The sequence below is a fragment of the Somniosus microcephalus genome, chromosome 16 (genome assembly GCF_052327205.1).
Source record: "Somniosus microcephalus isolate GS21.2 chromosome 16, FLI_Smic_1.0, whole genome shotgun sequence".
NCBI classification, from domain to species: Eukaryota; Metazoa; Chordata; class Chondrichthyes; order Squaliformes; family Somniosidae; genus Somniosus; species Somniosus microcephalus.
This window is the reverse complement of record NC_141002.1, coordinates 81,776,737-81,848,341: the sequence shown is the minus strand read 5'-3', so window position 1 is coordinate 81,848,341 and position 71,605 is coordinate 81,776,737. Positions and strand designations below refer to the sequence as shown.

Sequence of the window (71,605 nt, the reverse complement as noted above, 5' to 3'; positions counted from 1 at the left end):
GAAGAGAGAGAGCGACTGGGGGGGGAAGAGAGAGAGCGACTGGGGGGGGGAAGAGAGAGAGCGACTGGGGGGGGAAGAGAGAGAGCGACTGGGGGGGGAAGAGAGAGAGCGACTGGGGGGGGAAGAGAGAGAGCGACTGGGGGGGAAGAGAGAGAGCGACTGGGGGGGAAGAGAGAGAGCGACTGGGGGGGAAGAGAGAGAGCGACTGGGGGGGAAGAGAGAGAGCGACTGGGGGGGAAGAGAGAGAGCGACTGGGGGGGAAGAGAGAGAGCGACTGGGGGGGAAGAGAGAGAGCGACTGGGGGGGAAGAGAGAGAGCGACTGGGGGGGAAGAGAGAGAGCGACTGGGGGGGAAGAGAGAGAGCGACTGGGGGGGAAGAGAGAGAGCGACTGGGGGGGAAGAGAGAGAGCGACTGGGGGGGAGGGAAGAGAGAGAGAGCGACTGGGGGGGGAAGAGAGAGAGCGACTGGGGGGGGAAGAGAGAGAGCGACTGGGGGGGGAAGAGAGAGAGCGACTGGGGGGGAAGAGAGAGAGCGACTGGGGGGGAAGAGAGAGAGCGACTGGGGGGGAAGAGAGAGAGCGACTGGGGGGGAAGAGAGAGAGCGACTGGGGGGGAAGAGAGAGAGCGACTGGGGGGGAAGAGAGAGAGCGACTGGGGGGGAAGAGAGAGAGCGACTGGGGGGGAAGAGAGAGAGCGACTGGGGGGGGAAGAGAGAGAGCGACTGGGGGGGAAGAGAGAGAGCGACTGGGGGGGGAAGAGAGAGCGCGACTGGGGGGGGAAGAGAGAGAGCGACTGGGGGGGAAGAGAGAGAGCGACTGGGGGGGGAAGAGAGAGAGCGACTGGGGGGGAAGAGAGAGAGCGACTGGGGGGGGAAGAGAGAGAGCGACTGGGGGGAAGAGAGAGAGCGACTGGGGGGGGGAAGAGAGAGAGCGACTGGGGGGGGGAAGAGAGAGAGCGACTGGGGGGAGGAGAGAGAGCGACTGGGGGGAGGAGAGAGAGCGACTGGGGGGAGGAGAGAGAGCGACTGGGGGGAGGAGAGAGAGCGACTGGGGGGAGGAGAGAGAGCGACTGGGGGGAGGAGAGAGAGCGACTGGGGGGAGGAGAGAGAGCGACTGGGGGGAGGAGAGAGAGCGACTGGGGGGAGGAGAGAGAGCGACTGGGGGGAGGAGAGAGAGCGACTGGGGGGAGGAGAGAGAGCGACTGGGGGGAGGAGAGAGAGCGACTGGGGGGAGGAGAGAGAGCGACTGGGGGGAGGAGAGAGAGCGACTGGGGGGAGGAGAGAGAGCGACTGGGGGGAGGAGAGAGAGCGACTGGGGGGAGGAGAGAGAGCGACTGGGGGGAGGAGAGAGAGCGACTGGGGGGAGGAGAGAGAGCGACTGGGGGGAGGAGAGAGAGCGACTGGGGGGAGGAGAGAGAGCGACTGGGGGGAGGAGAGAGAGCGACTGGGGGGAGGAGAGAGAGCGACTGGGGGGAGGAGAGAGAGCGACTGGGGGGAGGAGAGAGAGCGACTGGGGGAGGAGAGAGAGCGACTGGGGGGAGGAGAGAGAGCGACTGGGGGGAGGAGAGAGAGCGACTGGGGGGAGGAGAGAGAGCGACTGGGGGGAGGAGAGAGCGCGACTGGGGGGAGGAGAGAGCGCGACTGGGGGGAGGAGAGAGCGCGACTGGGGGGAGGAGAGAGCGCGACTGGGGGGAGGAGAGAGAGCGACTGGGGGGAGGAGAGAGAGCGACGGGGGGAGGAGAGAGAGCGACTGGGGGGAGGAGAGAGAGCGACTGGGGGGAGGAGAGAGAGCGACTGGGGGGAGGAGAGAGAGCGACTGGGGGGAGGAGAGAGAGCGACTGGGGGGAGGAGAGAGCGCGACTGGGGGGAGGAGAGAGCGCGACTGGGGGGAGGAGAGAGCGCGACTGGGGGGAGGAGAGAGAGCGACTGGGGGGAGGAGAGAGAGCGACTGGGGGGAGGAGAGAGCGTGACTGGGGGGAAGGGGAAGAGGAGGGGGGAAGAGAGGGGGGGAAGAGGAGGGAGGGGAAGAGGAGGGAGGGGAAGAGGAGGGGGGGAAGAGGAGGGGGGGGAAGAGGAGGGGGGGAAGAGGAGGGGGGGAAGAGGAGGGGGGGAAGAGGAGGGGGGGAAGAGGAGGGGGGAAGAGGAGGGGGGGGAAGAGGAGGGGGGGAAGAGGAGGGGGGGAAGAGGAGGGGGGAAGAGGAGGGGGGAAGAGGAGGGGGGAAGAGGAGGGGGGAAGAGGAGGGGGGAAGAGGAGGGGGGGAAGAGGAGGGGGGGAAGAGGAGGGGGGAAGAGGAGGGGGAGAAGAGGAGGGGGGAAGAGGAGGGGGGGAAGAGGAGGGGGGGAAGAGGAGGGGGGGAAGAGGAGGGGGGGAAGAGGAGGGGGGAAGAGGAGGGGGGAAGAGGAGGGGGGGAAGAGGAGGGGGAGGGGTGAGGAAGGGGGGAGGAGGAGGGGGGAGGAGGAGGGGGGAGGAGGGGGAAGAGGAGGGGGGGAGGGGGAAGAGGAGGGGGGGAAGAGGAGGGGGAAGAGGAGGGGGGAAGAGGAGGGGGGGAAGAGGAGGGGGGAAGAGGAGGGGGGGGAAGAGGAGGGGGGGGAGGAGGAGGGGGGGAGGAGGAGGGGGGGGAGGAGGAGGAGGGGGGGAGGAGGAGGAGGGGGGGGAGGAGGAGGGGGGGAGGAGGAGGAGGGGGGGAAGAGGAGGGGGTGGAAGAGGAGGGGGGGAAGATGAGGGGGGGAAGAGGAGGGGGGGGGGAAGAGGAGGGGGGGAAGAGGAGGGGGGGAAGAGGAGGGGGGGGGAAGAGGAGGGGGGGAAGAGGAGGGGGGGAAGAGGAGGGGGGAAGAAGAGGAGGGGGGGAAGAGGAGGGGGGGAAGAGGAGGGGGGAAGAGGAGGGGGGGAAAAGGAGGGGGGAAGAGGAGGGGGGAAGAGGAGGGGGGAAGAGGAGGGGGGGAAGAGGAGGGGAGGGAGGGGCGGAGGAAGGGGGGAGGAGGAAGGGGGGAGGAGGAAGGGGGAGGAGGAGGGGGGAGGAGGGGGAAGAGGAGGGGGGGAAGAGGAGGGGGGGAAGAGGAGGGGGGGAAGAGGAGGGGGGGAAGAGGAGGGGGGAAGAGGAGGGGGGGAAGAGGAGGGGGGGAAGAGGAGGGGGGAAGAGGAGGGGGGGAAGAGGAGGGGGGGAAGAGGAGGGGGGGGAAGAGGAGGGGGGGGGAGGAGGGAGGGGGGGAAGAGGAGGGGGGGAAGAGGAGGGGGGAAGAGGAGGGGGGGGAGGAGGGGGGGGAGAGGAGGGGGGGGAAGAGGAGGGGGGGAAGAGGAGGGGGGGAAGAGGAGGGGGGGAAGAGGAGGGGGGGAAGAGGAGGGGGGGAAGAGGAGGGGGGAAGAGGAGGGGGGGAAGAGGGGGGGGGGAAGAGGAGGGGGGGGAAGAGGAGGGGGGGAAGAGGAGGGGGGAAGAGGAGGGGGGGAGGAGGGGGGGAAGAGGAGGGGGGGAGGAGGAGGAGGGGGGGAGGAGGAGGGGGGGGAGGAGGAGGAGGGGGGGAGGAGGAGGGGGGGAAGAGGAGGGGGAAGAGGAGGAGGGGGGAAGAGGAGGGGGAAGAGGAGGAGGGGGGAGGAGGAGGGGGGAGGAGGAGGAGGGGGGGAAGAGGAGGGGGGGAAAGAGGAGGGGGGGGAAGAAGAGGGGGGAAGAAGAGGGGGGAAGAAGAGGGGGGAAGAGGAGGGGGGGAAGAGGAGGGGGGGAAGAGGAGGGGGGGAAGAGGAGGGGGAGGAGGGAGGGGGGAGGGAGGGGGGAGGGAGGAAGGGGGGAGGAAGGAGGGGGGAGGAGGAAGGGGGGGAGGAAAGGGGGGAGGAGGAGGAAGGAGGAGGAGGAAAGGGGGGAGGAGGAAAGGGGGGAGGAGGAAAGGGGGGAGGAGGAAAGGGGGGAGGAGGAGGGGGGGAGGAGGAGGAGGAGGAGGGGGGGAGGAGGAGGGAGGAGGAGGGGGGGGAGGAGGAGGGGGGGAGGAGGAGGGGGGGAGGCGGAGGATGGGGGAGGGGGGAGGAGGAGGGGGGGGATGAAAGGGGGTGGAGGAAGGGGGGGAGGAAGGGGGGGGAGGAAGGGGGGGGAGGAAGGGGGGGGGAGGAAGGGGGGGGGGAGGAAGGGGGGGAGGAAGGGGGGAGAGGAAGGGGGGAGAGGAAGGGGGGGAGAGGAAGGGGGGAGAGGAAGGGGGGGGGAGGAAGGGGGGGGGGAGGAAGGGGGGGGAGGAAGGGGGGGAGGAAGGTGGGGGAGGAAGGGGGGGGAGGAAGGGGGGGGAGCAAGGGGGGGAGGAAGGGGGGGAGGAAGTGGGGGGGGAGAGGAAGTGGGGGGGAGAGGAAGGGGGGGGGGAGAGGAAGGGGGGGGGAGAGGAAGGGGGGGGGAGAGGAAGGGGGGGGGAGAGGAAGGGGGGGAGAGGAAGGGGAGGGGGAGGAAGGGGAGGGGGGAGGAAGGGGAGGGGGGAGGAAGGGGAGGGGGGGAGGAAGGGGAGGAAGGGGGGGGAGGAAGGGGGGGAGAGGAAGGGGGGGAGGAAGGGGGGGGGAGGAAGGGGGGGGGAGGAAGGGGGGGGAGGAAGGGGGGAGGAAGGTGGGGGGAGGAAGGGGAGGAGGAAGGGGAGGGGGGAGGGGAGGGGGAGGAAGGGGAGGGGGAGAAGGGGGAGGGGGGGGAGGCGAGTGGAGAAGGGGGAAGGAGGGGGAAGGAGGAGGGGGGGAGAAAGGGAGGGGGGGAGAAAGGGAGGGGGGGGAGAAAGGGAGGGGGGGGAGAAAGGGAGGGGGGGGAGAAAGGGAGGGGGGGGGAGAAAGGGAGGGGGGGGAGAAAGGGAGGGGGGGGAGAAAGGGAGGGGGGGGGAGAAAGGGAGGGGGGGGGAGAAAGGGAGGGGGGGGGAGAAAGGGAGGGGGGGGAGAAAGGGAGGGGGGGGAGAAAGGGAGGGGGGGGGAGAAAGGGAGGGGGGGGGAGAAAGGGAGGGGGGGGAGAAAGGGAGGGGGGGGGAGAAAGGGAGGGGGGGGGGAGAAAGGGAGGGGGGGGGAGAAAGGGAGGGGGGGGGAGAAAGGGAGGGGGGGGGAGAAAGGGAGGGGGGGGAGAAAGGGAGGGGGGGGAGAAGGGAGGGGGGGAGAAAGGGAGGGGGGGGAGAAAGGGAGGGGGGGGAGAAAGGGAGGGGGGGGAGAAAGGGAGGGGGGGGGAGAAAGGGAGGGGGGGGGAGAAAGGGAGGGGGGGGAGAAAGGGAGGGGGGGGGAGAAAGGGAGGGGGGGGAGAAAGGGAGGGGGGGAGAAAGGGAGGGGGGGAGAAAGGGAGGGGGGGAGAAAGGGAGGGGGGGAGAAAGGGAGGGGGGGAGAAAGGGAGGGGGGGGAGAAAGGGAGGGGGGGGAGAAAGGGAGGGGGGGGAGAAAGGGAGGGGGGGGGAGAAAGGAGGGGGGGGGGAGAAAGGGAGGGGGGGGGAGAAAGGGAGGGGGGGGGAGAAAGGGAGGGGGGGGGAGAAAGGGAGGGGGGGGAGAAGGGAGGGGGGGGGAGAAAGGGAGGGGGGGGGGAGAAAGGGAGGGGGGGGGAGAAAGGAGGGGGGGGGGAGAAAGGGAGGGGGGGGGAGAAAGGAGGGGGGGGGGGGAGAAAGGGAGGGGGGGGGAGAAAGGGAGGGGGGGGGAGAAAGGGAGGGGGGGAGAAAGGGAGGGGGGGAGAAAGGGAGGGGGGGAGAAAGGGAGGGGGGGAGAAAGGGAGGGGGGGAGAAAGGGAGGGGGGGGGAGAAAGGGAGGGGGGGGAGAAAGGGAGGGGGGGAGAAAGGGAGGGGGGGGGGAGAAAGGGGGGGGGGGAGAAAGGGAGGGGGGGGGAAGGGAGGGGGGGAGAAGGGAGGGGGGGGGAGAAAGGGAGGGGGGGGGGAGAAAGGGAGGGGGGGGAGAAAGGGAGGGGGGGGGAGAAAGGGAGGGGGGGGAGAAAGGGAGGGGGGGGAGAAAGGGAGGGGGGGGAGAAAGGGAGGGGGGGGAGAAAGGGAGGGGGGGAGAAAGGGAGGGGGGGAGAAAGGGAGGGGGGGGAGAAGGGAGGGGGGGGAGAAAGGAGGGGGGGGAGAAAGGGAGGGGGGGGAGAAAGGGAGGGGGGGAGAAAGGGGGGGGGGAGAAGGGAGGGGGGGGGGAGAAAGGGAGGGGGGGGGGAGAAAGGGAGGGGGGGGGAGAAAGGGAGGGGGGGGGAGAAAGGGAGGGGGGGGAGAAAGGGAGGGGGGGGGAGAAAGGGAGGGGGGGGGAGAAGGGAGGGGGGGGGAGAAGGAGGGGGGAGAAAGGGAGGGGGGGAGAATGGGAGGGGGGGGAGAATGGGAGGGGGGGGAGAATGGGAGGGGGGGGGAGAATGGGAGGGGGGGGGAGAATGGGAGGGGGGGGAGAATGGGAGGGGGGGGAGAAAGGGAGGGGGGGGAGAATGGGAGGGGGGGGAGAAAGGGAGGGGGGGGGAGAAAGGGAGGGGGGGGGGAGAAAGGGAGGGGGGGGGAGAAAGGGAGGGGGGGGAGAGAAGGGAGGGGGGGGAGAGAAAGGGAGGGGGGGGGGAGAGAAGGGAGGGGGGGGGGAGAGAAAGGGAGGGGGGGGGAGAGAAGGGAGGGGGGGGAGAGAAAGGGAGGGGGGGAGAGGGAGGGGGGGGGAGAGAAAGGGAGGGGGGGAGAGAAAGGGAGGGGGGGGAGAGAAAGGGAGGGGGGAGAGAAAGGGAGGGGGGGGAGAGAAAGGGAGGGGGGGAAGAGAAAGGGAGGGGGGGGGAGAGAAAGGGAGGGGGGGGGAGAGAAAGGGAGGGGGGGGGAGAGAAAGGGAGGGGGGGGGGAGAGAAAGGAGGGGGGGGGGAGAGAAAGGGAGGGGGGGGGAGAGAAAGGGAGGGGGGGGGAGAGAAAGGGAGGGGGGGGGAGAGAAAGGGAGGGGGGGGGAGAGAAAGGGAGGGGGGGGAGAGAAAGGGAGGGGGGGGAGAGAAGGGAGGGGGGGGAGAGAGGGGGGAGAGAAAGGGAGGGGGGGGAGAGAAAGGGAGGGGGGGGAGAGAAGGGAGGGGGGGAGAGAAAGGGAGGGGGGGGAGAGAAGGGTGGGGGGGAGAGAAGGGAGGGGGGGGGAGAGAAGGGAGGGGGGGGAGAGAAAGGGAGGGGGGGGGAGAGAAAGGGGGGGGGGTGAGAAGGGAGGGGGGGGAGAGAAAGGGAGGGGGGGGGAGAGAAAGGGAGGGGGGGGAGAGAAAGGGAGGGGGGGGGAGAGAAAGGGAGGGGGGGGGAGAGAAAGGGAGGGGGGGGAGAGAAAGGGAGGGGGGGGAGAGAAAGGGAGGGGGGGGAGAGAAAGGGAGGGGGGGGAGAGAAAGGGAGGGGGGGAGAGAAAGGGAGGGGGGGGAGAGAAAGGAGGGGGGGGGAGAGAAAGGGAGGGGGGGGGAGAGAAAGGGAGGGGGGGGAGAGAAAGGGAGGGGGGGGAGAGAAAGGGAGGGGGGGGGAGAGAAAGGGAGGGGGGGGGAGAGAAAGGGAGGGGGGGGAGAGAAAGGGAGGGGGGGGGAGAGAAAGGGAGGGGGGGGGAGAGAAAGGGAGGGGGGGGGAGAGAAAGGGAGGGGGGGGGAGAGAAAGGGAGGGGGGGGGAGAGAAAGGGAGGGGGGGGAGAGAAAGGGAGGGGGGGGAGAAGGAGGGGGGGGAGAGAAAGGGAGGGGGGGAGAGAAAGGGAGGGGGGGGGAGAGAAAGGGAGGGGGGGGGGAGAGAAAGGGAGGGGGGGGGAGAGAAAGGGAGGGGGGGGAGAGAAAGGGAGGGGGGGGAGAGAAAGGGAGGGGGGGGGAGAGAAAGGGAGGGGGGGGGGGAGAGAAAGGGAGGGGGGGGGAGAGAAAGGGAGGGGGGGGAGAGAAAGGGAGGGGGGGGGAGAGAAAGGGAGGGGGGGGGAGAGAAAGGGAGGGGGGGGGAGAGAAAGGGAGGGGGGGGAGAGAAAGGGAGGGGGGGGGAGAGAAAGGGAGGGGGGGGGAGAGAAAGGGAGGGGGGGGGAGAGAAAGGGAGGGGGGGGAGAGAAAGGGAGGGGGGGGAGAGAAAGGGAGGGGGGGAGAGAAAGGGAGGGGGGAGAGAAAGGGAGGGGGGGGAGAAAGGGAGGGGGGGGGGAGAAAGGGAGGGGGGGGGGGAGAAAAGGAGGGGGGGGAGAAAAGGAGGGGGGGGAGAAAGGGGGGGGGGAGAAAGGGAGGGGGGGGGGAGAAGGGAGGGGGGGGAGAAAGGGAGGGGGGGGGGAGAAAGGGAGGGGGGGGGGGAGAAAGGGAGGTGGGGGGGAGAAAGGGACGAGGGAGCCAGCAGACCCTCTCCCCTCTGCCGGCGATGGGGGTGGGGGGGGAAGGGGGGGTGGGGGGGGAAGGGGGGAAAGGGGGGGGTGGGGGGGGAAGGGGGGGTGGGGGGGAAGGGGGGGTGGGGGGGAAGGGGGAAAGGGGGGGTGGGGGGGGGAAGGGGGAAAGGGGGGTGGGGCGGAGTCACCGAGCCCCGCCCCCCGATGTCCCTCGCCCCGCCTCCCGATGTCCCGAGCCCCGCCCCCGATGTCCCGAGCCCCGCCCCCAATGTCCCGAGCCCCGCCCCCAATGTCCCGAGCCCCGATCTCCCGAGCCCCCCATCTCCCGAGGCCCGATCTCACGAGCCCCACCCCCCCGAGCCCCGATCTGCCGAACCCCGATCTCCCGAGCGCCGCCCCCAACCCGAGCCAGCTTCAAGAGCAGAGAGAGAGACGCCGCCGCGCAACCTACCGCGTGAGGCCCGGCCGGACTCAAGTCGCGCGCACTGACTCCTGCCCCCACCCGCCTTTACTAAGATGGTGGCAGTGGCAACGCTCGGCTCTGGCCTGCCCCCTCCAGCCTTCACAAAGATGGCGGCGATCGCGAGCCGCTTGTGGAGCACGATGGGATGTGCCTAGCTCGGGCGTGGCTGGGCAACAGAGGCCCAGGCTTACAGGCCTGGAAAAACGGTGAAAGGTAAAAAAATTCTAGATGTTAGAGAAAAGATTTACAAATTAATTAACTTTTTTTAAAAACAATGTGTTTTAAAAGCAACTTTTTTTTTTGCTGGAAATGTAGATTTGAAAAGAAACACGCAGAAAGTGGGAAAAAGAAATGAAAAGTTTGGAATCAAGATGGCGGCGACTCACCTCGGTTCAGAATGATAAGGCCCGCCCACACACGTACCGATTGGTCAACCGTCAAGTCACTGAACTGTAAGATTGGTCAATCATTACGTCACTCAACTGTAGGATGACCCGCCCGCACACACAATGAACCCGCCCCCACTCGATGCAAATGAGCGGATAATGAGAGGAATTTTGAACGTTTTTTGGATACCGTCGGCACAATTTTTGTCCGAGCAAAATGTAAATACGCCTACAAGAGTCCCCTAATGATGAGCTTTCTTTTGATATAACATATGTGTAGATACGCTCTATAACTTTTGATTGTATAGCCAGACAGAGAGACATATCCTTATATATATATATATATATACACACACATGATCATAAAAGACACTGGTTTATAGAACAACTAGATAAAAGAAAGACTTGCATTTATATAGTGCTTTTCACAGGTTCACAATGTCCTAACATGCTTTATTGCTAATGAAGTGCTTTTGAAGTGTAGTCACTGATGTAATGTAGGAAACGCGGCAATTTGCGCACAGCAAGCTCCCACAAACCACCAGTTGATAATGACCAGATAATCTTTTTTAGTGTTGTTGGTTTAGGGATAAATATTGACCAGGGATAACTCCCTTACTTGAGAGGGCAGACGAGGCCTCAGTTTAACGTCTCATCTAAAAGACAGCACCTCTGACAGTGCAGCACTCCCTCAGAACTACACTGGAGTGTCAGCCTAGATTTTGTGCTCAAGTTTCTGGAGTGGGACTTGAACCCACAACCTTCTGACTCAGAAGAGAGTGCTACCACTGTGCCACAGCTGACACCTGATATTTGCATAAGGTATGATTAGTTGTGCTATCTATTATTATGGTAACAGGTACCAGCCACATCATGTACTGCACACTGGTAACATTTTACAAAACCAGGAATCATTTATACTGGTTTATATTCTAAACAAATTATATTTTATGTTGAAATTAACTTACAGATCATATTGCCTCTGCCAATAGGGGAAGGCTCTGGGTGGAGTCAAAACATGGCTGCAGTGTGTACCATCTACTCGAGCTGGCACCTGCACTACCCTTTCCCCGTCCTGGCTGCAGGCCACCCGTGCCGGTGACTCACCACATGCAGATCTCACCTCTATACTACCCTTAAGTGCGCGCATTGCCAGTATCTGAGCTGGTGGCTGCGAGTTTGAGATCGAGTGATGGTGTTTCTTCTTCATCATCACTTTCCTCTTCCACCACGACCTGCCCAGGTTGGAGTTCTTAGGTATCTGAAAGGAAAAAGGCACAAGCGTATGGTTGTGGTGAGGGGAGGGGGGGGGGGAAGCAAGAGCTGCATGCTTACACCATCTGCAGCTTGTAAATCAGAAGAGATTATAGGCTGAGGGTGAAGTGGGATGTGAGGAGGAGGATTAGGTATAGAAACATAGAAGATAGGAGCAGGAGGAGGCCATTCGGCCCCTCAAACCTGCTCCGCCATTTAATGAGATCATGGGTGATCATCCAAATTCAATACCCTGTCCCTGTTTTCTCCCCATATCCCTTGATCCTTTTAGCCTTGAGAAATATATCTAACTCCTTCTTGAATATATTTAACGAATTGGCCTCAACTGCCTTGTGTGGTAGAGAATTCCACAGGTTCACCACTCTCTGGGTGAAGAAATTCCTCCTCATCTCTGTCCTAAATGGCTTACCCCTTATCTTTAGACTGTGACCCCTGGTCCTGGACTCCTCTGCCATCGGGAACATCCTTCCTGCATCTAGTCTGTCTAGTCCTGTTAGAATTTTATAAGTTTCAATGAGATCCTCTCTCATTCTTCTAAACTCCAGCGAGTATAAGCCCAATCGACCGAATCTCTCCTCATATGTCATTCCTACCATCCCAGGTATCAGTCTGGTGAATCTTCGCTGCACTCCCTCCATGGCAAGAACATCCTTCCTCAGATAAGGCGACCAAAACTGCACAGAATACTCAAGGTGTGGTCTCACCAAGGCCCTGTACAACTGCAGCAAGACATCCTTGTTCATGTACTCGAACCCTCTCGCTACGAAGGCCAACATACCAGTTGCCTTCTTAACCGCCTGCTGCACCTGCATGCTTACCTTCAGCAACTGGTGCACAAGGTCACCCAGGTCTCGTTGCACTTCCCCTTCTCCCAATCTATTGCCGTTCAGATAATAATCTGCCTTCCTGTTTTTGCCACCAAAGTGGATAACCTCGCATTTATCCACATTATACTGCATCTGCCATGCATCTGCCCAATCATCCAACCTGTCCAAATCATACTGGAGTTTCTCGGCATCCTCCTCTCAGCACACACGCCCACCCAGCTTTGTGTCATCTGCAAACTTGGAGATATTACATCCAATTCCCTCGTCTAGATCATTAATATATATTGTGAATAGCTCGGGTCCTAGCACCAATCCCTGTGGTACCCCATTAGTCACGGCCTGCCACTCGGAAAAAGATCATACCGTCATCTTCAATGGTTTCAGCCCCACAGCCTCAGTCACAGACGTGCCAATAATGGCGAGCACTGTCTCCTCGATCGGGGTAAGGATATGCAGGCATGCTGGTCCCCCTCCGGTTAGCTACTGCTGCCTGTGGTTGTGCACCAATTTGTCCTGCAAGAGAGAGGGAAGTGTGTCTGTGAGTGTGGTGCAATGTGTTTGGGTGGTGGTTACATAGCTGGTAGTGTGTGCAAGCTGAGATGTGGGTGTGAGGCTTGCAGCAGTGGTAAGCTTGTGAGGATGAGGTAGAGCATATGAATGTGAAGTGTGAGTCATGATTGATAGAGATTGTTGGTAGGTGAGTAATGGGGGTGTGGTGAATTGACCAGTGTGTGAGGCTAGTGGTGCAGTTGGTGGGATATGGCATTTGAAGATGTATTCACTGACCTTGGTCACTCACATGAGGTAATTGAATTTCTTTCGGCACTGTATCCAGGTCCTCAGTGCAACACTGCTGGCATCGACCTCCATTGTTATCTGCTCCCACTGCCTTTACAGTGTTTGTCTGGGGGGCCTCCTGGCCCCGAGATCACAGGACCTCTCTCCTCCTTTCCACCTCCTGCACTAAGGCCTCCAGAGCTGCGTCAGAGAACCTTGGAGCCCTCTCTCTGGCATGTTGTGCCATTCCTGTGTGTTTCCCAGGTGAAACTCCCTCTGCAATAACTTCCAGCACCTGCTTTCATCAAACTGCACCACCCCTTTAAGAGGTGCAGGCTGGCTTTAAGAAGTGCAAGCGAGCTTTAATTGGTGCTAGCCTCACACAAACCTGGGCCCCCTGCTGAGCGTGTAGCCACTCAGCAGCGCATTTAGTGCTGGGCTGCACACTGCAATGATGTAAATTAGCAGGCAGCATAAAGTTGGCGTGCTGCCTGCATCAGAATGAACGGGCGTGGGTTGATGGCTCATGATCCTCGTGCCCGTTTTCAGGCCTTATCCAATTTCTAGGCAAATATCTCTTGTCTATGTCTCCTACCTCCCAACTAATTACCGACCCATGTCACAAAGTTACCTTTAATTCCATGCACTCTAATTTTTGCTAATAATCTCTTGTGCAGATCTTTATCAAATGCTTTCTGGAAGTCCATATAGACAACATCCATCGACACCCCCCCCCCCCACTCCATTATGCTCATGGCCTCCTCAAAGAATTCAACTAGATTAATCAGACATGACCTACCTATCACAAATCCATGCTGACTCTCTTTGGTCAGCTCATACTTGTCCAAGTATTCAGTCATTCTGTCTCTGATGATAGATTGCAGTAACTTCCCCACAATTTATGTTAAACTGACAGGTCTGTAGTTACCTGCTTTCCCCCTCCCTCCCTTCTTAAATAATAGAGTGACATCTGCAAGTTTCTCCTTAACATTGCCAATAATTATTTTCAGGTTATTATAACACCTGAAACTTCCTCCATCAGCACCTCAATTTCCAAAAGCCTCATAAATGCCCTTCTCTTCCAACATGCTTTTACATCCCTACCCACCCACTTTTTACTCTCTCCCACCCTGTAAAGCACTGTGAGATGTCTGTCTGTACATGAGAAGTACTGCAGAAATATAAACTTTATATCTGCACCATTTCCTTAGTCTGCATATGCCTGGTTTCTTTGGAATGTAGCTCATTAACATGGATTTCCAGAAGACATTTAATAAAGTCCCTCATAAGAGTCTGTTAGCTTAAGTTGAAACTCATAGAATTGAAGAGAAATTATTGACCTGGTTAGGAAATTGGCTGAGTGGCAGGAGACAGAGTAGGGATAATGGGTAGGTACTCTAATTGGCAGGATGTGACTAGTGGTGTCCCGCAAGGATCTGTGTTGGGGCCTCAACTACTCACCATATTTATTAACTTAGGTGATGGGATAGAAAGCCAGATATGCAAGTTTGCCAATGACATAAAGATAAGCGGCATTGTAAGCAGTGTAGACGGAAGCATAAAATTACAAAGAGATGTTAATAGATTAAGCAAATAGGCAAAACTTTGGCAAATGGATTTCAATGTAGGCAAATGTGACATCATCCACTTTGGACCTATAAACAATAGAACAGAGTACTTTATAAATGGTGAAAAGCTAGAAACAGTGGAGGTCCAAAGAGACTTAGGGGTCCATGTACATAGATCATTAAAATGCCATGGACAGGTACAGAAAATAATCAAAAAGGCTAATGGAATGCTGGCCTTTATACCTCAATGACTAGAATAAAAGGGGGTAGAAGTTATGCTACAACTATACAGAACCCTAGCTAGACCACACCTAGAGTTCTGTGAGCAGTTCTGGGCACCACACTTTAGGAAGGATATATTGGCCTTGGAGGGAGTGCAGCGTAGATTTACCAGAATGATACCTGGACACCAAGGATTAAATTATGTGGAGAGATTATACAAACTAGGGTTGTATTCCATGGAATTTAGACGGTTAAGGAGTGATTTGATCAAAGTTTTCAAGATATTATGGGGAACAGATAGGGTAGATAGAGAGAAACTATTTCCGCTGGTTGGGGAGTCTTGGACTAGGAGGCATAATCTAAAAATTAGAGCCAGATATTTCAGGAGTGAAGTTAGGAAACACTTCTACATTCAAAGGGTGGTTGAAGTTTGGAACAGCAATTAATATGAGGTCAATTGTTAATTTTAAATCTGAGATTGATAGATTTTTGTTAACCAAAGGTATTAAGGGATGTGGGGCAAAGGCGGGTATATGGATTCAGCCATGATCTCATTGAATGGCAGAACAGGCTTGAGGGGCTAAATGGTCTACTCTTGTTCCTATGTATCTCCCAAAAAGTCACTAAAAATATATTAAAATGTCCTCATTTTGCATCATAGCATTAACATTAAATGAAAATATTCAAATTAGCAGGTTTGTACCAACTGAGTTAAAATTAGCATGAATGGTGGCATAGTGGTTAGCACGGTTACCTCACAGCACCAGGGACCCGGGTTCGAATCCGGCCTCGCGTGACTGTCTGTGTGGAGTTTGCACATTCTCCCCGTGTTTGCGTGGGTTTTCTCCGGGTGCTCCGGTTTCCTCCCACAGTCCAAAGATGTGCGGGTTAGGTTGATTGGCTATGATAAATTGACCCTTAGTGTTAGGGGGATTAAATACGTGGGGTTACGGGTATAGGGTGGGATATGTGTTGGTGTAGGGGTTACGGGGATCGGGTGGGATATGTGTCGGTGCAGGCTCGATGGGCCGAAATGGCCTCTATCTGCACTGTGGGGTTTCTGTGATTCTGTGAATATGGATTAACGCCCCAAAATATGCCAAAAGGTATTAAAAAAGACACAGCTATTTTCCTGCAAGCCATTGGGTGACCCATGACCAATTAGGAGCAGCTTTTAGTAATGCTAGACAATTGTCTCAAAATTGTTGCAATCTCTCGAATAGCCAAGGTCAGTGAGTACTTGATATAATAGCAAAGAGAGGTCAGATCCATTCCAGAAGTTGCCAAAACCTAACTTCCATTTACCTCTATAAATTGTTCAGTTGCTGTATTGGCATTAGTCCTACCTCAAAAGTAAAACCTCAGATCTCTTTTTCAGCCAATAGTGGATAGCTAGCACAGCCCTCTCAGAGAGGGATAATGTCACAGCCAACAGGTTAAACATTTACAATATTTAATGAAAAAGTTGGACTGTGAAACAGCCTTCCTACCCGAATACATTAATGATTTATAAAAAGTTTACTACAGATGAAAGGAAGTGTTTTTTAACAGCCCAAGAGCATATTCTGGCTCCCTTCCATGTTATGGTACTATTTAGCTAATGAGTTAGAATGCCATTACACATTAAAGAGTCTTACAAAAGGAGAAACAAATTTATGTGTCTTTTTTTTCAGCAATTCCCCATCCAATTGTGCGATCGGGAGAGCGGGGGAAGAGATTGGGAAGGATGGGGAAGGGATTGGGAGGGAGAGGGGAAGAGATCAGGAGGGAAGAGATCGTGGGGGGGGAAGAGATCGGGAGAGTGGGGGGGGGGAAGAGAGATTGGGAGGGAGAGGGGAAGTGATCGGGAAGGAGAGGGGAAGTGATCGGGAAGAAAGGAGGGAAGACATTGAGGGGGGGGGAAAGAGGTCGGGGGGGGGGAAGAGATCAAGAGGGAGGGGAAGAGATCAGGTGAGGGGGGGAAGAGATCGGGGGGAACGAGATCAGGAGAGAGGGGGAAGAGGTCGTGAGGGAGGGGGAAAGAGATCATGAGGGAGGGGAGAAGAGATCAGGGGAAAGAGATTGGGAGAGAGAGGTCAATCAAGAATGAGGGAGGAAATCGGGAGAGGGAACGGATTAACAGAAGTGGGGAGGAAGTGAGTGAGATTGAGTCGAGCGGGGCGGGCAATGGTCTTCAGCGCGGCAGTGGACCCGGGAAGGGCACACCTGGCCCATCGGCTCCACATTCAGGTAAGAATTTTTTTTTAAACTTACCTATTTTGGTGCCGGCCTCCAGCGGTCCCTTTAAGGACCACCGTTTGGCCGCAAGTAGATTTTGTTTTCCTGAACGTGACTTACCCGGCGCATTACTGTCATCTTGAGTTGGATTAGCTAACTGAACACGGAATGGGGATTAAACATGGGACTTTGTGACTTGCTTGTTTTAAACACTGAGCCATTGGGGGAGCAAGTCTTTACTTTTGTATCTAACTGGAGGGAGGGGCAGAATGACCAATAGTGTTGTAGTCCATATCCATTTTGCCTGACAATCTAGTGTATGGGGCTCCTGTTCTTTATAGTGTACTGGTGGAATGTGGATTTATTAGCCCGTAATTTGCGATCAGCTGGCCTCGAAGAAAGCTGCGCACAGAAATCTCGCTATCTCAGTGGCGAGAAGTTTGCCTTTCTCAATGTGCAATTGATTGTCGCGCAGTGTAATGGGAATTCCCAGCAAAGAGCTGCAGTGACGTCAACAAGCTGTCTAAGCAGCCAATCACATTGAAGAATTCTCACAGGCAGAAAACCAGGAAATAAAAAGAAGCTTTTATCCAGACTTCTTTTTAAATGTTACAGAGAGCAAAATAAAGATTGGGACTTTCACATGGGGATAAGGTAAAAGCTGAAATATCATGAACAAATTTTTTTTTTAATTTAAAGTTTAAAAAAAATTGTAATTTTTATCATAATGGAGAAATTTGACACTCCACAAATATAAAAATGTGTTTTTCAGGGCCAGAATGGTTGTTTCGCAGTCAATATGCTGTTATAAACCCAGTTACACCTATTCCAACAAGGCTTAACATTTAATGGGGTATTTAACAGCAATACTATCGGGGAACAGTTCACCGTCATTACCCATCGCAAAATCCGGCCCTTTGTCCTGGTTATGCTGCTCACTCCGAAAGGGCGAGGGGGCATTTGCCGAATTTTATGAGCTGTCATTATCCTGTTAAGATGTTTAGCTGCTTTCAACCCCAACTTGCAATTATGTCTTTTTTTAAATATAGAAAATATCCTGAGACATTTTACTGGAAGAGGGGAATAAAAAGAAATAAGGGAAGGGGCTCTGGGTCATGGAGAGGGGAATTATGGGAGGTGAGGGAGTGTTCTGTATTCCTCGGTGTGAGATGCTATTATTTTGTTGGGCAATTTTAGCACTAGGATTCTGATGCACAATTGCTGTTGGTAAGTAGTTTTTTGAACATTTGGCCTCCTCTTTTTTTTATATAAGACACATACCACCTAAAATATGGCTTATATCTTAGCGGTATACTTCAGTTACAAGGGGAAAGTGTCACACTCAGTGACAAAGATCAAATGAGGCATTTCCTGCTTTTAAGCTATTTATTTTGCATCATTACATCTTATGTTCATTAAGTAACTTATTACTGGTGGCACATTATGCAAAAGGCTCAAAATAGCATTCTAAATGCTTAGATGTTAATTATAGACTACTGCTATCCCGTTACCAGCCAACTGCCTTAACAGCTACAGTCTAGTCACAGCAATATATTTTTATGAATTTAAATTTAAACCGATCTGCCCAGAGAGAAAACCAATTTGTTACGGGTCTTATCACGGAGTGTGACACTTTCCCCTTGTAACTGAAATAAACCACTAAGATATACACTATATTTTAGGTGGTATGTGTCTTATATAAAAAAGGAGGCCAAATGTTCAAAAAACTGTGTACAGTTCTGGTCACCACATTACAGGAAAGATGTGATCGCACTGGAAAGGGTACAGAGGAGATTTACGAGGGTGTTGCCAGGACTGGGGAATTTTAGCTATGAGGAAAGATTGGAGAGGCTGGGGTTGTTCTCTTTGGAACAGAGGGGGCTGAGGGGAGATTTAATTGAGGTGTATAAAATTATGAGGGGCCTAGATAGAGTTGATAGGAAGGACCTATTTCCCTTAGCAGAAAGATTAATAACCAGGGGGCATAGATTTAAAGTAATTGGTAGAAGGATTAGAGGGGAGTTGAGGAGAAATGTTTTCACCCAGAGGGTGATGGTATCTGGAACTCACTGCCTGAAAGGGTGGTAGAGGCAGAAAACCCTCATCACATTTAAACAGCACTTGGATATGCACTTGAAGTGCCGTAACCTACAGGGCTACGGACCAAGAGCTGGAAAGTGGGATTAGGCTGGATGGCTCTTTTTCGGCCGGCACAGACACAATGGGCCGAATGACCTCCTTCTGTGCTGTAAATTTCTATGTATCTATGATTATTTCTACACCAGCCCTTTACAGCATATGGGGAAATGGGAGCGTTTGATGCTGCGATGGTGACTGTCCTCCGTGTTGACTTAGGCAGTACTAAACACAGCCAGCTGCTTCCTTGTGTTAATTAATAATTCTTCATTATACATGGACAGAAATATTCCTTAAAATGAGCCCTCTCAACTAATTATATATCAGCAGAATTATCTATCAATTGACACAGGTGTGCAGGATAAAACCTGCAGCTAACTCTTTAATTCCTGGATTCTTTTCCAATTTAAAAACTGCTCTGCTTACATCTGTGTGAAGGATATAATTTAGCAACAGCGCAAAGATCCTAGATCAAAAGGAAAAATGCGCTACAGATTACTATTGAACTAGTGAGACAGAAGTATTTTATAGGAGCGGAGTTCTGTCAAAGAAATCCAAATCCATACTAGGACTCCAGTCCTTTACTGCATCTTAATGAATGTGTGATGAGTGCAGGGTCTGACTTGTATCTAGAGCAGTACCAGTAGTTCCTGGAGATTATTTCGAGGTGTAGAAGCTCCAGAATTCATTGCATTTAAACTACAGACTTAATGGCCGACAGACACAGATATTCAGAGAATCCCTGAATTTTATTCTCTGCTGAGATTTATCATTGTTCACAAATAAAGGAACGACTTAAAATGTCAGCTGCCCAGTACTCGGTAAAATAATGGGACTGAAAGATGACAAGTCCCCTGGACCAGATGGCCTGCATCCCAGGGTCTTAAAAGAAGTGGCTGCAGAGATAGTGGATGCATTGGTTGCAATATACCAAAATTCCCTTGTTAGATCCGTGTGTTAATGGAGACACGGAATGCAGGAGTTGATTTAACAAGTGTTTACTGAACAAAGTCTGGAGGTGAACTAACTACACAAGACGCTACACAGGCTTATATACCCGAGTGGTCACTACTGGTACTACAGTATACAGGGGCTTCAAAAACATAGTTCCTCTTAAAGGTACATACATTACAATTCCTCCCCTTTTAGATAAATAGTACATAACATTTTAAGTAATCATTAAATAACATTTTTACAAGAACAATAATATACACATTTGCTGAAGTTAATCAATTACAAATTCAGTCTCTCTGGAGGCTTCCTGACTCGGTCCGGATAACGCCTCAGTGGTGTAGTAGGTTCTTTTGGCAAGGTCGATTCGGCTTCAATGCCAATGTCGGGTTCATCTGGTTCCAGTATCACCGGATCGGAGGTAGATACTATGGGTATCTCTGCTTCATCACTAGGCGTATAGAGTTGTGGTGTAGGTTGTCCTTTTTCGGATGACTCTATGATCTGGTCAGCATGGCGCCTTATTATGCTTTCTCCAATGTCCACGGTATACATCAGCTGTCCTAGTCGTGTGCAAATAGTTCCAGGCTGCCATTTCTCGGGACGGTAGTCCCGGGCCAAAACTGGTTGACCTACCTGGAAGGTTCTAGTTGGCCTTTCATTCATGCTTTGAAATTGCCAGTTCTCTACGTCCCTTCTGACGTTTGGCTTGACCAAATCCAGCCGGCATCTTAGGCTTCTATTGAAAAACATCATGGCGGGGGTTTGGTTTGTAACCACGTGTTGCATTCCTGTACGCAAACAAGAAGTTATCTACCTTATGTTGTAGATTTATGTCTTCATTACTCATGGCCTTTATGGCCTTCTTGAAGGTCTGGACAAACCTTTCAGCCAATCCATTGGTGGCGGGATGGTATGGGGTGGACGTGTAGTGCTTAACCCCATTGTTTTTTTTAAGAACTTCCTGAATTCTTCGGATACAAATTGCGGTCCATTATCAGAACAGATCTGTTCAGACAGCCCATTCCTGGTGAATATGGTCCTTAATACTGTGATGGTTTTTTCCGTGGTGGTGGAGGACATCTTTATTACCTCCGGCCACTTGGAGTGTGCATCCACCGCGATTAAGAACATTGAGTCCATAAATGGACCAGCAAAGTCGATATGTACCCTTTGCCATGGAGATGAGGGCCACTCCCATGGATGTAGAGGGGCTTGTGGTGGGGCGTTTTGGACCTTCTGGCATCCTAGACAGCTCTTGGTCATTTCTTCGATGTCTCCATCGATACCTGGCCACCACACAAACGCTCTGGCTAAGTTCTTCATTTTCACTCCACCCAGATGCCCCTCGTGAAGCTCCTTTAGCACTCTATCCTTGAGTTTGGGTCGAATCACCACTCTGGATCCACACATCAAGGTTCCTCGGCACACTGGCAGCTGTTCTCTTCTTTGCGAGAATGCTGGCAACAGTGGTTCGCCATGTGCTGGCCATCCCTTCACCGTTAAATCATAGACTCGTGAGAGAGTCGGGTCATTTCGCGTTTCCTTTTCAATGGTAGAATGTGTCACCGGTAGACATTCCACTATGGTCGAGTGGAACATCTCCACTGGGTCCACTGTAGGCGCCTCTTCCACCGTTGGCAACGGTAGGCGCGATAACCCGTCAGCATTCCCATGCTGTTTTGTTCCTTTGTATTCTATGTCATATTGGTGTGCCCCTAGGAAAAGGGACCACCTCTGTAGCCTTTGCGCTGTCATAATGGGAACGCCCTTTTTAGGGTTGAATATGGAGACGAGGGGTTGATGGTCAGTCAACAAAGGTAAATTTTTGTCCGTGTAGGTAATGGTTGAATTTCTTCACCCCCCCCACACCAGGCTGAGTGCCTCCCTGTCGATCTGGGCATAGTTACGCTCAGCTGAGTTCAATGAGCGTGACGCAAAAGCTATCGGCCGCTCCGAGCCATCAGGGAATCTATGCGATAATACCGCTCCCATGCCGTAAGGGGATGCATCACACGCCAGTCTGATTGGCAGTGATGGGTTGTAATGAGCCAACACTTCCCTGGACGTGATCAAGCCTTTGCATTTATGGAAGGCACGTTTACAGTCTTCGCTCCATTTCCAAACTACTCCCGTTTGTAGCAGTGCGTTAAGAGGGTGCAGAACCGTTGACAAGTTTGGTAAAAATTTGATAGTAATTTACTAATCCCAGGAACGACCTTAATTGTGAGACATTTTCAGGTGCTGGGGCCTTTACGGCCGCTTCAATTTTTTCAGGTGACTTATGCAACCCTTCTTCGTTAGTGACATGGCCACAATATGATATTTGTTGCTGGAAAAATTCGCACTTGGGGCGATTTGCTCGTAGGCCCTGTTCGCTCAGCCTCGTGAGCACCTGCTCCAAGTTGGCAAGGTGCTCGTTGTCATTTTCTCCTGTTACAAGGATGTCGTCTAGGTAGCATTGAGTCCCCGGAATCCCTTGCAGGACTTGCTCCATAGCTCTTTGCCAGATAGCCGGAGCTGATGCCACTCCGAAAACCAGTCGATTGTACTGGTACAGGCCTTTGTGTGTGTTTATCGTGAGATACTTTTTAAGAGGCCTCCTCAACCTCCATCTGTAGATATGCCTGTGCTAAGTCAATTTTGGTGAAACGTTTCCCTCCGGATAGTGAGGCGAAAATATCTTCTATCCTCGGAAGAGGATACTGTACCGTGTGAAGAACCAGGTTTACAGTCACCTTGAAGTCCCCACAGATGCGAACTTTTCTCTGTTCTTCAGATTTATCATTATTCAACGTTTTCTTCATGACCGGGACAATGGGTGTTGCCCACTCGCTCCAATCTACCTTGGATAACACGCCTGCTTTTTCCAAATTCTCCAGCTCTGCCTCGACGGCTGGACGAATTGCGTATGGCACCGGCCTTGCCTTAAAAAACTTGGGAATTGCCGCATCTTCCACTTTTATTGAGGCGGTGGCGCCTTTCAGGGTTCCTAGTTCCTGTTGAAACACTTCTTTGGCGTTAGCCAAGATTTCTTTTAATCGTCCAGGTATGACGTCATCATCGTTTTTTTTCTTACTGGTCACCGTCAGTGCCTGAATGGAGTGCCAGTCTAAACGTATCTTTCCGATCCATTCACGTCCCAACAACGGTGGACCACCGTCTTGCAGAACGTATAAATACAACTTCTGTATTTCCTTGCCGTTGTATACAACAGGCACCCTTATTTTCTCTCTGGGGTATACTTTCTGCCCCGTATATGTCTTCAAGATAATGGATGTGTCTTTCAAAGGTATATGCGGAAATAGCCGCTCGTACTCCCGTCAACTCATGACGGTCAGAGCTGATCCTGTATCTAGCTCCATTTTGACTGGGGACCCCGCTATCGTGAGGGTAACCCAAATGGTCTGGTAATCTTCTTTGGCAATTACATTATGTAATTTGAGACAGCTTAGTCTCTTGTTTCCGGAGTCGCTATCGCTCTTCTGGTCTTCGGAGCTACTGTCCGTCATCATTTGTACCTTTCTGTACTTTTCCTTATTGACCTTTTTACTGTCAGCGGATTTCTTTCCAGATCTGCATACACGTGCAATGTGTCCCATCTTTCCGCATTGCCTGCATGCTTTGTCCTTGAACCAGCAGTCCTTCTGGTCATGGGTGGATCTGCCGCAGCGATAACATCTCTCAAAACCCCGTGTCATTTCATGGGTGCCGAAGACCTGTGGCTTTTGCTGTATCTCTGCAGCTCCTCTTGCTGCTGCTTCGTATGATACAGCCACACTGAAAGCCTTGTCCAGTGTCAAATCTTTCTCAGAAAGTAGTCTTTTGTGTTCCTTCGCTTAGGAGACCGCAGACGAATTTGTCTCGTAGAGAATCTGCCAGTCCTGCCCCGAATTGGCAGTGCTTTGACAGCTTCCGTAATTCAGTGAGGTAATCAGCGTTACTTTCATTCTTGTGCTGATTCCTCCTGAAGAATTTGAATCGTTCCGCTATCAGCAGCGGTGTTGGGTTTAAGTGCTCCTGTAAGGTATCAACAATCTCCTTAAAATTCTTGTCCATCGGTTTGGCTGGAGTGATCAAGTTTCGTAACAGCCCGTATGTCCTTGCGCCCATCAGATTTAGAAGTACCGATGCCTTTTTATCATCCGCTACTTCATTCGCCTTGCAATATACCTCCACTCTTTCCACATGTGGTCCAATCTTCTATATCACTATCGAAAGCAGTAATATTGCCAGTCTTCGGCATCTTGAAAATCTGAAATGGCGCTTCCCGCACTTTTCCTCCGTCCCCAATGGATCAAAATGGCGCCTCCCGCGCTTTTCTTTCTTCCCCGCCGAGTTAAGATCGCGCCTCCTGCGCTTTCCCGCCGCTGCTGCCAACGCTGTTCCCTGCGGTTCCCGTTGCGACCTGCAGCTTTTCACGGTATTTCTATTTTTTTTAATATATCGCTTCAATAGTTTCTCCGTTACTTGGAGAACCGTTCCCGTCGTGGAGCGGACCCTCTGGGACTTTCCCCTCCCTCTGCTCGGTCCGAACGCCGACCTGCTTTGCAGCACCGGCCGTGCCCTGAGTGCTCCACCCTCTCTCTCTCTTTGCTTCTGCTTCCCGACTCGCTTCCCGGCCCCATTGCAGAGCCACCCGATCGAGCTCTAGCCCGCCGCAGCCCAGGAAGGATCAGTGCACTACCTGCCACCAGCCCATTTAGCTGGTGAAACCACAGTTTTTTTTGTTTTTTTTTTTCCTTCTTGCTTCTGGCTTAGACCTTCGTCTGAGGAATCGATCCCCTTGAGGTGCTGCCGAATTGCAGGTAAGTTCGTTTCTAACTCGTCGCCACTGTTAGATCCGTGTGTTAATGGAGACACGGAATGCAGGAGTTGATTTAACAAGTGTTTACTGAACAAAGTCTGGAGGTGAACTAACTACACAAGACGCTACACAGGCTTATATACCCGAGTGGTCACCTACTGGTACTACAGTATACAGGGGCTTCAAAAACATAGTTCCACTTAAAGGTACATACACTACATCCCTGGATTCTGGAGAGGTCCCAGCGGATTGGAAAACCGCTAATGTAACACCCCTATTTAAGAAAGGAGACAGAAAACAGGAAACTATAGACCAGTTAGCCTAACCTCTGTCATTGGGAAAATGCTGGAGTCCTTCATTAAGGAAGCAGTAGCAGGGCCTCTAGAAAAACTTACTGTAGTCAAACAGAGTCAGCATGGTTTTAGGAAAGGAAAATCATGTTTATCAAATTTGCTGGAGTTCTTTGAGGATGTAACAAGCGGGGTGGATAAGGGTGAGCTAGTGGATGTGGTTTATTTGGATTTCCAGAAGGCATTCGATAAGGTGCCACATAAAAGGTTACTGCATAAGATAAGAGCTCACGGAGTTGGGTGTAATATATTAGCATGGATAGAGAATTGGCTAACTAATAGAAAGCAGAGAGTCGGGATAAATGGGTTATTTTCTGGTTGGCAAACGGTAAGTAGTGGGGTGCCACAAGGATCAGTGCTGGGGCCCCAACTATTTACAATCTACATTAATGACTTGGATGAAGGAATCGAGTGTCATGCAGCCAAGTTTGCAGATGATACAAAGATGGGTGGAAAAGCAAGTTGTGCAGAGGACTCAAAGAACCTGCAAAGGGATATAGACAGGCTAGGTGAGTGGGCAAACATTTGGCAGATGGAGTATAATGTGGGAAAGTGCGAGGTTATCCACTTTGGCAGGAAAAATAAAAAAGCAAACTATTACTTAAATGGAGAGAGATTACAAAATGCTACAGTTCAGAGGGACCTGGGGGTCCTTGTGCATGAAACACAAAGTTAGCATGCAGGTACAGTAATTAATCAAAAAGGCAAATGGAATGTTGGCCTTTATTTAAAGGGGGTTGGAGTATAAAAACAGGGAAGTCCTGCTACAACTGTACAAGGTATTGGTGAAACCACACCTTGAGTACTGCGTACAGTTTTGGTCTCCTTATTTAAGGGAGGATATACTTGCATTGGAGGCAGTTCAGAGACGATTCACTAGGTTAATCCCAGAGATGAGGGGGTTGACTTATGAGGAAAGGTTGAGCAGGCTGGGCCTATCCTCATTGGAATTTAGAAGAATGAGAGGTGATCTTATTGTTTAAACATATAAGATGCTGAGGGGGCTCGACAGGGTAGATGCAGAGAGGATGTTTCCCCTCATGGGGAAATCTAGAACTCGGGGGCACAGTCTCAGAATAAAGGATCGTCATTTTAGAACTGAGATGAGGAGGAACTTCTCTCAGAGAGTCGTAAATCTGTGGAATTCTCTGCCCCAGAGCGCTGTGGAGGCTGGGTCATTAAATACATTTAAGGTGGAGATAAACAAATTTTTGCAAGATAAGGGAGTGAAGCGTTATGGGGAGCAGGCTGGGAAGTGGCTTTGAGCCCAAGATCAACCATGATCTTATTGAATGGCGGAGCAGGCTCGAGGGGCCAAGTGGCCTATTCCTGCTCCTATTTCTTATGTTCAGTCAGGTACGTCAATTAAAGTAGTGTGAGAATGAACATACCATTGCTTTTGGAGTTTTATTTTGTATGCAAGCAAATCAGAAAGTACATAAACATCCCAACAGAAGAGGCAGGTTAGCAGGAGTTTGAGTACCATGGTCCCAAAATGTCATGGGGGGGGTCGAAAATTTGGAAAGGGATCAGGTTAAGTTTGGCATCCACCCCTTTTTTCTTGTGCCTGCCCCCCTTCTGTTTTGATGTTAGAAGAGGTGGAACTGGCAGGGTACTAATGTCTACTAGAAATCCCACCAGTTCCACCACCTCCATCTCGCAGGCTAACATGAAGCAATCCAGTGGAAGTGGGCCCCATAATGGCGTTTTCCTAAGCAATCATTCCCAGAGTGCTTGATTCCTGATGGAAAGCAGCAGTCTCAGCAGGTTTTTGGTTCAGATTGCTTGGGGGGGGGGGGGAGGGGTCAATAGCCTGCCCCCTCTTGGAGTAACAAGGCACCACTTTGACACAAGGTCCACGGGGTAGACAGCAAGGAAGCACCATAAGTGACAATAGGACCTTTCCCTTTTATGCTAATAACCCTGTCCCAGAATTTGGGACAAGGCCAACACCAAGCCACACTGACAGCCAGAAGTCCTGAAATTTTGCACCCTTTATTTTCTTTTAAACAAATTTCAGCTCCTAGTTCTTAAATCACTTATTCTCAAATATTGATGTGAATATGCTGTTTAAAATATTATTTTGAAATTAATCTGCCCTCATTAAGAAATTGGCTGCTGTGGGAATCAGCAACATTGAGCGGTTTATAACTTACAATCCAAAAACTAAGAACCTAGCTCCTATAAAGTTGGCTTTTATAATACATGGTCCAGTAGAGCACTGGATAGCATTCAATTCTCAACTAGTACACCTGAATTTGAATCCTAATCTCAACTAAACAAACATTCACACTCAAAGGAGTACTGATTGTAACCATGGCAATGTTCACAATAAAACAAGATCAACACAGCTGAGGGAGGCAACTTAGCCCATCTCTGTGCTGATCACTCGGTGTGAAGAAGTTCTTTCTGATTGCTGTCCTAATTCACCTGTTTTAATCAATGCCCCTTGTTTTAGTATCCTGGTAATAGCTTGAAGTAATTCTCCAGGTTTACTTGATCAATGCCATTTAATATCTTGTATATTCCTTTAAGGTCCCCATCAGTTACCTCCTTTCAAAGCTAATAAGCCCCAGTTTCTCTAGTCTTTCCTCATAACTGAATCCTTTCATCCATAATCACCTTATGGATCTTCTTTGCACTGCCTCATTGACTTGAACGTTTCCCTTCTATCAAGGTACACAAAACTGCACATAATACTCAAGGTTCAGCCTTCCAGCAATACAGTTTTAGCATTAAATCTTCTTTCACATTCTGTTCACCTTTTTTTGCTGCTCTCCAATCGCACTATCCCAATCAGTTTCAAAAGTGTGAATTACATTTGATTAATTTAATGCCATTAAATGCATTCAGTTATGCAATAAATGTCCATTACAATGAGTAAATTAGATTAATAGAAACAATTGTGCATTATTATTCTAATCTTTATCAATCTCCTTTGGCATTTCATATAGAAAAAAACATCAGCTTTGAATCAGAGATGCAAGCAAACATAGTGGCCAATTCTCCAGCCATTTCAACAGAATGCAGCATCTAATGATGAACTAACTGAATCACCGTCTTTGGTTTGCTGCTCCATATCCTTAGCAGTGATGAGTAACAGATGGTTTGCATGCCCGCTCATATATTCAATCACTTATAGGAAAGAAGCTATGGCTTATCTCAGGAGTAATTGCTTTAAATGCAGAAAAATTACTCACGACAACTAATTGAGCTTTTACCCTCTTTAAACTGATGGGGTTGGGTACTGGGTAGTCTCTGTACACATTTGTGCAATGTAGCTGCCCATACACAGTCATCCTTCAGTCAGGTCAACAAATGAGTTACTGCTGAAAGTGGAAGCCAGCATCACACTCCGTCTAAGATTGAAAATCAAAAGGCTCAAGGACTTCTGACATAGATTAAATTTATCACTGACTTTACCAATATTTATATGGATCACTTCATCCACAATGGAGATTTACTGGAGAGTAAAACGCTTTGTATAGCAAGGGTCTTTCTTTCCAGGTTCCAAATAAGTGCGTACGGGTTGGATAATGAACTATTTGATTTTCAGAAAATTTAAGCCAATCGCTGCACAACTGATATGATTGCCTGGTGTACTAAATCAACAACCCAAGGAGAGTGGTCAGTTGGGTTATTCCTAGAGGTACTGATTGTAAATATCAAATCGAAGGACAATGTTTATTGATTGAGTGGTGTTGGTTTAAATCATAAATATCCAGGTTTTGCCTCTTAGGCACTAATGCTGGCAAAATGAAGTACAGCTCCCAGTGGCACCATTGCTTAGAATGATAGAAATTATAGCACAGGAGGAGGTCATTTAGCCCACTGCATCTGTGCCAATGCCAGTTCTTCAACTTTAATACCATCTTCATTTATTTGCTCCCATCTCTTTATAGTCTTTATTTTCAAATGTTTGTCCAATTCCTTTTAAATATTATTGTTTCTGCCTCAATAGCCACTTGTGATATAGAACTCCATATTCTAATTACTCAAATAAATTTCTTCTAACTTTCCCCTTCATTTTGTTTTTAAGTGTTAATATTTCAAGAACAAAAATTACTTTGTGATATAAAAATGTAGATGGCCCAAGATGGTGGAATTTAAAAAGGGCTCTAGGGGAATCAAGGGAAAGAAAGACCGACTTACATTGACATAGCGCCTTTCATGACCACCAGATGTCCCAAAGCGCTTTACGCCAATGAAGTACTTTTGGAGTGTAGTCACGGCTGTAATTTAGGAAACATGGCAGCCAATTTGCCCACAACAAGCTCCTACAAGCAGCAATGTGATAATGACCAGATAATCTGTTTTTGTTACGTTGATTGAAGGATAAATATTGGCCAGGACACCGGGGATAACTTCCCTTCAAAATAGTGCGAGGGGATCTTTTACATCCCACCTTAGCGAGCAGATGGGACCTCGGTTTAATGCCTCATCCAAAAGACAGCACCTCTGACAATGCAGCCCTCCCTCAGCACTGCACTGGTGTGTCAGACTTGAACCCACAACCTTCTGAGGCAAGAGTGCTACCCACTGAGCCACAGCTGACACTGAGATATGGAGATAGGGCGGGAAAGTGGAGTTGAGGTCGAAGATCAGCCATGATCTTATTGAATGGCAGAGCAGGCTCCAGGGGCTGTATGACCTACACCTGCTCCTATTTCTTATGCTCTTAAAATGGAGGTGGCAACATAACATGAGCATCGCAAGCATGAGTAAGTTACATCAGCTGTAGCACAGTGGTTTATTATCCATATAACACTGGCTCCCCAATGTGTAATCTATTTATACAACCAGTTCAGCCATATGTCAGCCAAAAATTAATTAACAAAAAGTGAAAAAAACTGGAAAAGATTTTTTTGGTAATTCATATGAAAACAAACAGAATGGGTGGGTTGTTTATGACAAATTAAACTATTGCTCTTTACCAGTTTGAAATAAATGATCCAACAATGACTCAGTGGAAGTATGAACCGGAGTATAAAGTGGTTACTCACTAACATGTTGTAAAACTGCTCCTAGTATCGGTAGCCAACTGTGGGTCACAAACCTGGCAATATTTCAAAAGGCTGGCGAAAAGGCAAATATTTGCCCGCTGTGCAGTTAGGCGTTCCTACATCTTATCTATCACTATGGTAATAAATGGAAGTCATTGTACCAGGCACTACTGTTCAAATTGTGAAACATTAGAAAGAAACGCTGCCTTGTACAGCAAAAGTGTATGGAGGCGACAGGTCACTTATTTGACTTGGAAAGGGAACACACGGGTGTTGCAGAGGTAAGCTGTAACACTATTCACATTACTTTCAGCATGGTTGCCGAACAGCTGAGCAAACGCAAGGTAAATAAATCTCAGGGGCCAGATAATATGCTTTCATTCATGAAATTGTGAACGTGTTCTTTATACTTGCTTGTACAATGTTGCCACAAATAGCATATGAAAATCTTTCCAAATGTCCAATAAGAAGTTACTTGTCATAATTCAAAGTTCAATAAGGTATTAAGTCGCCGCAGTAACAAGTTCGACAGGTGCAGTGATCACATCTCCCACCACCAATTTTGTAAACAATCCAGAGGCTGATAGAAAAGGATCCATCAGATTTGGCACAAGTCTAATGATGTTCTTGAAGTCCTTGGAGACATGCATACTTTACACATGTATACTTTCCAACATGTTTATTTTCAAATGGAAACCTTTGGAAAATGGGCACACTGAAAGGCAGTCACATCTGAAGTTTGGCTAACATCTGACGTGTTAAATGACTGTGCCAAGTAATATTGATACTCGCCAGCAAATGGACAGCATCATGGCCTCACCCACTCAAACGCTTTGAACAGTACTGATGAATCACCTATTGTGTTTAAACTCACAAATGGCAAAAATCTATAGGGGCAGGGGAGCATCCTGCTATAAATGCCAGGATACGCCCGACTAGGACTTCCGCTGTTGGCCCTGGCAGAATCTGAATGGCTGGTGCCACTAGAGGCACATCTGGGGTTCCCATCTGCCAAAGAGGCTACAAATTGTGCCAGGAAAGTAGGACAGTTGGGGGGGGGGGGGGGGGTGGGGGGGGTGGAAGGAGGAAAAAAAAAAGAGGACATGTTGGTTGCCCCCCAACTGCCAAAAAGAATGTTGACCTGCTCTAGCAGCCCCCTTTGCAAAGGGGTTACATTTAAATTTTAAACGAAAAATTAAAACTATTTCGTTGACAGTCCAGACCAAGGTCCCGGCCTGGACCCCCCACATAGACCAATCGGCAACCTGGTAATGCCTGGTCTCACTGGCGTACCACCACCAGTGATACGCTGAGGTCTCTCACACTGGCCTTGTTAGGAGTGGACAAAAGCTTGGCTCCTTCCAAGTCACAAGGAATCATTGATGCAAGGCCGGGTCCCAGCCTCTTCAGGTCTTGGCCTAATTTCTGGCCCTTTCAGCACAGTCTCACTGGATGGACTGTAGAGTTTTGGCCCCAAACTTTTTAAAAGTAATATTGGAATAAAGAGCAATTCACAGCATTACATCCCACATACAACACCCCTGCTCAATCAGAGCTATAATTGTTTTTTTTTTACAAACACAACAGAATATAGTTGTTTTAACTTTAATTCCAGTGATTATAAACCCATGTAAAAATTACACATTCACAGTACACTAACACCTGTGGAATAAAATTGTCTTGAAGATCTCTTGTAATTAAACAGCCTTATCCAAGTTAGATCTGTAGACTGTATCTATTTGTTTGCATTCCCACTAGAGTTTCAACCCAACCCAACAATGGCTAGACATTCTAGTTGTTGGATTTTATTATCCTCAAAACAATCATTTTAAATTATGGCTCACTTACCATCACATCACAACGCATACTTCGGCAGCTGCCATAGAAAGACCATGAAAGCTTAGAACAACTTTTCCTTGCTGCCCAGTCTTAAAAGGATTACAAAGCGCTACAGTGTAGTTATCTTTCCGAAAGTATCCAGGTTAATCAAAACATGGTAGTCTCCATTTAAAGTGTGTCCAATAAAATGTTAAAACCATGAGCAGACTCCCAACAGTGCAAACTCAACTGTGACGGATTGTGGTTTATGATGCGCATCAAATGGGGGTGGTTTTCCAGTCAGAAAGATAAAAAAAACTAATGGTTCAGACACCAGCTACACTCTCTGGCGACCCTATATACTGAATTTATTCCTGACAACACAATGTAAATACAAATCTTGTTCTTAATACAGTTTTACAAGAAATTCTGCTGTTGTAACAAATTAAATTTACTCACATTTAAGGGTGGAGTTGAAACAGTTATAAATTTTCCAGATTTGTCTTTATAGTTTTCTTTGTTAGATTACCATAGCTAGCATGCTGATGCATCCATCCTCCTTCATGGCTGAACAATTATGGGACAACTTTTGCTCACCCCACTCTGCTAGACAGGAGCAGTGCATCGGAGGGGTGTTGCTCCTGGCCAAGTCCAGGTAGCTCCCGTCACAGGTCATTAATATGGCCTGGGAGCATCCATAGTGCAGTTTCTTCCTTGTAGAACAGGCAGTAGGGGGACAAAATGAAAGAACAGTTGCAGACCTCCCAAGTCTGTAGCCACATATTGGGCCTCCAAGATCAGGGCCTCAAACATCTTGGCGGGTGCAGGATTAAACTTGAAATTTTTTTTTTAATTACCCTTCTGTCTTTGGCCTGCACCCAGAATTCCTGGTGAACCCTCCAGTCAATGAGGTCGAGGGGCAGGTCAGTGATGGGTCTCACTGGATGCCCCATGGCCCAAGAAACTCACTGGGCACTCCAGGCCCAGGAAAATAAGGTGGGAGGCAGAAAAGCCCCCTCCTGTCTCAGTAACATAGCTGCAATGAAATGGATCTGCACCTACAGCAGACGAAGGCCAGGGAAACCCTGGAAATTCCAGGGCAACATAGAGGGTGAAGACCCAACAAAATGGGCCTCCACCTCTTTTGGACAACTGGCACAATCAGCCCCTATATACTTTATGAAAGAGCTATATTTTATTCTAGGGGAGGTGGTCTGTTGAGTGAACATATGTATCCACTTATCAGTGATGCTTGATGGTCAACACTTGATTTAGACCATGCTAACTGTAATGGCCCGGATTTTGTGGTCAGTGGCGAACAAACGGCGCTCAACAATCATTACACTTGCCCACAGGCTTTCTATGGGCTTTTTCACTGCAACTTGCAGTAATTAGAGAGTCAAAACAGCACGATGCCCTCTACAGGGGATCGAAGACCTGTGTGAACAGGGCTAGCAACAGTATATCTGCTCAACCTATCAGATTGAAGAGTCCTTACTGAGACACGCAGTCTAAAACAGGAAGTGAAATTAGAATATTTAATTCAATGTAAAACCATGTACAGAGAGCGAAATAAAGTGAGAGGAAGGAAGATGGGATGGAGAGAGAAAGAAATTTAAAAAATAATTTTTAATATTTTAAAAAATCTCCAACAATATCTAAAATCTAGAGGAATGAGACCACAATTTTTCAAGTAAATTTTCAGTGCCAGAGAGGTTGTTTGGCAGTAATTAAGACTTATCATGCCATTAAAAATTCACTTACACTTGAATGGAAAGGACAAGGCCTAACTTTCCCTGGAGTGTTTTGTGGGTTTCTAGTGGGCAAGTACCGCAACTTCACGCGCTTCCATGTATTTGAATGCCGAGTTTCTCGGCGAGATACCGGTAGAGCGAAGCCCATGGCGGAGCAGTGCCACTCGGGCCAGCAACTTCCCGATTTCCGCGTTTAACTGCGCCTGTGTGGTCGCCGGAAGTTGCTGCCCGATTTACTCCTCAATAACAGTTAAGTGCTGATAGATAGCCTCACCATTATTCTTACTGCAAAATCCGGGCCAATATTAATTCAGCTCTGTACACGGATGAACTGAAGCACAGCTTGGTTCTCTGGGGATGAAATTGTTCTGTGCCAGTAACGCGAAGCACGCTCGGGTGAATTGGCAACCCCTTTCACACCCCACCCGATTTTCTTTTCCATGTAAAACAGGCTGCCCAAATTGCTATGAGCCTCTTTCACGCTACTGACGCAGACCAATTTCACCCCCAGTTTCTCCGTGCGACAGGCCCCATCTTTTGATCAATTATTTTATAACCAGCTCATGGCCTCTCTGACAAATCTTTACTGGACTCAGGACAACTTCATTGCAGTGAGAGAATTCAACATTGCTAAGAAAACTGGGCACACCACCACTTTATATCAAGACCATTGTGACTGAAGGGCTGAAAATTCTATTCTGTTCACATTGGTCAGTAGGTATCTAAGTTTGTCAAAGTGAACAACCCAACTTTAAACTGTAACAACACTTTACAAAACAACTGGATTTATCTGCACATGCACTTGCAGTAAACCAGCAGGATACAATCGGAGTAACTCTACGTACAATAACAGACCTACATCCTAGATTTGAATCAAATTAGAATTTCAAGACTACAATTTAAGCACAAGAATAATTTTCATGCCAAAGCTGCTCCATTAAGCATCTCTAATGAACCAATGCACTGACTGAAGAAAACCTTCCTCTTCACTTGTTCTTGATTTGGCAGTAGAGGGTCATGGAGAAGGCCAATCCAAAAAGCTAAGAGAAAACACAGTGGAATTAATAACAGAAAATGATATACATGTACCTAATTCAAATGGCAAAGAATTCGCAAAGCTGTTATACCTCAATCACTGCCAGCCCAAAGGCAATCCCAATTATTATAAGGAAGCTTGCCTGCAAAACGTCAGTCATTGCAGTGACACATGACTAGAGGGAGAAAAAAATTAAAATGTTGTTAAACACTGTCCACCAATGAATTAAATCAGGTAATGGTAACATTATGGATTAGCACATTAGATATAGCGATAGAATCTCTAAAAGGGTTCCCCGATCTCCCGCAGTTTCTAAGGCGCTTCCGCAGATCTTCCACTGAAGTTACGACGGACAATCGGGAGAACCCCTGTGGATAATTCCAGCTGATAATCTTGAATCAAACATCAGTTATGACAGAAGCATGTCAGAGCACCGCTGGGTCATGTTGCTGGGAAAAATATAACAAAAGGAGACAGCTTCTCCTTTAAGAGATCATGGCGCTGTGGTATAAAAGAGGTTCCTCATGTGATGACTTCTCATTCTCAGTCAGCTCCACCTACGGTTTGGTTTTTTTTCCCCCCAGCTTCGGTCAAAATGTTCTACATGCACTCACCAGTTACGTTTGATGCCTTAAAAAGAAATATGTGTTTTTCCTACTAGCAGTGCAGTTTCTAAGTTTTTTTTTAAGTTAATTTTTCCATATCCTTGAAATCTAAGGCTACGAGCACTGCCTCAAGTCCCCCTAGGCATTTTCTTCAGCAATTGGGCATGTTTAAAATGCCACACAGCCAATTCATAATGTAAAATAATAACAGAAAATGCTGGAAAAACTCAGCAGGCCAGGCAACATCCGTGGAGAGAAATTAGAGCGACGTTTTGGGTCTAACCCTTTTTCAAACTGGAAAGGAAATAAAATAGATCGAAGGCAGGGCTGCGATAGGACAAAAGAAGTAAAAGAGACATTAAGAGGTATTCAAAACCAGACGAGATGGTAATAGGACAGTGAGATAAAAGATGGCAAGATTAGGTGTGACGTGTACTGGCAGGATGGGAGACAGCTGCCGTGTGGGAGAGAAAAAAAAAGGGGGGGGGAAGGGAAGATCCAAAACAAAGGGGTGGAAAAAAAATAAGTAAAAATGTAATAGGGGCCGAGGTTATGACCTGAAGTTGTTGAACTCAATATTGAGTCCGGAAGGCTGCAAAGTGCCTAATCGGAAGATGAGTTGCTGTTCCTCGAGTTTATGTTGAGCTGCCGTGGAACAATGCAAGAGGTCAAGGATGGTGAGGTCCAAGTGGGAATGGAGCGGTGAATTAAAATGACAGGCAACTGGAAGCTCGGGGTCACCCTTACGGACTGAACGGAGGTGTTCCGCAAAGCGGTCGCCCAATCTGCATTTGGTCTCCACAATGTAGAGGAGACCGCATCGTGAGCAGCGAATACAGTATACTAGATTGCAAGAAGTACAAGTAAATCGCTGTTTCACCTGGAAGAGGTGTTTGGGGCCCTGAACAGTGGGAAGGGGGGAGGTATAGGGGCAGGTGTTACATCTCCTGCGCTTGCACAGGAAGGTGCCAGGTGAAGGGGAAGGGTTGTTGGGGGTGATAGAGGAGTGGACTAGGGTATCTCGGAGGGAGCGGTCCCTACGGAATGCTGAAAGGGGAGGGGAAGATGCATTTGGTGGTGGGATCACTTTGGAGGTAGCAGAAATGGCGGAGGTTGATCTGTTGGATGTGGAGGCTGGTGGGGTGAAAGATGAGGACAAGGGGAACCCTATCATGGTTCCGGGAGGGAGGGGCAGGGGTGAGGGCAGAAGTGCGGGAGATAGAACGGACACGGTCGAGGGCCGTGTCAACCACGGTAGAGGGGAATCCTCGGTTGCAGAAAAAGGAAGACATGTCGGAAGCACTGGCGTGGAAGGTGGCATCGTCGGAGCAGATACGGCGGAGACGGAGAAACTGGGAGAATGGAATAGAATCCTTACAGGAGGTGGGGTGGGAGGAAGTGTAGTCCAGGTAGCTGTGGGAGTCAGTGGGCTTGTAGTGAATATTGGTTGATAACCTATCCCCAGAGATGGAGATGGAGAAGTCGAGGAAGGGAAGGTAAGAGTCAGAGATGGACCATGTGAAGGTGAGGGAAGGGTGGAAATTGGAGGCAAAGTGAATGAAATTGTCTAGTTCGGGGCAAGAGCAGGAAACGGCACCGATACAGTCATCAATGTATCAGAAAAAGAGGTGAGGGAGGGGACCTGAGTAGGACTGGAACAAAGAGTGTTCCACATATCCCACGAAAAGGCAGGCATAGCTAGGACCCATGTGGGTACCCATAGCAACACCTTTGATTTGGAGGAAATGAGTGGAGTTAAAGGAGAAGTTGTTCAATGTGAGAACAAGTTCAGCCAAGTGGACTCAATATCGAGTTCAACAATTTCAGATCATAACCTCGGCCCCTATTACATTTTTACTTATATTTTTTTCCCACCCCTTTGTTTTGGATCTTCCCTTTCCCCTCCACCCCCTTTCCTTTTTTTCTCTCTCCCACACGGCAGCTGTCTCCCATCCTGCCAGTACACTTCACACCTAATCTTGCCGTCTTTTGTCTCCACTGTCCTATTACCATCTCGTCTGGTTTTGAATACCTCTTAATGTCTCTTTTACTTCTTTTGTTCTATCACAGCCCTGCCTTCGATCTATTTTATTTCCTTTCCAGTTTGAAAAAGGGTTTTGACCCGAAACGTCAACTCTAATTTCTCTCCACGGATGTTGCCTGGCCTGCTGAGTTTTTCCAGCATTTTCTTTTGCTATTTCGGATTTCCAGCATCTGCAGTATTTTGCTATCGTACCAATTCATAATGTAGCAGAGTTCTATATATTCTTTCAGTCTGCACTCACTGCAAACACCTCCATTACCTCCACCCTTGCTTAGCCAAGAATGTGGCATTAGCACAACGCACCGCTTCCCACAGGCTCCACTCTACTAAGAGGCTTGATTTCTTCTCAAGCATTTTTACTTACTCTGGCTTTAACATTAGCCTTGGCTCAGTGGTAGTATTCTCACCTCACAGTCAGAAGGTGATTGGTTCTTGTCCCAAAGGCTTGAGCAAATAATCTAGGCCGGCACTTCAATGCAGTACTGAGGGGGTGATGCACCCTCAGAAGTGCAGTCTCTCGAATTAAACCAAGGCCCTGTCTATCCTCTCAGTTGGATGTAAAAAGATCCCATGGCACTATTTAAAGAAGAGCAGGGAGTTCTCCTGGTGTCCTGTCCTGGCTAAAGTTTATCCCTCAACCAACATTAAAACAGATTATTTAGTCATTTGTTTCATTGCTGTTTATGGGACCTTGCTATGTGCCGTGTTTCATACATGCAGATTTTTTAAAGGCAAATCGTGCTTGACTAACTTGATTGAGTTCTTTGATGAATTAATGGAGGGGTTTGAAGAGGGTAGTACGGTTGAGGATGTGTATATGGACTTTCAAAAACCGTTCAACAAAGTACCACATAATAGATGCGTTAGCAAAATTAAAGCCCATGGGATTAAAGGGTCAGTGGCAGCATGGATACAAAATTGGCTACGGCACAGAAAGCAGAGAGTAGGTGAACAGTTGTGATTTTTCTTTAGACTGGCGCAAAGTATACAGTGGTGTTCCCCAGGGGTTAGCATTAGGACCACTGCTCTATTTGATGTATATTAATGACCTGGACTTGGGTATACAGGGCATTATTTCAAAGTTTGCAGATGATACAAAACTTGGAAATGTAGTAAACAATGAGGAGGATAGGAACAGGCTTCAGGAGGACAGACAGACTGGCAAAATGAGCAGACTCGTAGCAGATGAAAAAACAAGCATATGGGATCCTTGGCTTTATTAAAGGAGGAATCGAGTACAAAAGCAAGGAAGTTATACTAAACCTTCATAAAACACTGGTTCGGCCTCAGCTAGAGTATTGTGTTCAATTCTGGTTACCACACTTTAGGAAGGATGTCAAGGCCTTGGAGAGGGTAGAGAGAGATTTACTGGAATGGTACCAGGGATGATGGACTTCAGTTATGTGGAGAGACTGGAGAAGCTGGAGTTGTTGTCCTTAGAGCAGAGAAGGCTTGAGAGAAGATTTGATAGAGGTGTTCAAAATCAAAGATGGTTTTGATAGACTATATAAGGAGAAACTGTTTCAAGTGGCAGAGGGGTCAGGACACAGATTTAATGTGATAGACAAAAGAACCAGAGATGACACAAGGACTTTTTTTAAATTTTAAACACAACCAGTTGTTGTGATCTGGATTGCACTGCCTGAAAGGGTGGTGGGAGCAGATTCAATAGTAACTTTCAAAAGAGAATTAGATAAATACTTGAAGGGAAAAAAATACTGGGCTCTGGGGAAACAGCAGGGAAGTGAGATTAATTGGATAGCTCTACCAAAGAGCTGGCACACGCACGATGGGCCGAATGGCCTCCTTCTGTGCTGTATCATTCTATGATCCTATGATTGCAACAGTGCCTTACCTTCTCAAAGTACTTAATTGGCTGTAAAATGATTTGGGGCATCCTGAGGTAGTGAAAGGCACTATATAAATGCAAGTTTTCTCTTTTTCGGCCTCCTATTCTGAACCAATTGAAGCTTTATCAGCGTTGACTTCAAAAAAGGCAGTGCTACTTCCAGAGCTGAAGAATGCCATTTAACATTGCTGCTTTCAAAGAAATGCCACCAGCATTACTGCATTTACCAAACCCTCAGGGTTCACCACTACAGCACCAGTGAATCCCTAACTAAAACTGACCCAAGGCTGGCAACAGCATCACTCTCAGCTGTTAAATTGTCAGCCAACCTGGAGCTATTCTTAGCTTCTCCCTTGAACTGTGCATCTCAGCTCAGGCTGAAAATGTCTCTGTATCTGAGCCAGAGGGCATTCTGCACTCAGCGGGTACTGCAGGCACTGTTCTGCAATGAATCTCCTCTGGCACTGCCACCCTTACTGATGCTGGTAGTGCTAATCAAGCTAAAATTCCTAGGTTCAGTAGCCCCAGTAATTCTTTGTGGAGCCTTCCTTAAATTCTATTGTTGAGGAGCTGTGATCATTGGAGCTTTTAGATTGCTGGTCCTTATCTACTTCCTTCTGCTGTAGCACATCTGAACATGATGTGCCTCCTACTGTTTCCACATCAGGAGAAGTGAGCAGCCACTTATCCAGCCTTCATACTCTAGGGATGATATCATTCTGACAGAATCTTCAAATCTAGCCTAGGCTTTGCTCATTTACTCACACCTCTCAGGAGGCGAGAAATTTAACGCCATGACTTCCTCAATTGAGAAAATGTGCCACCTGGAACCAAAGGACATCCAAAACACAAGAGCTGCACAACACTTCACTCGCTCCACCAGGACCGTCTGTGAATTGGACCAACCGAATGCCAACTTTCTACAAGGATACCAAGGCAAGTGTCACATGAGGGGAACACAGGAATTTTGAACAACGACCTCATTGCCCTGTCCCACAGGATCATACTTCAAATGTTCCAGGACTCCAATCAAACTCGGTTCCAGAATTCAGGTGTAGAATCAACAAAGGGACACATTTTCCTCAGTTACACCCTGTGGGGAGCGGAAGTAAAATCGGACCAATTTCAGCAAGCGATTGCATTGCTGAAACCAGCATGAGGAAGCAGAAGCAATTCTTTTATTTGTTTTGGCCTTCTTCCCAGAGCCCCATGAGACCGTAAATGCTGTAGCAAGGTGCCTCAGCGCAATTCCTCCCCACTCACTAGTCAGGCGGATGCCCCAATTGTACCAGAATCAGCATGGTTACCCACTCTTTTATAATCTTGGTGACCTTGACCCCAGTTTGTTTTGTGCACAATTTCCAGCCGATGACATTAATGGGCAGATACCTGTGGGCATTGCACCAATAAGTTGCCTTCTGCATGCAAGGTGGCATGGGGCCCCAGAAATATCCACCCTTCTACTTTAGCCTACTTAAGCTTTTTCACAAAATCCAATTAACGTCATACACATTGAAAAAGATACAGTTCTAACCACCATTCTAAAGTGCAGGAATAAGATCTGTTTATATACAAATCGATAAATATTACATATTTTAATATAATGGTCAACCTTCTGATGTTACATGGCACATCATGCAGAAGTAATTATTGAAAGTTTTGCAAATGTAGTTATCGTAAATATTTTAAAAACATGAATACTTGTTTAAAATGTTATGATAAAGCTAAAGGTATGTAGAAGAAACTTCGTAACAATCCAAAATCAAACGCAAAAAATTGAAGCAAGTCTCATTTATATGCATTATTATTTTAACAAAGTTGAGGTACCTGGGCCCAAACAGATTGGCCGGATCTTGTCATCTCACATGGAGCCTGATTAGCAATGCAGTTGCAGGACACTGGAACAGAATTTTTTCCCCAGTCTTTATAGCCATTGAGCAGACCGCAACATTTGCTCTTTAGCCAGGAAAAAAAACAGGAAAAAAAGTTTTTACAAATATTAACCTACTGTTTATAGCATTTGAGAAAAGGTCAAGAATATTTTTATTTTCCTTAGCCCACCTCTGAGTTTACAGATTTGTTTTGGGTGTAATGTACATTTAAGCAAGTGAAGTGATTGCAGCGCGCATGAATGTTTAATGTGTAAATGTGTTAAACTTCCGGCTCAAATCATTAAAAATGGAATGTTTTGTCATCGGAAGTAGTTGGGGTAGAGCTTATTGCATCTTTTAAAGGATAAGTGGATAAATATTTGAAGCAGAGGATGATACAAGGCTGTGAGGAGAAAGCAGGGCAGCAAGATTAGTTATGGATTCCTGTAACAAAGACACAATGGGCCAAATGGCCTCCTTCTGTGTAGTTAACCTCCATAGTTCAATGCTATTACACTGGGATACAAGTGGGGTTCTAATTATAGGTAACATTAATTTGTTTTTTTAGTCTTAGCCTTTTTAAAAAAAATACATCACAGGCAAGTTTACTCGCCCAAATGCTGTTAAGACGCCAGAGGCTGCCAGGAAGTTTACTCAACAACATATTTTGATGCATATTGTGAACGTTTCAAAGATTGAAAAAAATATACTGACATGTTTTATCAAGAATGAACGCATGTGGTTATTACATACCAATGAGATGTTGAAGATTATGAATAGTGAGTTTGAAACAGTGACAAGGTATTAAATGTGATTTTTTTCCCCACAAAATGTACAATGCTACACTAATGCAATAGGGGATTGCTTTGCTGGGGTTGCGGCTGAGGCATTTTTGTTTGTTTAGATTAGAGGAGCTTTACTCCACATCTATTGTACCACTGCGTACCTTTTAAAAAAAAATGTATACACAGTATGCGAGTGTCGCTGGCAAGGCCAGCATTTATTGCCCATCCCCAATTGCCCTCGAGAGGGTGGTGGTGAGCTGCCATTTCAGAGGGCGGTTAAAAGTCAATATATATAGGCCAGACCAGGTAAGGACAGCAGATCTCCTTCCCTAAAGGACATTAGTGAACCAGATGGGTTTTTACGACAAAGTTTTATGGTCACCATTACTGATGCTAGCTTTTTTTATTCCAGATTTATTTAATTAACTGAATTTAAATTGCCCAGCTGCCATGGTGGGATTTGAACTCATATCATTAGTCCAGGCCTCTGAATTACTAGCCCAGTAACATTACCACTATGCTACTGTACCCCTATGACACATGAAGAGTTCCATTCCCCATCACCAACATCCTTCACATAAATGAGTACAAAAATAAAACATAACCAGCACACATGTATAAAGTTCCACAATTGGCTAACCTACAAAATAACGCACAAATAGTATAACTTGAATCTGCTGATTCCACATTACTGTAATAGTAGCACATGATTAACTTTACCTGAGCTATCTACATGAGGGAGAAATCTACATATGGATTTGACAAACACAAATGGTTATTTTCTTTATTGGAAGAGCAGTTGAAGTATGAATGTAAATTTAGTATCAGACTTACCTCCAGCTGCATAACGTTTATCTTTTTTCTAACGTCCTCTGATTGAGTACTTAATGGAATAAGTTCCTTATACGTATTATTTACCAGTGATTCAACCTGGAAGAAACAAATAGAATATTTGTTTCAGCTTTAATATATTCTGGATCTAACTGGAAATTATTCCAATTACATTGTTTTTTAAGTAATGTAAACATATGGAAAACATTACCTGTGATTTATAAACAGCACCTAAAATGCCTGCAATTATTTGAAGAGCCACAACAAAGAGCAGTCCGATGAAGAACTGTGAAGCAAGAAAGAGAATATTATACAATGCAGAATATATTGGGGCAGAATTTGCAGTCGCTATGATGGCACATTCTCAGAGTACGCCGTCATACCGCCTTTGAAATTGACCGCAAGTTTGGGATGTCCGCATCCGCTAAAATCACAAGCTTGCGATCTGTAAAGTTCCGACTAGACAGATCATCCACTGTGACTGTCAAATCCTCATTGCTGGCGAGAAGTCTGGCTAATTGCCCACCAACTGCGCAGCAATTACACTGGAAAGTTTTACAGCTGGTGTAAACAGGCGCAGGCAACTGTAAAGGCTTGGTTTGAGGGATGAGCTATTTTAATTTATTTTTTTATTCTTGCAGAGTCTTCCAGTAAAAAACTGTACTTACTCCAAAGTATCCCATGCTTTTTTAAAGCCAAGTACAGTAAACTCTTTCGTATCCGGCACCGATGGGACCGGGATGGTGCCGGTTGATTAAAAATTCTGGATAACAGAGAGGTAGGCAATTTTTAACACAAAAAAAAATAAAAACCAGTCACTAACTCGGCCACCGCGGGAAACTCGGAAAAACGAAAAAAATGGATGGATGGATTCGGCAAGATTACCGGCTATCTATTTTGCCGGTTATTAAAGAACTCCGGTTGATCAGGTGCCGTTTAAACGCGAGTTTACTGTACTACACTTTTCAAATAAATATTCACACGGTTTAACAAAATTTGATTGCTGTCAGGCATCAGAGATTTCTGTTTCCTGATTGGCTAGTGAATGATCCAAGGTTCGCTTATGCACAATGGTGCACCCTGGGATCCGTGGGCCACTACGCTGCGCGCAACTGTGCAGCATTTCAGAGCAAGTTTTCGCTTTGGGCTTCACACCAGGTAAGTACGGATTTTGCTCAGAGGTCGGCGGCGTACTCCTTAGCTACGCCGCGAACTGCAATTTCAGGGTCAACAGATGAATGGTGGGCAATTATATCAACAAAGATTTAGATACAGTCTGGAATCATGCTACGCTGTCTCTTCATTTATCCACTGCATAAATCTTGGTTTCTGTTTCCTCCACTCAATGTTTCCTTTCAGTAATTATTTTGATCTTTGTCCAATTCCTGTCTATTTTTGCTGCCTATTAGATGAAAACTCCGAGGAGACAATTACTCATTTTGTGAAATACGGGTTTATTTATTTTCCTGACAACTAAACTGCATCCACCTCCCTTTATTGCATTTGTTCACCATATGTTTTTAAACAAACAAATATTGTTTTATTACAACAGAAGTCTTAGAAACATTATATGTTTTGGCCACAAAACTCCAGATTGTGACTCAATAGCAAATGAAAGGTTTAAAAATATTCATTAAAAATAAAGTCTCATATTTCATTATAGGAAGACATTAATAAACTTGCCGAATTGGCATAGAATTGGCAAATGAATTTCAACACAGAAATGTGAGGTATTACATTTTGGTAGGAAGAATAGGGAGGTCACATCACTTGGAGGGCGCGAGTCTAGGTGGGGTAGAGGAACAAAGGGATCTCGGAGTACAAATACACAAATCACTAAAAGTTGCAACACATGTTAACAAGGCCATAAAAAAAGCAAACCAAGCACTAGGGTTTATTTCTAGAGGGATAGAATTGAAAAGTAGTGAAATTATGCTAAACCTGTATCGAACCTTGGTTAGACCACACTTGGAGTATTGCATACAATTCTGATCGCCATATTATAAAAAGGATATAGAGGCACTGGAGAGGGTGCAGAGAAGATTTACAAGGATGATACCAGAAATGCGTGGGTGTACCTATCAGGAAAGGATGAACAGGCTGGGTCTCTTTTCTCTTGAAAAGAGAAGGCTGAGGGGTGACCTAATAGAGGTCTTTAAAATTATGAAAGGTTTTGACAGAACAGATAGAGAGAGATTATTTCCACTTGTGGGGAAGAGCAAAACTAGAGGCCATCAATATAAGACAGTCACCAAGAAATCAAATAGGGAATTCAGAAGAAACTTCTTTACCCAAAGAGTGATGAGAATGTGGAACTCACTACCACAGGGAGTGGTTGAAGTGAATATTATAGATGCATTTAAGGGGAGGCTAGACAAGTGTATGAGGGAGAAGGGAATAGAGGGTTATGCTGATAGAGTTAGATGAGGAAAGACGGGAGGAGGCTCGAGTGGAGCATAAATGTCGGCATGGGCTGGTTGGGCCGAATGGCCTGTTTCTGTGCTGTATAGCCTATGTAAAATGGTGCCAGTGCTGACATTTACAGCACCCAGCATTTCTCAATGAAAGCTAAGATAATCTCAAATGCCAAAATGACAAAATTAAATAACAGCTGTTACGTGACTTTGCTACATGACCATGCGGCACAATTTAAAGCTCCTACATACTGCAAGTAACGGTTTGGTACGAGAGCCACTTTAGAGCAATGCGAGCTGACAGCATCGAGTTATACTGCTGGCTCCACGTCATGCTGTATTCTGACAGTGGAGAGCTTTGTATGCGGGTATGTAACTACACATGCAGAGCTCTGCTCACTGGCACAGTGCTGGTGAAATTTGAATGTTGGTGAAGACCTGACTGTCCTCTCAGTTCTTTACTAGAATTAAAAGTCCATTCAATGAAACTAAATTTTCAAAGTTTAAAAAGATGGCTTTGCAATGGATTTTCAGTTACTGGATTTGGGAGTTTTCCTTCCATTTCAATGAAGATCCTGAACTCCACTCTGCACAAATCAATAATGAGACAGGGAATCAGGAAATCACCAAGTGAAGAACTGTGGGCACAAAGCACAGTGGCATGGAGCACTAAGGTTCTACTGCATGTTAAAACTTTACAAAAAGAGCAATAATATCTTCCATCTGTGATAAGAAGAGGTTGGGGGTAACTTTGACTTTGGACAGGCGATATCCGATCAGCCGCGCCCATTATACACCTCTCCCAATTTTCAATTCCATTGACTTCCCCGATCAGATAACATCCGTTTTACACTATCAAAAGTCAAAATTACCTTTGACATTTTCTTATAAATACTATTAGGAGTCATGGAAGACTTATCGACAAATACATACCAGGATTAACATACACTTGCTTTCTTTAATAGCTCCACAGCAACCAAGAAATCCAAGCACCATAATGATTGACCCAACAGTAATCAGAAGGTCTATGGCAGGGTAAAACTCTGAAAGATTTACATCAGCAACCTGCAATGAAAAGGAGATGTTATATTGAAACTATAATAAGAGTAAAAGTTACTTTTTAAATAACAGAGTGCATATTTTGCCACTAAAGTTAGCATTTTTAAATTTATCGGTTAAAACTTGTTTAAACTGGATTGTCAGCTGTGGTTCAGTGGGTACCACCCTCGCCTCTGAGTCAGATGGTTGTGGGTTCAAGTCCCACTCCAGGGACCTGAGCACAAAAATCTAGGCTGACACCCCAGTGCAGTGCTGAGGGAGTGCTGCACTGTCGGAGGTACCGTCTTTCGGATGAGATGTTAAACTGAGTCTGCTCTCTCAGGTGGACGTAAAAGATCCCATGGCACTATTTTGAAGAGGAGCAGGGGAGTTCTCCCTGGTGTCCTAGCCAATATTTAACCCTCAATCGACATCACTAAAAACAGATGATCTGGTCATTATCATATTGCTGTTTGTGGGAGCTGCTGTGCGCAAATTGGCTGCCGCGTTTCCTACATTACAACAGTGACTCCACTTCAACAGTACTTCATTGGCTGTAAAGCACTTTGGGACGTCTGGTGGTCGTGAAAAGCATTATATAAATGCAAGTCTTTCTTTCCTTTGTAAACAGTTACACTATTGAAGCACAGCATTGATAGATGTGTACTATATCATGCAATGCAATAGGAAGCATTTGACATTTGTTAGAAACCCCAGCTGACATCAACACAATAATTGGATTGTAATTTCTTTGTGGATTCAGGAGACATTTCCAAATCTCTGGAGCTTCATTCTCAACAGTTTAATTCATCTCGACTCAATGTGTCACAGCATTTAGTTCACACTTAACCAACACTTATCCTTGATCACAAAACAAATCAAACCACAAATTGTACAATATACCTTGCATGTTTCACAAAAAGCCTTAAGCAAAATTCAAATAACCCATGGATGAAAGTGGCCAAGGGAAAAAAATTGCAAACATGTGGAAAGAGAGGAGGCATAATGCAGATTACTTGATAGATAATGGGCCAGGTATTCCGATCCCTACAGGTGGGGACGTGCTGTGTACCCACCTGTGGGGACATTGGAAATGCCGGTTTCAGGCATGCACTGTGCATGCGCTGGAAACCGGCATTTCCGATCTGTCAAGAAAGCTCTTGACAGATCCTCCGGCTGCCCTGGAGCAGGGCTTCTGCGGGCGGATAGTTCTGCTTTATGGAGACCCTCCGCCCGCAGAAAACCCTTACAATTCTTGTGCCTGGTAAAAGCAGGTGTATAAGAGTTAAAAAAATGTTTTTTTTTTTTTTTAATTTCCACTGATTTATCATTTAAAAATACTTTTAAAAAAGGTAAGTTCATTTTTAACCCTGTAAAAAAATGTAATTTTTTTTTGAAAAATGTAAAGTTTTGTTTAAAACAGTTAATTTATTGTACTTTCAAGTCATTTTAAAAATGTGATTTAAAAAAATTTTTATTTAAAGTTTTACAGGAAACTTTCTGGTATCCGGCACTGACGGGACCGAGCTGGTGCCGTACCATCAAAACTGCCCTAGAAACCAGCGCTAATGTTAAAACATACAGAGCTTTTGAGCGCCGTGTGAATCAACAAACCCTGTTGCTTAGCAACAGCTTCAAAACAGTCAGCCGCAGCTTAAAAGCATCTCTGTAGCTAAGCAACAGCTTCAGCTAGACCTTGCAGAGCCTGACTGGGGAAAAAAAAGCAACGAGAAGTAAAAAAACTTATAGGAAACGGCTCCTGAATTTTGCCAGTAGATAGAGCTTTCCGGACATTTAACCTCCGGTTAAACGAAAGTTTCCTGTACTATGTTTTGGGGGTAATCTCCATTCATATATTTGACAGGTCTTCCTGTTAAATGTATGAAGGGAGATTCCCTTCTTTGATTGGCTCCCCATGGCCCACATGATCCCAGGGGCGCTGCGAACTACCTGCGCCTCTAGGATACGTGGGCCCTGCACACCGGCAATTTGGAGAGGCCCAGCATCAGAACTGTGCGCCTCCCGGGAGCCCTCAGGTAAGGGCGCAGATTTTTCCAGATCGCAGGCCTCCGCCCGCGGGAGGCCTGCGATCGGAAAATACGGGCCAATAGATAGACTCTCAATTACTTAATTCAACAAAATTACTTCCTTTTTTTTTTTAACATAAAGGTGTCAGCCTTGGCTCAGTGGTAGCACTCTCACCTCTGGGTCAGAAAGTTGTGAGTTCAAGTCCTACACCAGAGACTTGAACATAACCTAGGCTGACAATTCAGTGCAGTGCTGAGGGACTGAGGCACCGTGCTTCAGAAAAGATGTTAAACCGAGGCCCCGGTCATCCCAGGTGGACGAAAAAGATCCTACAGCACTATTTCGAAGAAGGGCAAGGGTGTTCTCCCTGATGTCCTGCTTAATATTTACCCCTAAATTAACATCACTAAAACAGATTATCTGGTCATTATCTGATTGCTGTTTGTGGGAGCTTGCTGAACGCAAATTGGCTGCTGCATTTCCTACATTACAACAGTGACTACACTTCAAAAAAATTACTTCATTGGCTGTGAAACGTCCTGAGATTGTGAAAACTGCCATATAAATGCAAATTCTTTCTTTAAACTAGATTCCAACTTTTATTCATAGGAAACACTTCTGTCACACAGCAGTCATCATTACCTCCACCGTATCTTTGCTCACACGCAGCCATATTGAAACTCCGAGTATAATCGAGCCACACAGCTGAAAAATGAAGATTGAACATCTTTAAATTACTCGTTTAAACAACAAAAACATATTTAAGTTAGTTCAGTTTAAGTGATCAACACTAACAGAAATTGGAATGATATAAACATCATCTGGTTGTCTTATACCACTGTGAACCACGCAAAAATTCTCCCTTACAATTTCATGATCAAAATAAAATAACTGTCAGGCCATATAATTATAATCCCATCACTGTGACATGCACTGTAAAGAATTATGGAACTTTACAGCACAGAAGGGAGCTGCTCAGCCCATCACATTTGCACCCGCCCTCCATTTCCCTGTCCTTTTTATATATCTTTTTAATTTTTTCTTTTTCATAGCGAAACTAAAATTATTCAAGTATTACATTGTGCAAAATTAGGATATAGAAATAGATCTGTCTAAAGAGTTGAGCAGCATTTGCAGCTTGCAATGTTTAATTATTCTGATATCATCTATAAGTACCCAAAATGGTTTTTAGAATTTTAAACAAATAGCCAATAAATTATTAATCGTATTTTTTCTTGTTATTACAAAATATGATGGATAATTCTCAGGTTTATGAATTATCTAATAGAAGATTCCAAGTACTGGCTGGCATAGGCAATAAATGTTAAGGGTTATGGAGATATTGGAATCAATGCTGTACATAGTACACACACCCAACCACTGGAGAGATTAGATAAGAGGTCTATGGAAAAGCTATTTGCCATCAAAATTAATTTTATATTATGATGGTATTAGGTTTTGAAAACTGCATTTAGTATTTCAAATAAATGTGCATTAAAACTATTTAACTTTCTGTTTAGGAATTGATGTTGTGCAAAGAAAGCTAGCAGGGCAGCACGGTGGCATAGTGGTTAGCACTGTTGCCTCACAGCGCCAGAGACCCGGGTTCGAATCCGGCCTCGGGCGACTGTCTGTGTGGAGTTTGCACATTCTCCCCGTGTTTGCGTGGGTTTTCTCCGGGTGCTCCGGTTTCCTCCCACAGTCCAAAGATGTGTGGGTTAGGTTGATTGGCTATGATAAATTGACCCTTAGTAATAGGTGGGGTTACGGGGATCGGGTGGGATATGTGTCGGTGCAGGCTCGATGGGCCAAAATGGCCTCTATCTGCACTGTGGGGTTTCTGTGATTCTGAGTAACTGAACTCGCGACATTATGCATAACAAACTTGTAAAGCAATTATCCTAACTGCACTTGAAAAACAGGGAGTTATAAATCAGGGTGGGGACACTCCATTGGTGCTCAAGGCTCCCTTGATGCAATATGCTCACCTGTTTCTAGCAGGAGATTGCTTAACTATGCCAGTTGTAGGATCCGGTTTACAATTTTCAGGTTCAAATGGGTGGAGTGCATGCTCTGTCCATTTGTGCAAGGTGTTTCCCGAAACATAGGACATTGTAGCACAGCAGGAAGCCGTTTGGCCCTCATTGCCGGTGTTGAATTTAGGCCCCTGTTCATTTTTGAATACTGTAATCAATTTAGCATCAAACACTTGTGGCAATGCCTTCCACAGTTCAACAACTGTGTAAAAGTTTTTTTTCCAATCTTCACATTTATTACATTACAACAGTGACTACACTTCAAAAGTACTTAATTGGCTGTAAAGCACTTTGAGACATGTGAGGTTGTGAAAGGTGCTATATAAATGCAAGTTTGCAATATAAACCCCAAATTCCATTTACCTTCTATTTCTTTTAATAAAACCTGTCCACCTTTGTTCCTCCACTGAATTGAAAAAAAAATACCATTTAAGGTGCATTTCCATTCTTTGGTCTTGTTCCAAAAATGTATTCTCATATTTTTCTGTACCAAATTGCATTTGCCATTGATCTGCCCATTCTCCTAGCCTGTCTGATCCTGAAAAGCCATGAAATTTGAGACAGATTTAGGGCAGCTGGAGACCCGAGGTGGCATAAATTGGGGCAGGATCCAGTTAGGCTAGGTCAAGTCCTCTTTCCAAATTGTGCTGGTGGTGGTGGCGGCGGTGGGAAATCAGCATGATCCCGACCTCTTCAATGTCTATAAACATGCATTCTTTGGATGGAGTAATATGGTCAGGAACAGGAACCCTGGTTATTTTTTCCCCTCCCGGCCTAGGGTGTTGTGGCCAACTGCAGCAGCCTATTGGCAAATCTATGGGAATAGAATAAGGGTGTCATGAGCAGAGTGGAATACTGGATTCTCTCTCTGCATCATCTTTAACACTCTTCACTTTTAATTCTCAAAGTCAGTAAAACTTTTCCTAACGTTTTCATGAATAGCAAGAAAACATCAATCAAAAGAAACATAGCCATCTAAACACTATAAAAGAGACACACACAAGATTGAGTGTGTGGGTACCTTAAAAGAACCTTTGATTGTACAAGTCTTTCTCACATACAAGGTAAAATGTAAACTCCCAGGCTTCGACTAATCCTGCTTTGAACCAGACTCAGGCGAATGTTCAGGTACAGTTCAAACACGATTCTCCCCTTTCTCTGGCATTTTCCCACACCAGTATCATTTCAGTCAGGTCCTCAACAGTGTAGGGAAAATCAAACCAATGCCCCAATACTTTTGTGGAATAGTGCTGCCTCCAGCACACTGCAATACCACAGTGTCTGTTGGTAGTCGGTATTTTAATAGCTCTCCAAAATGGCTACAAGAGCTTCCATTGAAATAGCAATCGAACATAGAAAGATGTCCCAAGGTGCTTCGCAAACACGTGTGGGGAAAAAATATGCCAAGTCAAAGAAGGATATATTAGGAAGGGTGACTAAACGTGTTGGCGTGAGGTAGGTTTTAAGCAGGATCTTAAAGGAGGAGAGGGAGGTCGAGAAGCAGAGGTGTTTATTAAGGGAATTCCAGAGAGTGGAACCTACACGGCTGAAGCCACAGCTACGAATGGTGAGGCAAAGATATGGAGGATGCACAAGAGGCCAAGATCAAAGGAAGGGAGAGTTTAGCAGAGGGTTGGAGGATAATACAGAGATAGGAAGAGGTGAGGCCATGGAAGGATATAACACAAGAATAATAATTTTAAATTTGAGGTATTGTGGGACCTGGAGCCAACGTAGGTGAGTGGGAACAACTAATGGGCAAGAATGGCTCACTGCAGAATAGGATACGGGTAGCAGAGTTTTGAATGATCTGAAGTATAGATCTGAAGGGTATAGGATGGGAGGCCAGTCAGGAAATTATTGGAGTGATCTAATCAAGTCTGGAATGGACACTTTAATCATTAAGTTGGTCCTTTTCATGAGATAACTAAACTTGAGGTCATCCAAAACTCGGTTCACCCAGCACCCGTGCTCGCTGACCTACACTGGCTCCCGGTTAAGTTAACTCCGCGATTTTAAAATTCTCATTTTTGTTTTCAAATCCCTCCATGGCCTCGCCCCTCCCTATCTCAGATCTCCTCCAGCCCTACAATCTGGAATTCCCTTCCTAAACCTCTCCGCCTCTCTTTCCTCCTTTAAGGCGCTCCTTAAAACATACCTATTTTCTGCCCCAATCTCCACTTATGCGGCTCAGTGTCAAATTTTGTTTGATAACGCTGCTGTGAAGCACCTTGGGAGGGGAGGAAGGGGGAGGGGAGGAGGGAGGGGCAGAGGGATGGGGGGGGGAGAGGAGGAGAGGGCTTCAGGAAAGTGTAAATTTAAAAGCAGCGAGAGAAATGCCAAGGGTCTACAGCAGAGTAGAGTTTTGGGTAAAAATAGGCAGTGGGGGTCAGGAATGGAGCAAGAGAGTAACAAAGGTAATAAGGCATCAATGACTAAGGTGATATCAGGAAAAAATAGAAATAAGTCAAAGCTAAAGGCACTATATCTGAATGCACGAAGCATTTGCAACAAAATAGATGAATTAATAGCACAGATAGAAATTAACAGATTTGATCTAATAGCCAGAACAGAGACATGGTTGCAAAGTGGCCATGGTTGGGAAATAAATATTCCAGGATACTTAACTTTTAGAAGAGATAGGCAAAATGGAAATGGAGGAGGGGTAGCCCTGATAATAAAGAATGGGATAAAGACAGTAGACAGAAAGGATCTTAGCTCTGAAAAATCAAGAAGTAGAATCAGTTTGGGTGGAGCGAAGAAAAAGCAAGGGGCAGAAAACATTAGTGGGAGTTGTTTACAGGCCCGCAAACAGCAGTTATGTAGGGCAGAGTATAAATCAGGAAATTAGAGGTGCATGTAACAAGGGTAATAATTGAATCATGGGGGACTTTAATCTACATATAAAAGGTATATATTGGGTAAGATGTTAAACCAAGGCCTTATCTGCTTGTTCAATTGAACGTTAAAGATCCCATGACTCAATTCAAAGAGTTGCCCTGGATAATATTCTTGCGTCACCCCAATATCAACAAATGAATGTTAACTGGCCATTAAATTCATTGTTCGCTGTGTGTTTTTTGCCTACATAACATGACTGCACATCAAAATAATTGTATATGAAGCACTTTGAGGCATTTCTGAGAGATCTGATAATACCTTGCATTCGTATAGCGCCTTTAACGTAGTAAAATGGCCCAAGCAATGTTCTCTCTAAGCTGCGCAGCTGCCCGCTGGTCCTGCACATATAAGGACGTGGTAACAGGGCACTTAGAAAATAATAATAGGATTGGGCAGAGTCAACACGGATTTATGAAAGGGAAATCGTGTTGAGTTTTTTGAGGTTGTAACTAGCAGAATAGATAAGGGGGAACCAGTGGATGTGGTGTATTTGGACTTTCAGAAGGCATTCGATAAGGTGCCACACAAGAGGTTATTAAACAAAATTAGGGCTCATGGGATTGGGGGTAATATACTAGCATGGATTGAGGATTGGTTAATGGACAGAAAACAGAGAGTAGGAATAAATGGGTCATTTTCGGGTAGGCAGGCTGTAACTAGTGGGGTACCGCAAGGATCAGTGCTTGGGCCTCAGCTATTCACAATCTATATCAATGATTTAGATGAGGGGACAAAATGTAACATACCCAAGTTTGTTGCTGATACAAAGTTAGGTGGGAATGTAAGTTGTGAGAGAGATGCAAGAAGTCACAACACCAGGTTATAGTCCAACAGCTTTATTTGAAATCACAAGCTTTCGGAGCACTGCTCCTTCACCTGACGAAGGAGCAGCGCTCCGAAAGCTTGTGATTTCAAATAAAGCTGTTGGACTATAACCTGGTGTTGTGTGACTTCTTACATTTGTCCACCCCAGTCCAACACCAGCATCTCCACATTGTGAGAGAGACTTCAAGGGGATATAGACAGGCTAAGTGAGTGGGCAAGAACATGGCAAATGGAATATAATGTGGAGAAATGTGAAGTTAGAAAAGCAGAGTATATTTTAAATGGAGATTAGGAAATGCTGGTGTTCAGAGGGACCTGGGTGTCCTTGTACACGAATCACTGAAAGTTAACATGCAGGTACAGCAAGCGATTAGGAAAGCAAATGGTAGGTTGGCCTTTATTACAAGAGGATTTGAGTATTCGAGTAAAGATGTCTTACTGCAATTATAAAGGGTACTGGTGAGACCAGTAAGCTTGCAGGGAACATAAAAACTGACTGTAAAAGCTTTTATAGTTACGTGAAGAGAAAAAGATTGGTGAAGTCAAGCATAGGTCCCTTGCAGTCAGAATCAGGGGAATTTATAATGGGGAACAAAGAAATGGCAGACCAATTAAATACATATTTTGGTTCTGTCTTCACAAAGGAGGACACAAATAACCTCCCAGAGATGTCGGGGAACATAGGGTCTGATGAAAGGGAGGAACTGAAAGAAATCAGTATTTGTAGGGAAATGGTGTTGGGGAAATTGATGGGATTGAAGGCCGATAAATCCCCAGGGCCTGATAATCTACATCCTAGGGTACTTAAGGAAGTGGCCCAAGAAATAGTAGATGCATTACTGATCATCTTCCAACATTCGATGGAATCTGGAACAGTACCCATGGATTGGAGGGTAGCTAATGTTACCCCACTATTCAAAAAAGGTGGTAGGGAGAAAACGGGGAATTACAGACTGGTAAGCCTGACAGCGGTAGTGGGGAAAATGCTAGAGTCCATTATAAAAGATGTAATAGCAGAGCACTTGGAAAACAGTGACAGGATCAGACAAAGTCAATATGGATTTACAAAAAGTAAATTGTGCTTGACTAATCTACTGGAATTTTTTGAGGATGTAACTAGTAAAATAGATAAGGGAGAACCAGTGGATGTGGTGTATTTGGACTTTCAGAAGGCTTTTGATAAGGTCCCGCATAAGAGATTAGCGTGTAAAGTTAAGGCACATGGGATTGGGGGCAAGGTATTGACTTGGATAGAGAACTGGTTGGCAGATAGAAAGCAAAGAGTTGGAATAAACGGGTCTTTTTCAGAGTGGCAGGCAGTGACTAGTGGGGTACCGCAGGGATCGGTCCTTCGACCCCAGCTATTCACAATATATATTAATGATCTAGACAAGGGAACTAGATGTAATATCTCCAAATTTGCAGACGACACAAAGCTGGGTGGGCGTGTGTGCTGTGAGGGGGATGCTGAGAAACTACAGGAAGATTTAGACAGGTTGGGTGATTGGGCAGAAGCATGGCAGATGCAATATAACGTGGATAAATGCGAGGTTATCCACTTTGGTGTCAAAAACAGGAAGGCAGATTATTATCTGAATGGCAATAGATTGGGAGAAGGGGAAGTGCAACGAGACCTGGGTGTCCTTGTGCACCAGTCGCTGAAGGTAAGCATGCAGGTGCAGCAGGCGGCTAAGAAGGCAAATGGTATGTTGGCCTTCATAGCGAGAGGGTTTGAGTACAGGAACAAGGATGTCTTGTTGCAGTTGTACAGGGCCTTGGTAAGACGACATCTGGAATATTGTGTGCAGTTTTGGTCGCCTTATCGGAGGAAGGATATTCTTGCCATGGAAGGAGTTCAGAGAAGATTCACCAGGCTGATACCTGGGATGGCAGGAATGACGTATGAGGAGAGATTGGGTCGATTGGGCTTGTACTCGCTGGAGTTTAGAAGAATGAGAGGGGATCTCATTGAAACTTATAAAATTCTGGCAGGACTGGACAGACTAGATGCAGGGAGGATGTTCCCTATGGTCAGGGAATCCAGAACCAGGGGTCACAGTCTAAGGATAAGGGGTAGGCCTTTTAGGACAGAAATGAGGAGGAATTTCTTCACCCAGAGAGTGGCGAACCTGTGGAATTCTCTACCACAGAAGGCAGTAGAGGCCAATTCATTAAATATATTCAAGAAGGAGTTGGATATATTTCTTAAGGCTAAAGGGATCAAGGGGTATGGGGAGAAAGCAGGGACCGGGTACTGAACTTGGATGATCAGCCATGATCGCATTGAATGGCGGAGCAGGCTCGAGGGGCCGAATGGCCTACTCCTGCTCCTGCTCCTATCTTCTATGTTTCTATGACCACACCTGGAATAGTGTATACAATTTTGGTCTCCTTACCTAAGGAAGGATATACTTGCCATAGAGGGAGTGCAACGAAGGTTCACCAGACTGATTCCTGGGATGAGGGGATTGTCCTATGAGGAGAGATTGAGTAGACTAGGCCTATATTCTCTAGGGTTTAGAAGAATGAGAGGTGATCTCACTGAAACATACAAAATTCTTACAGGGCTCGACAGGGTAGATGCAAGGAAGATGTTTCCCCTGGCTGGGGTGTCTAGAACCAGGGTTCACAGTCTCAGAATAAAGGGGTTGACCATTTAGGACCGAGATGAGGAGTGCGAGTAGCAGAGAGTTTGGTCTCAGGATTAGCAGACATCGCGGAGGCGGAGCAGCGAGGCGAGGCCCAGTCGAGGCAGCCGGGAGCAGCAGCGGGTGTTGAGTCGAGTCGGAGCAGCGAGGCGAGGCAGCCTAAACAGGCTCCACAAGCAACATTCCAAGAGGAGGTCAGAATTCAAGAGTGACATCACAGCCAAGCTGGTAGGTGATTGGCTGGTTGGTGAGTACTTTTCCTTCCCTTTTAAACCTTTATAAGTTGGTAAGTTCAATTAAATAGAGGTGTGATATTCATCATCTAGAATCAGGGCAGAGGGTATTTAAAAATAATAATAAATTTAATTAATTACATAGAATGGGAGAGCAGGTGATGTGTTACTGCTGCAATATGAGGGAGCTGGTGGACACCATTGATGTTCACAATGATCACATTTGCAGTAAGTGCTGGCTGCTCGAGGAACTCCGGCTCCGTGTTGATGAGCTGGAGTCCGAGCTTCAAACACTGCGACACATCAGGGAGGGGGAGAGTTACCTGGACCTGGTGCAGCGAAGATTCACCAGGCTGATACCTGGGATGGCAGGAATGACGTATGAGGAGAGATTGTGTCGATTGGGCTTATACTCACTGGAGTTTAGAAGATTGAGAGGGGATCTCATCGAAACCTATAAAATTCTGTCAGGTCTGGAGAGACTAGATGCAGGAAGGATGTTTCTGATGGCCGGGGAGTCCAGAACCAGGGGTGATAGTCTAAGGATAAAGGGTAAGCCATTTAGAACTGAAATGAGGAGGAATTTCTTCACCCAGAGAGTGGTGAACCTGTGGAATTCTCTGCCACAGAGGGCGGTGGAGGCCAGTTCATTAAATATATTCAAGAAAGAGTTGGATATATTTCTTGAAGCTAAAGTGATCAAGGGATATGGGGAGAAGGCAGGGACAGGGTACTGAAATTGGATGATCAGCCATGATCTCATTGAATGGCGGAGCTTGCTCGAAGGACCAAATGGCCTACTCCTGCTCCTATCTTCTATGTTTCTATGACTCTGTGTTCCAGGAAGTAGTCACACCAATCAGATTAACTAATTCAGATGTAGTCTGTGGTCGGGGACAGGAGGGTGTGATTATGAGTGAGGCAGGTACGGGGATCCAGGAGGTAGTGTTGGAGGAGCCGCAGCCCTTGCTCTTGTCCAACAGGTTTGAGGCTCTTACTCCCTGTGAGGACGGGAACGGGGACTGCAGGAAGGGTGAGCACCGTGGAACGAGGGGCCATTGAAGTGGGGGGGGAGTAAAAAGAAATGTTGTAGTGGTAGGGGATAGTATCATTAGGGTGTGATTATGATAAGGTTCTTTGCAGCCGAGAGTGAGAGTCCCGAAGGCTGTGTTGCCAGGGTTAAGGACATCTCCTCTGGGCTGGAGAGAAACTTGGAGTGGGAGGATCCAGTTGTCGTGGTCCATGTTGGTACCAACGACATAGATAGGACAAGGAAAGAGGTTCTGCTGAGGGAGTATGAACAGCTAGGGGCCAAATTAAAAAGCAGAACCACAAGGGTAATAATCTCTGGATCACTACCTGAGCCACGAGCAAATTTGGCTAGGGTAAATAAAATCAGAGAGTTAAATGCGTGGCTCAAAGACTGGTGTGGGAGAAATGGGTTTTGCTTCTTGGGACACTGGCACCAGTACTGGGACAGGAGAGAGCTGTTCCGTTGGGACGGACTTCACTTGGCCAGTGCTGGGACTAGAATCCTGGCGAATCGAATAACTAGGGCTGTAGAGAGGGCTTTAAACTAATTAGTGGGGGGGAGGTTTCAAGAGAGCGAAAAATAAAATATCAGCGGAGAAGGCAATAGAGCAAGGTAGCAGTGGGGGAATTAAAAACCAGAGTGTGTCAGGAAGGGACAGAATATATAAAGATAAAGGTAAAATAGTAAAGGGGGTAAAAGCAGGAATAAATTGTCACAAAACATATTTAAAAGTTCTTTATCTGAATGCACGCAGCATTCGTAACAAAATAGACGAGTTGACGGTACAAATAACTACACATGGGTATGATCTGGTGGCCATTACAGAAACATGGCTGCAAGGTGACCATGACTGGGAACTAAACATACAGGGGTATTTGACTATTAGGAAGGACAGACAGGAAGGAAAGGGAGGTGGGGTGGCTATGTTAATAAAGGATGGAATCACTGCAATAGTCAGAAATGATATTGGGTCAAAGGATCAGGATAGTGAAACAGTTTGGGTGGAGATAAGGAATAATAAGGGGAAAAAGTCACTAGTGGGCGTAGTCTATAGACCTCCTAACAGTTGCAACTCTATTGGTCGGAGTATAAATCAGGAAATAGTTGGGGCTTGTAATAAGGGAACAGCTATAATCATGGGAGATTTTAACTTTCATATTGACTGGACAAATCAAATTGGGCAGGGCAGCCTTGGGAAGAGTTCATAGAGTGCATTAGGGACGGGTTCCTTGAGCAGTATGTTACTGAACCAACCAGGGGGCAGGCAATCTTAGATCTGGTCCTATGTAATGAGACAGGATTAATAAAAACTGTCCTAGTAAAGGATCCCCTTGGAATGAGTGACCATAACATGGTTGAATTCCAAATTCAGTTGGAGGGTGAGAGAGTTGGATCTCAAACCAGCGTACTAAGCTTAAATAAAGGAGACTATGAAGGTATGAGAGCAGAGTTGACTAAAGTGGACTGGGAAAATAGATTAAGGTGTAAGACGGTACATGAGCAGTGGTGTACATTCAAGGAGATATTTCACAACTTTCAAGATAAATATATTCCAGTGAGGAAAAAGGGGAGTAAAAGAAAAGACAGCCATCCGTGGCTAAGGAAAGTAATAAAGGATAGTATCCGACTGAAAACAAGGGCATATAAAGTAGCCAAATCTAGTGGGAGGATAGAAGATTGGGAAGCATTTAAAAGCCAGCAAAGAATAACTAAAAGATTAATTAAGAAAGGGAAGATAGATTATGAAAGTAAACTAGCAAAAAATATAACAACAGATAGCAAGAGTTTCTACAGTTAGATAAAAAGAAAAAGGGTGGCTAAAGTGAATGTTGGTCCCTTAGAGGACGAGACCAGGAAATTAGTAGTGGGGAACATGGAGATGGCAAAAACGCTGAACAAATATTTTGTATCAGTCTTTACAGTAGAGGACACTAAAAATATCCCAACACTGGACAAACAGGGGGCAATGGGGGGGGGGGGGGGGGAGCTAAACACGATTAAAATCACTAAGGAGATGGTACTCGGTAAGATAATGGGACTTAAGGCAGATAAATCCCCTGGACCTGATGGCTTACATCCTAGGGTCTTGAGAGAAGTAGTGGTAGGGATTGCGGATGCATTGGTGGTAATTTTCCAAAACTCCCTGGATTCAGGAAAGGTCCCAGCAGATTGGAAAACTGCTAATGTAACGCCCTTATTTAAAAAGGGAGGCAGACAAAAGGCTGGAAACTATAGACCAGTTAGCCTAACATCTGTGGTTGGTAAAATGTTGGAGTCCATTATTAAGGAAGCAGTAACAGGACATTTGGATAAGCATAATTTAATCGGACAGAGTCAGCATGGTTTTACGAAGGGGAAGTCATGTTTGACAAATTTGCTCGAATTCTTTGAGGACGTAACAAACAGGGTGGATAAAGGGGAGCCAGTGGATGTGGTGTATTTGGACTTCCAAAAGGCATTTGAACTTCCAAAAGGCATTTGACAAGGTGCCACACAAAAGATTACTGCACAAGATAAAAAAATCACAGGATTGGGGGTAATATACTGGCATGGGTGGAAGATTGGCTATCTAACAGAAAAGAGAGAGTTGGGATAAATGGTTCATTCTCGGGTTGGCAATCAGTAACTAGTGGTGTTCCGCAGGGGTCAGTGCTGGGACCCCAACTCTTTACAATCTATATTAATGATTTGGAGGAAGGGACCGAGTGCAACGTATCCAAGTTTGCCGACGATACAAAGATGGGAGGGAAAGCAGTGAGGAGGACATAAAAAACCTGCAAAAGGACATAGACAGGCTAAGTGAGTGGGCAGAAATTTGGCAGATGGAATATAATGTTGGAAAGTGTGAGGTTATGCACTTTGGCAGAAAAAATCAAAGAGCAAGTTATTATCTAAATGGAGAGAAACTGCAAAGTGCTACAGTACAAAGGGATCTGGGGGTCCTGGTGCATGAAACACAGAAGGTTAGTATGCAGGTACAGCAGGTGATCAGGAAGGCCAATGGAATCTTGGCTTTTATTGCAAGGGGGATGGAGTATAAAAGCAGGGAAGTCTTGCTTCAGTTATACAGGGTACTGGCGAGGCCACACCTGGAATACTGCATACAGTTTTGGTTTCCATATTTAAGAAAAGATATACTTGCTCTCGAGGCAGTTCAGAGAAGGTCCACTCGGTTGATTCCGGAGATGAGGGGGTTGACTTATGAGGAAAGGTTGAGTAGGTTGGGCCTCTACTCATTGGAATTCAGAAGAATGAGAGGCGATCTTATCGAAACATATAAGATTGTGAGGGGGCTTGATCGGGTGGATGCGGGGAGGATGTTTCCACTGATGGGTGAGACTAGAACTAGGGGGCATAATCTTAGAATAAGGGGCTGCCCTTTCAAAACTGAGATGAGGAGAAACTTCTTCACTCAGAGGGTAGTAAATCTATGGAATTTGCTACCTCAGAGAGCTGTGGAAGATATATTCAAGAAAGAGTTGGATATGTTTCTTGAGGCTAAAGGGATCAAAGGATATGGGGAGAAGGCAGGGACAGGGTACTGAATTTGGATGATCAGCCATGATCTCATTGAATGGCGGAGCAGGCTCGAAGGGCCGAATGGCCTACTCCTGCTCCTATCTTCTATGTTTCTATGACATTAAATAAATTTAAAACGGAGATAGACAGTTTCCTAGGGAATTAGGGGTTACGGGGAGCGGGCAGGGAAGTGGACGCGAGACTAGGTTCGGATCAGCCATGATCCTACTGAATGGCGGAGCAGGCCCGAGGGGCCATATGGCCTACTCCTGCTCCTACTTCTTATGTTCTTATGTTATGATCTTATTGAATGGCAGAGCAGGCTCGAAGGACCAAATGGCCTACTCCTGCTCCTATTTCTTATGTTATGAATTACATACGTTTGGGACTAAGATTGTGAATTGCCTGTTCAAATACATCTATATATACTGCAAAAGTGTACTTATTTCTAGTATGGTGTAGCCTAAATTCCATATTATTATACTAATAATGCAGTGATTGTAGAATTCAATTAAAATATGATTTATAAAATGCAAAAAAAAATGAAACCATTAAATAGCACACAGATGCAACAGTGGGTTTGGGAAGTGCTATCTTCGGCAACACCTCCCAAACCCACGACCTCTACCACCTAGAAGGAGAAGGGCAGCAGGTGCATGGGAACACCATCACCTCCAAGTTCCCCTCCAAGTCACACACCATCCTGACTTGGAAATAGATCACTGATCCTTCATCGTCGCTGGGTCAAAATCCTGAACTCCCTCCCTAACAGCACTGCTGGAGTAACTTCACCACAAGGACTGCAGCGGTTCAAGGCGACGGCTCACCACCACCTTCTCAAGGGCAATTAGGGATGGGCAATAAATGCTAGTCTTGCCAGCGACGCCCACATCCCAGAAATGAATTTTAAAAATCAATGGGGAAAAAAGTGAACGTTCAAGGCGAAGTAAGAGGGTTAAAACCAGAAATGCATATTCATGCTTTAGTTTAGTTTAAGCTGCCATTATACTATTACTTTTGCATCAACGTTTAATGGCTTTCATTTTACCTTGATCCAAAAAGTGAAAGTAGAAGGATGAAGTCAGATTAGTGAACTGGCTCCCCTGCACATTCTATCCAGAGGAGTACACCCCTCCCCTCCTCTCCTCTCCCATCCGGTGGGTCCTCTCACACCTCTACTGTTACATGCAAGATGGAGAATAACTCCGACCCGCACAGTGGCAGAGGGATGCATCAAATCACGATGCCAGGTGGCACCTAAACAGATCCCATCACGGGAGAGGCATCTTCTCCAGAGTCCAATGCTTTTGATGAGGAAGATTACTATTATTCACTCCACTTTATACCATATTTTACTATGTAAGTTGTGTGCATGGACTTTGGTGAGTGGACGCACATCCAGGAAACCAGCACTAGCTTTCACTGCAACTAATTGGCGAAGGCACTGTAGAATGTCAATCAATCCAAGCAATGCTTACTGGAAAGCAACCAGTCTGAGGCTAGTAGTACATGTAGTAAAAACTGCACCCTTAGATGAAAGGTTATCTAGAAAAAAATGAATACCCAACTGTCTGAAAGGGGAGGAATCAAATGAAGTTTACAAGTGCAGGAGTGCCTGTTTACTTAACATAAATATTCACCTTGCCTCACCACCCTGTAACCTGGGCTATACTTTTCATCTTGAAACGGAGACTTTAAAATACATTCACATTAAACGGACCGCAGCCTAATGTCTTTCCGTGGAACAATTAGCAAAATCCACGTGATTTTCACGAGCACTTAGTGCCGGGAAACAATAAGCTCACTTTCCACAATTCAATTACTCTGTACCTGGACCGATGTTATCGACAAGTCAAACCTGGGTGTGATCACAGGAAGTGAGTGAGTCTCTCCCAATCTTTATTTCTTTTTTAAATAATGCCGTTGAGAAGATATTATTTCTACAAAACGAGCGATATTGTGTAGACGAATTATTAAACGAGAAATAAAGAATGCAGAGGTCCCTGTATTTGGTCAACACCTCAACTGGTGAAGAGCGACAATCCTAAACAAGGGGCTGAATGTGGATCACGGTCTGACAGTAAATCAAGCACTAGGACCGGAGATTAAATAAAACATAGTTGAATCCACTTCATTTAAAAGCTAGAGTTTCATGTGTGATAATTTGAACTAAATTAGTTTTACTCACAACCTTAATTAAAAAAGTAACTTTTTACAGCGCGGAAACTGACCAGACAGCAACAAGAATAAAACGCTCACCCAAAATAAAAAGTTAAAGAAGAACATGGAGTACTTGATGCATTTATTGACACCAGCCATTTTCCTGTTCGCTTGTTTCGCCCACCGAGTGCAACTTCAACTTCTTCTTCTGGCCGTTGCTGGTCAGTTGTGAATGGGCCACTCCCACCTCGTAAACTGGCTGTGATGAAACCTTGAAGAGGGAGGCTGCGCATTGCAGAGTGTTGGGATTAGCGATACACAGGCTGTGGTTATCAGGGAGTCAGTGGACACTGGGGCGGTAACAGCAGAATAGAAGCAGGTTGATGTGGCGCCCTTATTTAAAAAGGGTGACAAAACAGACCTAGGCCAACTCCACACCAATCTGTATAACACGCAGCTCCCGTTTGTAAAACTGGGGGGTTTAGCCGTGGGAGCTGCTTGCCTTCTACCAGGAACTGCTATGGGTCTGGAACAAGGTCGCCTGCAGACGGAGTTCCCCCCCCCCGGTCAGGAGTGGTGGCTGTCCTTCTGGAGCCGCTGCTCAGGAATCCGCACCTCCATGACCGCGGGTTTGAGTGGCTGGCAAAGGGCAGGGCTGTGCCTGGCAAGGTGACTAGAGTCGGGAACCTGCTCGATGGCGGAGGAGCAGGTTGGATGGCGCCAGAAGAGCTGGCGCAGCACCTGTCCTCCACCAACGTGCGGCCAAAGCCATCGGGGTAGATTTTCGGCTTGTGTGGGAAATGGTCGGATTTCCCTGAATGTGGAGTTTCTGACACACACAAAAAAGTGTCAACCAGCTTCACGCAATTTTCCTTCAAGTGGCCAATTAATTCCCAGCATGTGGGAAGCCTTGCTAATTGTCCAATTCCAGTCAGAAAGCCCCACAGTATGATGTCATCATTCGTGGTGCTTTCAAGGTCCATAGCAAGCACTGCATCCTCTGAAGGCTTCCAAATGAACCATACAGGATGGCAGAGGAGCCTGCAGCAGCTTTGACCAGTGCCAGACCCCGAGCTGCCTTCAAATTCGACGAGGCTTCACTGCAGGCATTATTGGATGGGATTAGGGCCCACAGGGAGGTCCTCTTCCCTAGGTCAGGGAGGAAGAGGCCTCCCACTGAGACCAATGCTGCATGGATGCAGGTGTCAGCAGATGCCAACTCGCTGGGAGTCACCAGAAGAACCTTGGTATTACATCTCTAACTCCTTCCTTTACTCCCCCACAGTACCATCCAGAGCCCCCGTCCTCACTGTGAACATAAGAACATAAGAACATAAGAAATAGGAGCAGGAGTAGGCCAATCGGCCCCTCGAGCCTGCTCCACCATTCAATAAGATCATGGCTGATCTGATCCTAACCTCAAATCTTCTATCACTCTGCATCCAACCTAACCCATGTGATCTCCCGGGAGAGGCGAAAAACCAGATAAAGACGCAATGGCCAATTTGGGAGAAAAAAATCTGGGAAATTCCTCTCCGACCCATCTAGGCGATCGAAATTCTTCCAGGAGATCACTCTGTCCCTATATTTTCTACAGTACTTACCTTCTGTAAAGGCGATCTCCACCCCAGCCAGGAACAGGAATAAAACCATCTCCTGAAATCTAACAGAATTAGAACACAGTAGGAGCAGAACAAGGCTACACGGCCCCTGGGCCCACTCCACTACCCACAGGGCCATGACCATTCCGAACCTAGACTCATGTCCAATTTCCTGCCCGCTCCCCGTAACCCTTAATTCCCTTTACTTCTAGGAAACTATCTATTTCTGTTTTAAATTTATTTAATGATGTAGCTTCCACAGCTTTCTGGGGCAGCAAATTCCACAAACCTACCACCCTCTGAGTGAAGAAGTTTCTCCTCATCTCAGTTTTGAATGAGCAGCCCCTTATTTTAAGATTATGCCCCCTAGTTCTAGTTTCACCCATCATTGGGAACATCCTCACCGCATCCACCCGATCAAGCCCCTTCACAATCTTATATGTTTCAATAAGATCGCCTCTCATTCTTCTGAACTCCAATGAGTAGAGTCCCAAACTACTCAACCTCTCCTCATATGACCACCCCCTCATCCCTGGGATTAACCGAGTGAACCTTCTTTGTACTGACTCGAGAGCAAGTATGTCTTTTCTTAAGTATGGACACCAAAACTGTATGCAGTATTCCAGGTGCGGTCTCACCAATACCTTGTACAACTGCAGCAATACCTCCCTGTTTTTATATTCCAACCCCCTAGCAATAAAAGCCAACATTCCATTGGCCTTCTTAATCACTTGCTGCACCTGCATACTAATTTTTTGAGTTTCGTGCACCAGGACCCCCAGATCCCTTTGTACTACAGTACTTTCCAGTTTCTTGCCATTAAGATAATAACTTGCTCTATGATTTTTCCTGCCAAAGTGCATAACCTCACACTTTCCAGTATTGTATTCCATCTGCCAAATCTCTGCCCACTTACTTAGCCTGTCTATGTCCCTTTGCAGGTTTTTTATGTCCTCCTCACTCACTACTTTCCGTCCCATCTTTGTATCATCTGCAAACTTTGATATGTTACACTCGATCCCCTCCTCCAAATCGTTAATATAGATTGTAAAGAGTTGGGGACCCAGCACTGACCCCTGCGGAACACCACTAGTTACTGGTTGCCAATCTGAGAACGAACCATTTATCCCAACTCTCTGCTTTCTGTTAGAGAGCCAATCCTCCACCCACGCCAGAATATTACCCCCAATCCCGTGATTTTTTATCTTGAGCAATAATCTTTTGTGTGGCACCTTGTCAAATGCCTTTTGGAAGTCTAAATACACTACGTCCACTGGTTCCCCTTTATCCACCCTGTATGTTACTTCCTCAAAAAACTCAAGCAAATTTGTTAAACATGACTTCCCCTTCATGAAACCATGCTGCGTTTGCCCTATTAAATTATGTTTATCCAAATGTCCCGTTACTGCCTCCTTAATAATGGACTCTAACATTTTACCAACCACAGATGTTAGGCTAACAGGTCTATAGTTTCCAGCCTTCTGCCTACTACCCTTTTTAAATAAGGGTGTTACATTAGCAGTTTTCCAATCTGCCGGGACCTTTGCTGAGTCCAGTGAGTTTTGGAAAATTATTACCAATGCATCCACAATCCCTACCGCTACTTCCCTCAAGACCCTAGGATGCAAGCCATCAGGTCCAGGGGATTTATCCGCCTTGAGTCCCATTATTTTACCAAGTACCACTTCCTTAGTGATTTTAATTGTATTTAGTTCCTCCCCCCCTAGAGCCCCCTGTTTGTCCAGTGTTGGGATATTCTTAGTGTCCTCTACTGTAAAGACTGATACAAAATAATTGTTCAGTGTTTTTGCCATCTCCATGTTTCCCACCATTAATTTCCCGGTCTCATCCTCTAAGGGACCAACATTTACTTTAGCCACCCTTTTTCTTTTTATATAACTATAGAAACTTTTACTGTCTGTTTTTATATTTTTTGCTAATTTACTTTCATAATCTATCTTCCCTTTCTTAATCAATCTTTTTGTTATTTTTTGCTGTCTTTTAAAGACTTCCCAATCTTCCATCCTCCCACTAGATTTGGCTACCTTATATGCCCTTGTTTTTAGTCAGATACTATCCTTAATTACTTTACTTAGCCACGGATGGCTATCTTTTCTTTTACACCCTTTTTTCCCTCAGTGGAATATATTTTTTTGGAAGTTGTAAAATAACTCCTTAAATGTACACCACTGGTCATGTACCGTCTTACCCTTTAATCTATTTTCCCAGTCCACTCTAATTAATTCCGCGCTCATACCTTCATAGTCTCCTTTATTCAAGCTCAGCACGCTTGTTTGAGATCCAACCTTCTCACCCTCTAATTGAATATGGAACTCAACCATGTTATGGTCACTCATTCCAAGGGGATCCTTTACTAGGACATTTTTAATTAATCCTGTCTCATTACACAGGACCAAATCTAAGGTTGCTTGCCCCCTGGTCGGTTCAGTTACATACTGCTCAAGAAACCCATCCCTAATACACTCAATGAACTCTTCCTCAAGGCTGCTCTGCCCAATTTGATTTGTCCAGTTAATATGATAATTAAAATCCCCCATAATTATAGCTGTTCCCTTATTACAAGCCTCAACTATTTCCTGATTAATACTCCGTCCAACAGAGTTGCAACTGTTCGGAGGCCTATAGACTACACCCACTAGTGTTTTTTTCCCCTTATTATTCCTTACCTCCACCCAAACTGTTTCACTATCCTGCTCCTTTGACCCAATATCATTTCTCTGTATTATAGTGATTCCTTCCTTTATTAACATAGCCACCCCACCTCCTCTCCCTTCCTGCCTGTCCTTCCTGATTGTTAAATAACCTGGTATGTTTAATTCCCAGTCATGGTCACCCTGCAGCCATGTTTCTGTAATGGCCACAAGATCATACCCATATGTCATTATTTGTGCCGTTAACTCATTCATTTTGTTACGAATGCTACGTGCATTCAGATAAAGAACTTTCAAATATGTTTTGTAACACTTAGTTCCTGTTTTTTCCCTTTTTAGTACTTTACTTTTTACTCCATACCTTCTGTCCCTTCCTGACACATTCTGTTTTTTAATTCCCCCACTGCTACCTAAGTCTATGACCTTCTCTGTTGTCATTTCTATTATTTGCTCTCTAGAAACCTCCCCCCCACTAATTAGTTTAAAGCCCTCTCTACAGCCCTAGTTATATGATTCGAGGAGGAGGAAGAGGCTGTGCAGCCAGACTCCTCAGAGGAAGCTCCAACCTCTGAGGGCACAGCGTCAGCAGAAGTAAGCACACCCAGCACCAGTGCAGACACTCACACCTCGGGGGGACCTTCGGGACATAGAGTAGTGTTGTCACCTGGTGTTTCACAGCTCACAAGTGAGCCTCGGCAGATTCTGGAGACAGGGACAGCAGTGGAGAGTCCTCGTCGGAGGGCGCAGGACTCTGCCAGCTCAGCTCAGCTCAGCTGCGCTGCATGTCGACCCTCTGCCTCTGGGTCCATCCGCAAGAGAAGAGGTGATGGATCTCCATGCACAGATGCAGGAGTCTCTGGCAGCTTTTGTCTCCAGGGTCGCTGCGAGTGTGGAGCGAATGGAGGAGTCCATAGCGACCATGAGCAGAGCCTTTGTGGAGTCATTGATGCATGAACGCATCACCATGGAAAGGTTGGCAACCTCCATGGAGGAGATAACTCGCCAGGGTACGGAAAACATGGTGAGTGCTCATAAGAGAATGACATCTCTTGAGGAGCGTTGGCCATCTGTTGAACAGAGAAACCAGATCTTCATGGAAGTCCTTCTGAGTAGGACTGCCAGTGCAGAAACGGGTCCCCATGGCCCCCTAAAGTGCAGTAGGGTGCTCTCAAGCCACTTCCAAGCGCTGGCCCCTTCTGGCCTGTGCAGCTTCAGGTGAGTGAGCAGCAGCCTGGTGCTCCTGTTGCTGATCCTGCTGTTCCTGGTTCTGCTGCTGCCGCCTCTGCTGCTGGAGATCCTCTAATTGCAAGAAGGGAAGGAAAAAAAGGTGTCCCATGCTTCTCGTAGATGCCTCCGCTGAGGAAGCGCTGAGCGAGGGTGGCGAGAGGGGCTTCCCAGGAGATCGCATTGGAGAAGTGTGTGAGGCTGCAACCTTCCACAAAGCCTTGAAGAAGTCGCCCCAAACCTGCAACAACAAGGTCCAAAGATGTGCGGGTTAGGTTGATTGGCTATGATAAAATTGACCCTTAGTGCTAGGGGGATTAAATACGTGGGGTTACGGGGATAGGGTGGGATATGTGTTGGTGTAGGGATTACGGGGATCGGGTGGGATATGTGTCGGTGCAGGCTTGATGGGCCGAAATGGCCTCTATCTGCACTGTGGGGTTTCTGTTTCTGTGAAAAACATACAAGTGCTGTCCCTTTAAATCGCAGCTTCTCCGATTGACCTGCAGCTGACAGCAAGCAAGCCGGCAAGCTTCACGCCAGGTCTTAGCAGCGGGGTTCCCCACAGGCGGGTTTGATGTGGGGAAAGCCCCAAAGTTGCAATGGCCCCGGAAAAACTACCTCAACAAGCTGATAATTGCTTATTAGTGCTCCAACGACCAGTCCCGCCAGCGGCGGCCGGGACTGAAGCGGGTCGCGGAGAAACAGCGGTCCGAATGTCGGACGGGGCGGGGAATTAGGCATGGGGGGTCGCGACCCGCTTTTTCACCGATTTTCGGCCACCGGCCGCATGAAAAGCCGTCCGACGGCGGCCAGAAAATTGACCCCATCGAGTCGCTGAAAGCGGCACTGGGCCCCGACTCCACTAGTTGTATCGAGGAGGCTCAAGCACATGGGGCGATCCTGTCCGAACTGACCCCCGTTCAGGCGGAATTCCTCATCGGCGCCTAGCCCCGAAACCCCTCTCGGGAACCGGCGCCTCATAACTTGAGCCATCTCGGGGAAATGCCCTCCGTGCCTTTTCATTCTGCACGGAGGCGTTTCCTGTACGGGCTGCTCCTGCAAACTCTCCACTTTGCCATCTTCGCCTGCCGTCCTGACACGCCTTGGCGTACCATCTTGCGGTCTGGCGGAGGCGGAGGTCCCCAATGGAGGGTTCTCTATGCAGGAGCCCTCCCTTGTTCTATTGGGGACTTGGCCTGGAGGGTGTTGCACAGAGCAGTCCCGTGCAATATGGTTTTAAATAGGTTCACGGACTCCCAGGCTGCCTGCCTTTTCTGCGGCCTGGAGGAGTCCGTGTTCCATGTTTATACGGAGTGTGAGAGGTTGCAGCCCCTCTTCCATTATTTGAAGGGGGCTGCTCCTCGATTTTTGGCTGCACTTCAGTCCCACGCTCCTGATCTTTGGTCACCCGGTGCTGAGGGGAGCGGGCAGATCAGAGGACCTCCTCATAGTACTGCTCCTGGGCCTGGTCAAAAAATCCATCAATTGGTCCAGGCCGCAGGCGGTCGAGGGGGTCGTTTGGCCCGATTGCCTGCCTCTCTTCCGTGGCCATATTCGCGCCCAGGTGGCCCTGGAGATGGAGCACGCGGTGTCCGCCGGCACACTCAAGGCCTTCCGTGACCACTGGGCGCCGTGGGGACTGGAGTGCATCATCAACCTGGCCAACCAAATTTTAATTTAATTTGTTAAGTTTCATTTAAAGTTTTATTAATTTACAGTCCATTTGTTTAAACACCCCATCAAAAGAGTACACACCAATCTGTAGGACACGCAGTTTGTAAAACTGGTGGGGGGTTACCCGTGCGGGAGCTGCTTGCCTTCTACCAGGAACTGGTATGGGTCTGGAACAAGGTCACCTGCAGACAGAGTTCTCCCCCTGTCAGGAGTGGTGGCTGTCCTTCGGGAGCCGCTGCTCAGGAATCCGCACCTCCACGACCGCGGGTTTGGGTGGCTGGCGAAGGGCAGGGCTGTGCCTGGCAAGGTGACTAGAGTCGGGAACCTGCTCGATGGCGGAGGAGCGGGTTGGATGGCGCCAGAAGAGCTGGCGCAGCACCTGTCCTCCACAAATGTCTGGCTCGTGGCCAAAGCCATCGCGTCGCTGAAAGTAGCACTGGGCCCCGACTCCACTAGGTGTATCGAGGAGGCTCAAGCACGTGGGGCGATCCTGTCCGAACTGACCCCCGTTCAGACGGAATTCCTCATTGATGCCCGGCCCCGAAACACCTCCGTGCCTTTTCATCCTGCACGGAGGATTCCTGTACGGGCTGCTCCTGCACACCCTCCATTTTGCCATCTTCGTCTGCCATCCAGACACACCTTGGCGTACCATCTTACCGTCCGGAGGAGCTGGGGATCCCCAATGGAGGGCTCTCTACGCGGGAGTCCACCCCTTTATCTATTGGTGACTTGGCCTGGAGGGTGTTGCAAGAAGCAGTCCCATGCAATATGGTTTTAAGTCGGTTCAAGGACTCCCAGGCCGCCTGCCTTTTCTGCGGCCTGGAGGAGTCCTTGTTCCATGTTTATATGGAATGTGAGAGGTTATTATTTGAAGGGGCTGCTCCTCGATTATTGGCTGCACTTCAGTCCCACGCTCCTGATTTTGGTCACCAGGTGTGGAGGGGAGCGGACAGGTTGGGAGGGACCTCGTCGTAGGACTGCACCCGAGCCTGGCCAAAGTGGCCATCAACTGGTCCAGGCAGTCGAGAGGTACGTTCGGTGAAATTCAGTGGGAGGTTAACGGCGGTGGTAGCCGGTAGTGTCCCACGACGCTGCGCCTCCGGCGATGACTCCATCGCCATGCGCAGCGTCCCGCTCGCGCCCCAGCCACAAACTTCAGTTGCGCCCTGACCTATTGCCGGATGATATGTCCGACACGGTCAGGGTGACGTTTTTGCAGCCGTGGCGGCGCAATTTAAAGGGCAGGTGACATGCGGCCATTTTAGTTTGACCGCCTGCCAGCAAATGCCCCTTTCCTGTTTTTATTCGAGGTGCCGGCCGCGATTGCTCAGCCCAGCACTCCTCTTGAGTGCCAGGCTGCTTTCTCGGCACGCTGCTCCCCGGTGGTCCAGCAGGGTCCCGGTGCACGCAGCGCCAGGCCCCGCCACTTTAATCAGGGGAGGGAGGGCTGCAATACCGCAGTGCTACATTATGACACACGTTGCGCTGTTGCACGTAGCACCGTGATAGTCACTTATAGCGCCCCGGGAAGGAGGGGGAGCGCTTTCAGTAGTGCCCCGCCTCCTGCTCAATTTACAGCACTGAAAGTAATGCCCGGCGAAGTTAGCGCCCCAAAGGGGGCGCCACTGAATTTCCTCCCCCCCCCCAAGTATTCCATCTCGGAAGAAGGGGAATAATAACAATCTTGCCCATTTCTTTTCACTCAAATTGTGTGTAAGCAAATAAAACATGGATGAGAGCTGTGAAGAAAGTCTGGGACTTTGATTAACCCACTTCACAACATCTGGAGGTATATAAGCA

General features: G+C 47.4%; 1 protein-coding gene across 2 annotated transcripts; it reads right to left on the bottom strand.

Moving 5' to 3' along the window:
- Positions 1–30,791: 30,791 nt before the first annotated feature.
- LOC147106331 (tetraspanin-8-like) lies at positions 30,792–63,011 on the bottom strand. Of its 2 annotated transcripts, XM_086009334.1 has the most exons (8): positions 62,728–63,000; positions 47,916–47,978; positions 45,141–45,272; positions 42,005–42,079; positions 41,797–41,892; positions 40,134–40,262; positions 33,900–33,983; positions 30,792–33,812 (listed from the first exon to the last, which is right to left on the bottom strand). In XM_086009334.1, exons 1-8 carry the CDS (start codon positions 62,785–62,787, stop codon positions 33,759–33,761), a joined length of 693 nt encoding a protein of 230 aa, XP_085865460.1. In that variant the 5' UTR covers positions 62,788–63,000; the 3' UTR covers positions 30,792–33,758. The 2 variants fall into 2 exon arrangements, with proteins under 2 accessions (XP_085865460.1, XP_085865461.1); XM_086009335.1 differs by lacking the exon at positions 40,134–40,262 and having other exon boundaries at positions 62,728–63,011.
- Positions 63,012–71,605: the final 8,594 nt, after the last annotated feature.

Coding starts and splice junctions, on each gene's coding strand:
- LOC147106331 (XM_086009334.1), bottom strand. CDS start 62,787: ATGGCTGGTGTCAATAAATGCATCAAGTACTCCATGTTCTTCTTTAAC. Junction 40,263..41,796: donor TAAACGTTATGCAGCTGGAG/GTAAGTCTGATA, acceptor TCCTGGCTAAAG/AGCAAATGTTGCGGTCTGCT. Junction 33,984..40,133: donor GCCAATCTGTTTGGGCCCAG/GTACCTCAACTT, acceptor TTCTCCCTCTAG/TCATGTGTCACTGCAATGAC.